The 71,771-nt window shown below is 46.2% G+C and overlaps 4 protein-coding genes across 5 annotated transcripts; all 4 read right to left on the bottom strand.

Moving 5' to 3' along the window:
* Positions 1–1,364: 1,364 nt before the first annotated feature.
* On the bottom strand, positions 1,365–2,630 carry LOC125534326 (WUSCHEL-related homeobox 4-like). The gene is made up of 3 exons (XM_048697579.2): positions 2,312–2,630; positions 1,929–2,204; positions 1,365–1,806 (listed from the first exon to the last, which is right to left on the bottom strand). The coding sequence occupies exons 1-3, from the start codon at positions 2,561–2,563 to the stop codon at positions 1,630–1,632; spliced, it is 705 nt and encodes a 234-aa protein (XP_048553536.1). The 5' UTR covers positions 2,564–2,630; the 3' UTR covers positions 1,365–1,629.
* Positions 2,631–32,692: 30,062 nt separating this feature from the next.
* LOC125540086 (uncharacterized) lies at positions 32,693–33,708 on the bottom strand. The gene is made up of 2 exons (XM_048703664.2): positions 33,552–33,708; positions 32,693–33,418 (listed from the first exon to the last, which is right to left on the bottom strand). The coding sequence occupies exons 1-2, from the start codon at positions 33,625–33,627 to the stop codon at positions 32,904–32,906; spliced, it is 591 nt and encodes a 196-aa protein (XP_048559621.2). The 5' UTR covers positions 33,628–33,708; the 3' UTR covers positions 32,693–32,903.
* Positions 33,709–38,977: 5,269 nt separating this feature from the next.
* LOC125540087 (uncharacterized) lies at positions 38,978–39,890 on the bottom strand. Its single transcript, XM_048703665.2, has 2 exons — positions 39,656–39,890; positions 38,978–39,570 (listed from the first exon to the last, which is right to left on the bottom strand). The coding sequence occupies exons 1-2, from the start codon at positions 39,810–39,812 to the stop codon at positions 39,227–39,229; spliced, it is 501 nt and encodes a 166-aa protein (XP_048559622.1). The 5' UTR covers positions 39,813–39,890; the 3' UTR covers positions 38,978–39,226.
* Positions 39,891–48,733: 8,843 nt separating this feature from the next.
* Positions 48,734–54,229, bottom strand: LOC125540089 (uncharacterized). 2 transcript variants are annotated; one of them, XR_015617571.1, is made up of 13 exons: positions 53,939–54,229; positions 52,943–53,861; positions 51,674–52,439; positions 51,434–51,586; positions 51,100–51,354; positions 50,887–50,999; positions 50,677–50,745; positions 50,262–50,604; positions 49,961–50,156; positions 49,737–49,835; positions 49,391–49,647; positions 49,247–49,322; positions 48,734–49,126 (listed from the first exon to the last, which is right to left on the bottom strand). XR_015617571.1 is itself a non-coding variant. In XM_087545137.1 (8 exons), exons 3-7 carry the CDS (start codon positions 51,878–51,880, stop codon positions 50,679–50,681), a joined length of 795 nt encoding a protein of 264 aa, XP_087401263.1. In that variant the 5' UTR covers positions 51,881–52,439; positions 52,943–53,861; positions 53,939–54,226; the 3' UTR covers positions 50,554–50,604; positions 50,677–50,678. The 2 variants fall into 2 exon arrangements, 1 of the variants encoding a protein (XP_087401263.1); XM_087545137.1 differs by lacking the exons at positions 48,734–49,126; positions 49,247–49,322; positions 49,391–49,647; positions 49,737–49,835; positions 49,961–50,156 and having other exon boundaries at positions 50,554–50,604; positions 53,939–54,226.
* Positions 54,230–71,771: the final 17,542 nt, after the last annotated feature.

Raw genomic sequence — 71,771 nt, 5'->3', positions numbered from 1 at the left:
CGCGCGCGCGCACCGCATTCGCATGCCATGCACCGTATACTCGCTCTCGTCTCGCGCCTCCACGGCCGGCCCCTCCGGCGTCCACTCCGGCCGATTGGACGGCCCGGGCCATGCATGGCATGCTGCATGCTTCATGCTGCGACCCCTGCGGCGTCGACTGGGACTTTTTGGTGCCTCGGTCACCGCCTCCGATCGTCTTTTTTCGTCAGCGTGCAACGCCTTGGCCTCACGCGCCAGGCTGCATGCAGTGCAGTGCAGGGCGTCTTTTAACGGTCGGCCTCGGTGTCAATCGATCTCCCCATCGTTTTCCCCGCACCGTACGTACCTCGCGCGAACCAACATCTGCAATGTTGCAATGCACTGTACCCTACATAATGTCCCTTGGACCTGGAGCTGGAGGAGTCCACGTACACAGTAGCCGGGTTGCAGGTGAATGTAACCACAGTAACGTACGAGAAGACACATTGTATTATGTCTTTCAGGCACAGTGCCATACAAAGCGAGCTCTGGCGTACGTACGGTCTGATCATGCATAAATGCAACTCTACTCAATATCATTGGCATACCAAGCATGTCTCTCTCGCGCTATCATGACCGTGATGTCACTCGACAAGTGCTCTCCTAGATGTTTAAAGCAAAGCAATGTATAAAGCCTGGCGCCGAAGCCTTGCTCAGACGCTCAGCTCTTGGTATAATGGCCGCAGAAAGCCTGAATGAACTGCCGTAGCCTACACGCATATGTATACAGAATGATTTGGAATGCTGAAAACGCTCTTATATTAGTAGTTATCTAAACACTCTTATATTAGTTTACAGAGGGAGTACCATGCATGCCCCAAACTCACAGTTTTACGATATACTTCCTCCATTCTAAAATAGATGACTCAACTTTATACTAACTATAGTACAAAGTTAGTACAAAGTTGGGTCATCTATTTTGGAACGGAGGGATATATATTATTTGCAATAATATATGGTGAAAAATAGTTGTAAGAGACACAACCTCGTTTTTATAAGAAGTAAATAAATGTAGTGGTAGTAGTGCATAATTTCATTCATGGTTAGTTACAGCAAGAACTTAATTTATTTTCCAAACCACCACTTAGTTGATATTTAGAAGCTCTGGTTGGTGTAGATTTGAACTCTTATCGCCACTAATGTGAAAGTTTACTAAGTATCGACGATGACTCATGTGACCCGGTCTAACCAGACATACTAATGTGAACCCTAACAAATCTTCACAAAAGTTAGATACTAATAAGAGCAGATCGTACCCACATCACTGTTCTTGTAACACGCGACCTGATTACACACACTTGCTTCCACGTGTTGGTAAAGCTCATGAATCATAATGAAAATCTAATTGATTGAAGTTTACATATTGCCTTGGTCTTCTATGGTGATTACATGGCTTTATTAGATGTAGTAATCATGCCAAGAACCCAATGATCAAGCTCTTAACACACTCCACTAGTAGGAAACGGATCACACCACAACTATGCATGCTTTAATTAGGCAACCCAAACGTACAAACACACGCAAAAATCAGAAGCTTTCCCAATGAGAACCGGCTCCATGCATGCATGCAAGACGGAGTGTATGCACAACCAGGTACGACGAAGTCAACAACTACGCAGCTTTCCCCTGCGGACGCAACGGGAAGAGCTCCAGGGTGACATTCTCCGTGCAGCCCTCGGCGGCCACCTCCGCCGCAGCATCGCCATGCCCATCGCCCCACGTCCTGCACTGCCGCTTGCAGCTCGTCACGGCATCGTCGCAAGCTTCCTTCTTATCACCGGCTCCATCCTACACAGACACAAACACATTGTAGCTGTAAATATCAACAGATAGCTCCGTGCCAACGTGTAGGTGGTAGCAGTAACTAGTAACCATTAATTGCACCGTGTGGTTCTTGGTTAATTAGGTACCTTGGTCGCCGTTGCAGGCAGGGAGGAAGAGTCGAGGGTGCTGAGGGTGAGGAGGGCGGCGCGCTTCTGCTTCTGCCGCTCCCGGGCCTTGTGGTTCTGGAACCAGTAGAAGACGTTCTTGCCCTCGATCCGGCCATGCCGGCCGAGCTCCTCCGTGATGCGCTCGATCTGGGCCGAGTTCGGGGTGCGCATACCGCCACGGTACAGCGCCTCCAGCACCTTGATCTGCTCCGCCGACGGGTTCCACCGCGTCGTCCCTCCCACCGGCACTTGCACCTGCATGTTTATTTTCAACGTCACTTCTCACTTCTCAGTGGCATTTCACACCGACATGCATACTTAATCACCACTTCACTAGACAGAGCTAGAGTTAAAGTGCATACGGTATGGTTTCTGACGGTGCAGCTGAGCAGCTTGGTGGCGCTCCTGACGCGGCCGAGGACGTCCGGCGGCGCGACGAGCTTCTTCGGCTGGTCCGGGAGGGAGATCTTGGGCGCCAGCGGCCGGAGGCATTGGAAGGCGCCGAAAGGGAACAGCTCCGAGGGAGGAGAGGTGGACGGTGCAGTAGCTGGAGACGAAGACGCCGAGGCCGCTTTCTCCAGGTAGGAGGCCACATGAGAATGGTGAACCTTCATGCTGGCGCACTAGTTTAGTGCAAAGTTCGTACGGGGAATGGGACGAAGATTTGGCTCAGGGCTAGGGCTAGGTGGAGATCGAGATCGAAGAGCGTCGTCCTCCCGTGGTTATATATGGGGAGACAGGCGGTAAAGGTGGCGAGGGTTTGAGTGCTGGCTTGTGCGAGATCGAGGTAACAGTGGAAAGGGTGCGCGCGCGACAGGGAATGTGGAGATTGGTGATGAAAGGCGTCAGCGTTCGTAATCATGCGAGACACGGAATACAGGCGCTCTAGTAAAGGTGGAAAATTCTCGCATGGAGCTCTCTTTTCGCCTTTTCCTGTCCAAATTCACGACGTACGATCAATTGACAAGCTAATACTAAAGCAACTCTGAGGCAAACATGTCCAAATGTATATTTGCATTGGACGCCCTTGCTCCCCTCTTGGAGGGGGCCGCACATTGTATGCTTAGAGCGGACATACTTCCTCCTTTCCGGTTTATAGGACTTATCTCAAAATTTTAGTTTTTTCCATTTTATAAGGCTCCATTTGATTGTTCCTCATCATATGTTCAGACTTCAAGGTGCATTAAATCATTGCATGCAAGTATTAAGAGAAAATTGACCAATGCATGCACTTTATGCATGCATGAATTGCAATTAATGCATTCATAAACATATTTTTTTGAGGAAAACAAGAGCATTAATTGGATGCTTTTACAAACTATAAAAAATATTTCACCACTCATCATCTACCTTGGTTGGTGAGATTTTTGAATTGAGCCTTATAAACCAGAAAGGAGAAAGTAGATCAGGTGACATGCACGTTTACATGTCACCGTGTGCCTTGCGGCTGAAATTCAAATTTAAACATTGTGAAAAAATTTGAAAAAAATATGCATCTTCACAGCACATATTAAAATAACCCGTAAAAAATTCAGATCAAAATTCGAAACATACATCGAGAAACAAAAAAGAAAAATCTGTCATGAATAGTTCGCGAATGGTTATGTGTAGACTATTCACATATGAGTTTTTCTTTTTGGTTTCTCGATATATGTTTCGAATTTTGATCTGAATTTTTTAGGGGTTATCTTAATATGTGCTGTGAAGATGCATGATTTTTTTCCAGATTTTTTCGCAATGTTTAAATTTGAATTTCGGCCGCAAGGCACACAGTGACATGCAAACGTGCATGTCACGTCACCTAATCTCTGTCCGCTTAGAGCATCTCCAACAGCCGCGCTACGCGCCGCGCGCAATAAACTACTTTGACGCGCGTCATTCGCCTGGTTTTGCGCGGCCGGCAGCGCTGGCTCCAACAGCCGCGCTAAAATGCAGCGCGCGCGTGCCGCTCCAGCAACGCGCAAAAAATGCAGCGCGCGTGCCGATCCAGCAGCGCGCAAAAAATGCAGCGCGCGCGACTCGCCGGGGCATTGCATATGTTGCATTTTGGACACAAAATGAATTTGAAACCTCCAACAGTCGCGCGTTGGGGAGCTTCGAGGGGGAGAGGGGGGCACGGGGCGGCGCCGGCGCGATGCCACCCGCCGCCATGGTCATCCACGGCGACATGAAGAGGCCGCGCGCGAGGCCGATGCTCGGAGGAGCTCTGGCGGTGGCGAGGCCAACGCTCCCCGCACTAGGGTTTTCGGCGGCGGCGGAGGGGGAGGGGTCGCGGCTGTAGGATGGGGTGAGTGGGGTGCCGGCGCGTGCGTCCATCGGGTCAAGTTCGCCGGCGCCGGCGCGCGCGGGGCGAAGGTGGCACGGAGGAGAGAGTGTGGCGCGAGCGCTCGTGTGTGCCGCGCGCGGAAGCCGGCGCTCCAAATACACAACGCGAGTTGGCGTTTCGGACCGCGTGCCCAACTACATATGCCGCGCGCGCGGTTATTACGCGCCCGCTAAAATGACAAAATTTGCGGCGCGGAGCTTGTTTAGCGCGGCTGTTGAAGATGCTCTTAAAAGAATAGAGAAAGGAGACCAAAGGGGCAAGCACCCCTTGGCATATTTTCATAAAAGGAACGGGAAACACGGTAGAAATATTCGCTCTCCACAAGGATAGAACCCGGCTGGCCTCAAAAACAAGAGAGTGCCCCTATCACTGAGCTAGCGCTCAGTTCTCCTTAGAAGACTAGAGGTTATCTAAGAGTATCTCTAGCTAAATTCCAAAAAGGGTTTAATTCTTAAATATTTTCTTTGATTCCTTTTTAGGGAGTTACATGTTGCACCTAGTCGTATTCTTAAAACCTTCGACTCCTCAAAACAATTTAGGAGAAGCATTGACCGCCTCTCAAAGATGAGAAGCTAAAGCAAGCCTCAGCAAAAGATTCCCTCTCTCTCACTAGGCTGCCTCCCTATGTTGCTCGGTTGCTTGCACGCCGACGCTGAAGGAAATATGCCCTAGAGGCAATAATAAAGTTATTATTTATTTCCTTATATCATGATAAATGTTTATTATTCATGCTAGAATTGTATTAACCGGAAACATAATACATGTGTGAATACATAGACAAACAGAATGTCACTAGTATGCCTCTACTTAACTAGCTCGTTAATCAAATATGGTTATGTTTCCTAACCATGAACAAAGAGTTGTTATTTGATTAACGAGGTCACATCATTAGTTGAATGATCTGATTGACATGACCCATTCCATTAGCTTAGCACCCGATCGTTTAGTATGTTGCTATTGCTTTCTTCATGACTTATACATGTTCCTATGACTATGAGATTATGCAACTCCCGTTTGCCGGAGGAACACTTTGGGTGCTATCAAACGTCACAACGTAACTGGGTGATTGTAAAGGAGCATTACAGGTGTCTCCAAAGGTAGATGTTGGGTTGGCGTATTTCGAGATTAGGATTTGTCACTCCGATTGTCGGAGAGGTATCTCTGGGCCCTCTCGGTATTACACATCACTTAAGCCTTGCAAGCATTACAACTAATATATTAGTTGTGAGATGATGTATTACGGAACGAGTAAAGAGACTTGCCGGTAACGAGATTGAACTAGGTATTGGATACCGACGATCGAATCTCGGGCAAGTAACATACCGATGACAAAGGGAACAACGTATGTTGTTATGCAGTCTGACCGATAAAGATCTTCGTAGAATATGTAGGAGCCAATATGGGCATCCAGGTCCCGCTATTGGTTATTGATCGGAGACGTGTCTTGGTCATGTCTACATTGTTCTCGAACCCGTAGGGTCCGCACGCTTAAGGTTACGATGATAGTTATATTATGAGTTTATGCATTTTGATGTACCGAAGGTTTTTCGGAGTCCCGGATGTGATCACGGACATGACGAGGAGTCTCGAAATGGTCGAGATATAAAGATTGATATATTGGAAGCCTATGTTTGGATATCGGAAGTGTTCCGGGTGAAATCGGGATTTTACCGGAGTACCGGGAGGTTACCGGAACCCCCCGGGAGCCATATGGGCCTTATTGGGCTTTAGTGGAAAGGTGAAAGGGGCTGCCCATGGTGGGCTGCGCGCCTCCCCCCCTCCCCTAGTCCAACTAGGACTAGGAGAGGTGGCCGGCCACCTCTCTCTCTCTCTCTCTTTCCTCCTTGGGAATCCTATTTGGAATAGGATTGGGGGGGGAGTCCTACTCCCGGTAGGAGTAGGACTCCTCCTGCGCCTCCATAGGGCTGGCCGCACCCCTCCCCCTTGGCTCCTTTATATACGGAGGCAGGGGGCACCTCTAGACACAAGTTGATCATTGAGATCGTTCCTTAGCCGTGTGCGGTGCCCCTCGCCACCATATTCCAGCTCGATCATATCGTTGTAGTGCTTAGGCGAAGCCCTGCGTCGGTAGAACATCAAGATCGTTACCACGCCGTCGTGCTGACGGAACTCCTCCCCAAAGCTTTGCTAGATCGGAGCCCTGGGATCGTCATCGAGCTGTACGTGTGCTAAGAACTCGGAGGTGCCGGAGTAACGGTGCTTGGATCGGTCGGATCGGGAAGAAGACGTACGACTACTTCCTCTACGTTGTGTCAACGCTTCCGTTGCAATCTACAAGGGTACGTAGATCATACTCTCCCCTCGTTGCTATGCATCACCATGATCTTGCGTGTGCGTAGGAATTTTTTTGAAATTACTACGTAACCCAACAGTGGTATCAGAGCCTAGGTTTTATGGTTTGATGTTATTTGCACGAGTAGAACACAAGTGAGTTGTGGACGATACAAGTCATACTGCCTACCAGCATGTCATACTTTGGTTCGGCGGCATTGTTGGACGAGACGACCCGGACCAACCTTACGTGAGACCGGTTCCCTCGACGTGCTTTGCACACAGATGGCTTGCGGGCGACTGTCTCTCCAACTTTAGTTGAACCAAGTATGGCTACGCCCGGTCCTTGCGAAGGTTAAAATGGAGTCTATTTGACAAACTATCGTTGTGGTTTTGATGCGTAGGTGAGATTGGTTCTTGCTTAAGCCCGTAGCAGCCACGTAAAACTTGCAACAACAAAGTAGAGGACGTCTAACTTGTTTTTGCAGGGCATGTTGTGATGTGATATGGTCAAAGCATGATGCTGAATTTTATTGTATGAGATGATCATGTTTTGTAACCGAGTTATCGGCAACTGGCAGGAGCCATATGGTTGTCGCTTTATTGTATGCAATGCAATCGCGATGTAATGCTTTACTTTATTACTAAACGGTAGTGATAGTCGTGGAAGCACAAGATTGGCGAGACGACAACGATGCTATGATGGAGATCAAGGTGTCGCGCCGGTGACGATGGTGATCACGACAGTGCTTCGGAGATGGAGATCACAAGCACAAGATGATGATGGCCATATCATATCACTTATATTGATTGCATGTGATGTTTATCTATTATGCATCTTATCTTGCTTTGATTGACGGTAGCATTATAAGATGATCTCTCACTAAATTATCAAGAAGTGTTCTTCCTGAGTATGCACCGTTGCGAAAGTTCTTCGTGCTGAGACACCACGTGATGATCGGGTGTGATAGGCTCTACGTTCAAATACAGCGGGTGCAAAACAGTTGCACACGCGGAATACTCAGGTTATACTTGACGAGCCAAGCATATACAGATATGGCCTCGGAACACGGAGACCGAAAGGTTGAGCGTGAATCATATAGTAGATATGATCAACATAATGATGTTCATCGATGAAACTACTCCATCTCACGTGATGATCGGACATGGTTTAGTTGATTTGGATCACGTGATCACTTAGAGGATTAGAGGGATGTCTATCTAAGTGGGAGTTCTTAAGTAATATGATTAATTGAACTTAAATTTATCATGAACTTAGTACCTGATAGTATCTTGCTTGTTTATGTTGATTGTAGCTAGATGGCTCGTGCTGTTGTTCCGTTGAATTTTAATGCGTTCCTTGAGAAAGCAAAGTTGAAAGATGATGGTAGCAATTACACGGACTGGGTCCGTAACTTGAGGATTATCCTCATTGCTGCACAGAAGAATTACGTCCTGGAAGCACCGCTAGGTGCCAGGCCTGCTGCTGGAGCAACACCAGATGTTATGAACGTCTGGCAGAGCAAAGCTGATGACTACTCGATAGTTCAGTGTGCCATGCTTTACGGCTTAGAATCGGGACTTCAACGACGTTTTGAACGTCATGGAGCATATGAGATGTTTCAGGAGTTGAAGTTAATATTTCAAGCAAATGCCCGGATTGAGAGATATGAAGTCTCCAATAAGTTCTATAGCTGCAAGATGGAAGAGAACAGTTCTGTCAGTGAGCATATACTCAAAATGTCTGGGTATAATAATCACTTGATTCAATTGGAAGTTAATCTTCCAGATGATTGCGCCATTGACAGAATTCTCCAATCACTACCACCAAGCTACAAGAGCTTCGTGATGAACTATAATATGCAAGGGATGAACAAGACTATTCCCGAGCTCTTCGCAATGCTGAAAGCTGCGGAGGTAGAGATCAAAAAGGAGCATCAAGTGTTGATGGTTAACAAAACCACTAGTTTCAAGAAAAAGGGCAAAGGGAAGAAGAAGGGGAACTTCAAGAAGAACGGCAAGCAAGTTGCTGCTCAAGAGAAGAAACCCAAGTCTGGACCGAAGACTAAAACTGAGTGCTTCTACCGCAAGCAGACTGGTCACTGGAAGCGGAACTGCCCAAAGTATTTGGTGGATAAGAAGGATGGCAAGGTGAACAAAGGTATATGTGATATACATGTTATTGATGTGTACCTTACTAATGCTCGCAGTAGCACCTGGGTATTTGATACTGGTTCTGTTGCTAATATTTGCAACTCGAAACAGGGGCTACGGATTAAGCGAAGATTGGCTAAGGACGAGGTGACGATGCGCATGGGAAACGGTTCCAAAGTCGATGTGATCGCGGTCGGCACGCTACCTCTACATCTACCTTCGGGATTAGTATTAGACCTAAATAATTGTTATTTGGTGCCAGCGTTAAGCATGAACATTATATCTGGATCTTGTTTGATGCGAGACGGTTATTCATTTAAATCAGAGAATAATGGTTGTTCTATTTATATGAGTAATATCTTTTATGGTCACGCACCCTTGAAGAGTGGTCTATTCTTATTGAATCTCGAGAGTAGTGATACACATATTCATAATGTTGAAGCCAAAAGATGCAGAGTTGATAATGATGGTGCAACTTATTTGTGGCACTGCCGTTTAGGTCATATCGGTGTAAAGCGCATGAAGAAACTCCATACTGATGGACTTTTGGAACCACTTGATTATGAATCGCTTGGTACTTGCGAACCATGCCTCATGGGCAAGATGACTAAAACACCGTTCTCCGGTACTATGGAGAGAGCAACAGATTTGTTAGAAATCATACATACAGATGTATGTGGTCCAATGAATATTGAGGCTCGTGGCGGATATCGTTATTTTCTCACCTTCACAGATGATTTAAGCAGATATGGTTATATCTACTTAATGAAACATAAGTCTGAAACATTTGAAAAGTTCAAAGAATTTTAGAGTGAAGTGGAAAATCATCGTAACAAGAAAATAAAGTTTCTACGATCTGATCGTGGAGGAGAATATTTGAGTTACGAGTTTGGTGTACATTTGAAAAATTGTGGAATAGTTTTGCAACTCACGCCACCCAGAACACCACAGCGTAATGGTGTGTCCGAACGTCGTAATCGTACTTTACTAGATATGGTGCGATCTATGATGTCTCTTACTGATTTACCGCTATCATTTTGGGGATACGCTCTAGAGACGGCCGCATTCACGTTAAATAGGGCACCATCAAAATCCGTTGAGACGACGCCTTATGAACTATGGTTTGGCAAGAAACCAAAGTTGTCGTTTCTGAAAGTTTGGGGCTGCGATGCTTATGTGAAAAAGCTTCAACCTGATAAGCTCGAACCCAAATCGGAGAAATGTGTCTTCATAGGATATCCAAAGGAAACTATTGGATACACCTTCTATCACAGATCCGAAGGCAAGACTTTTGTTGCTAAATTCAGAAACTTTCTTGAGAAGGAGTTTCTCTCGAAAGAAGTGAGTGGGAGGAAAGTAGAACTTGACGAGGTAACTGTACCTGCTCCCTTGTTGGAAAGTAGTACATCACAGAAAACTGTTTCTGCGACACCTACACCAATTAGTGAGGAAGTTAATGATAATGATCATGAAACTTCAGAACAAGATACTACTAAACCTCGTAGATCAACCAGAGTAAGATCCGCACCAGAGTGGTACGGTAATCCAGTTCTGGAAGTCATGCTACTAGATCATGATGAACCTACGAACTATGAAGAAGCGATGGTGAGCCCAGATTCCGCAAAGTGGCTTGAAGCCATGAAATCTGAGATGGGATCCATGTATGAGAGCAAAGTATGGACTTTGGTTGACTTGCCCGATGATCGGCAAGCAATTGAGAATAAATGGATCTTCAAGAAGAAGACTGACGCTGATGGTAATGTTACTGTCTATAAAGCTCGACTTGTCGCAAAAGGTTTTCAACAAGTTCAAGGGGTTGACTACGATGATACTTTCTCACCTGTAGCGATGGTTAAGTCTGTCCGAATCATGTTAGCGATTGCCGCATTTTATGATTATGAAATTTGGCAGATGGATGTCAAAACTGCATTCCTGAATGGATTTCTGGAAGAAGAGTTGTATATGATGCAACCAGAAGGTTTTGTTGATCCAAAGGGAGCTAACAAAGTGTGCACGCTCCAGCGATCCATTTATGGACTGGTGCAAGCCTCTCGGAGTTGGAATAAACGCTTTGATAGTGTGATCAAAGCATTTGGGTTTATACAGACTTTCGGAGAAGCCTGTATTTACAAGAAAGTGAGTGGGAGCTCTGTAGCATTTCTGATATTATATGTAGATGACATATTATTGATTGGAAATGATATAGAATTTCTGGATAGCATAAAGGGATACTTGAATAAGAGTTTTTCAATGAAAGACCTCGGTGAAGCTGCTTACATATTAGGCATAAAGATCTATAGAGATAGATCAAGACGCTTAATTGGACTTTCACAAAGCACATACCTTGACAAAGTTTTGAAGAAGTTCAAAATGGATCAAACAAAGAAAGGGTTCTTGCCTGTGTTACAAGGTGTGAAGTTGAGTAAGACTCAATGCCCGACCACTGCAGAAAATAGAGAGAAAATGAAAGATGTTCCCTATGCTTCGGCCATAGGCTCTATCATGTATGCAATGCTGTGTACCAGACCTGATGTGTGCCTTGCTATAAGTTTAGCAGGGAGGTACCAAAGTAATCCAGGAGTGGATCACTGGACAACGGTCAAGAACATCATGAAATACCTGAAAAGGACTAAGGATATTTTTCTCGTATATGGAGGTGACAAAGAGCTCACCGTAAAAGGTTACGTTGATGCAACCTTTGACACTGATCCGGACGATTCTAAATCGCAAACCGGATACGTGTTTACATTAAACGGTGGAGCTGTCAGTTGGTGCAGTTCTAAACAAAGCGTCGTAGCGGGATCTACATGTGAAGCGGAGTACATAGCTGCTTCGGAAGCAGCAAACAAAGGAGTCTGGATGAAGGAGTTCATATCCGATCTAGGTGTCATACCTAGTGCATCGGGTCCAATGAAAATCTTTTGTGATAATACTGGTGCAATTGCCTTGGCAAAGGAATCCAGATTTCACAAAAGAACCAAACACATCAAGAGACGCTTCAATTCCATCCGGGATCTAGTCCAGGTGGGAGACATAGAGATTTGCAAGATACATACGGATCTGAATGTTGCAGACCCGTTGACTAAGCCTCTTCCACGAGCAAAACATGATCAGCACCAAAGCTCCATGGGTGTTAGAATCATTGCAGTGTAATCTAGATTATTGACTCTAGTGCAAGTGGGAGACTGAAGGAAATATGTCCTAGAGGCAATAATAAAGTTATTATTTATTTCCTTATATCATGATAAATGTTTATTATTCATGCTAGAATTGTATTAACCGGAAACATAATACATGTGTGAATACATAGACAAACAGAGTGTCACTAGTATGCCTCTACTTGACTAGCTCGTTAATCAAAGATGGTTATGTTTCCTAACCATGAACAAAGAGTTGTTATTTGATTAACGAGGTCACATCATTAGTTGAATGATCTGATTGACATGACCCATTCCATTAGCTTAGCACCCGATCGTTTAGTATGTTGCTATTGCTTTCTTCATGACTTATACATGTTCCTATGACTATGAGATTATGCAACTCCCGTTTGCCGGAGGAACACTTTGGGTGCTACCAAACGTCACAACGTAACTGGGTGATTATAAAGGAGCATTACAGGTGTCTCCAAAGGTAGATGTTGGGTTGGCGTATTTCGAGATTAGGATTTGTCACTCCGATTGTCGGAGAGGTATCTCTGGGCCCTCTCGGTATTACACATCACTTAAGCCTTGCAAGCATTACAACTAATATGTTAGTTGTGAGATGATGTATTACGGAACGAGTAAAGAGACTTGCCGGTAACGAGATTGAACTAGGTATTGGATATCGACGATCGAATCTCGGGCAAGTAACATACCGATGACAAAGGGAACAACGTATGTTGTTATGCGGTCTGACCGATAATGATCTTCGTAGAATATGTAGGAGCCAATATGGGCATCCAGGTCCCGTTATTGGTTATTGATCGGAGACGTGTCTTGGTCATGTCTACATTGTTCTCGAACCCGTAGGGTCCGCACGCTTAAGGTTACGATGACAGTTATATTATGAGTTTATGCATTTTGATGTACCGAAGGTTGTTCGGAGTCCCGGATGTGATCACGGACATGACGAGGAGTCTCAAAATGGTCGAGACATAAAGATTGATATATTGGAAGCCTATGTTTGGATATCGGAAGTGTTCCGGGTGAAATCAGGATTTTACCGGAGTACGGGGAGGTTACCGGAACCCCCCGGGAGCCATATGGGCCTTATTGGGCTTTAGTGGAAAGGTGAAAGGGGCTGCCCATGGTGGGCTGCGCGCCTCCCCCCTCCCCTAGTCCAACTAGGACTAGGAGAGGTGGCCGGCCACCTCTCTCTCTCTCTCTCTTTCCTCCTTGGGAATCCTATTTGGAATAGGATTGGGGGGGGAGTCCTACTCCCGGTAGGAGTAGGACTCCTCCTGCGCCTCCATAGGGCTGGCCGCACCCCTCCCCCTTGGCTCCTTTATATACGGAGGCAGGGGGCACCTCTAGACCCAAGTTGATCATTGAGATCGTTCCTTAGCCGTGTGCGGTGCCCCTCGCCACCATATTCCACCTCGATCATATCGTTGTAGTGCTTAGGCGAAGCCCTGCGTCGGTAGAACATCAAGATCGTCACCACGCCGTCGTGCTGACGGAACTCCTCCCCGAAGCTTTGCTGGATCGGAGCCTGGGGATCGTCATCGAGCTGTACGTGTGCTAAGAACTCGGAGGTGCCGGAGTAACGGTGCTTGGATCGGTTGGATCGGGAAGAAGACGTACGACTACTTCCTCTACGTTGTGTCAACGCTTCTATTGCGATCTACAAGGGTACGTAGATCATACTCTCCCCTTGTTGCTATGCATCACCATGATCTTGCGTGTGCGTAGGATTTTTTTTGAAATTACTACGTTCCCCAACAGACGCCCCCCCACCCCCCCACCCCCGCGCAACATTTTGTACCTCCGGCAACCACCCGGCAGCCCTGCCGACGTCCCACCGCCAAATTCTAGGAAGAATTCGACAAACCTTTTTTCTTCACTTTTTTCCCTTCGTCTCTGAAGACGGCAGCTCCTCCTCATCGTCTCCTAGGTTGGCGGTGCTCCTCCCCATCATCCTCTGGCACAAACAAAGCTGCAGCAAGCTGAGGAACATATAGAGGAAAAAAATGGCAGAAGGATTAGGGTATGAACCCATTAAAACGAAGAAGTGTCCAAGCCATGACCCGTCGGTGAGCGATCTATCAAATTACTTTTGCAGAGCATCTTCATAGGTCCTATATAGCTCATGGACATCATCTAGTGGCAAAAATTCATCGTTGGCCACATGGAAGGAAGATAGAAAAAGGATGTGGAAGGAAGAAGAAGATAGGAATAGACTTACATGTGGGCTATAGTTCATTTGAGAAGTTAAATTTGAGAGTTCGGTTAGGTTCATGTTTCTTTAACCCCACGAATTTGTTGAGTTAATTTTTGAGGTGCTAAAAATTAGGAGTTCGGTTAGAGATGCTCTAACAATTAGTTGCTTGAAATATATTTACTTCCCGCTCACTTTTGGTCTAGCACTTAGATTTGCATCCGCATGTTGTTGTTTTCTTTATTTGGTATGTCTCTTGCTTTTGATGAGAGAGAGGGAGAGAATGATATAGGGAGAGAGAGAGAGGTAGAGGGAGAGAGAGGGACGGCGTGATGCGGCCGACCGTTTCCAAGATAGGCAAGGACGATGAGGCTTCACGGGTTTGGGTGGCGGGCTTATCATTTCTACTCCCTCTTGCATTGGGAAACACCACCCAACCTTGAGACAGAGACACCATCGTCGGCTGCGGCGTTACTGGCAAGGTCTCAACAAGACCTCACCGGAGGCGCAAACAATGTGGCTCGCCGCTGAAGGGGACAAAGTGGATTAGCTTGTTTGGAGTTATAGGGGGTGATTTATAGATTCAACTAGAGGCTAAAGATGACCATGAAACCTTGGGTTTCAACTGTACGGCTCATGAAATGAATGAAACCAAACCTTTGTGGTGTTGGGGAACGTTGCAGAAAACAAAAAAAAATTCCTACGGTTTCACCAAGATCCATCTATGAGTTCATCTAGCAACGAGTGATCGGATTGCATCTACATACCTTTGTAGATCACGTGCGGAAGCGTTCAAAGAACGGGGATGAGGAAGTCGTACTCGACGTGATCCAAATCACCGGAGATCCTAGCGCCGAACGGACGGCACCTCCGTGTTCAACACACCTACGGTTAGCATGACGTCTCCTCCTTCTTGATCCAGCAAGGGGAAGGAGAGGTTGATGAAGATCCAGCAGCACGACGGTGTGGTGGTGGATGCAGGGCGTCACCGCAGCAGGGCTTCGCCGTTATACTGCGAGAGGGAGAGGTGTAGCAGGGGAGAGGGAGGCGCCAAGACTCAAGGGTGCGGCTGCCCCCTCCCTCCCCCCCTTTATATAGGCCCCCTAGGGGGGTGCGCCGGCCCTAGGAGATGGGATCTCCTAGGGGGGCAAGGGGTGGAGCGTCCCCTCACCCTAGGGTTCCCAACCCTAGGCGCATGGGATGGGCCAAGGGGGGCGCACCAGCCCACTATGGGCTGTTTCCCCTCCCCACTTTGGCCCATGGGGCCCTTCGGGATGGGTGGCCCCACCCGGTGGACCCCCGGGACCCTTTCGGTGGTCCCAGTACAATACCGGTGACCCCCGAAACTCTCCCGATGGCCAAAACTGCACTTCCTATATATAATTCTTCACCTCCAGACCATTCGGGAACTCCTCGTGACGTCCAGGATCGCATCCGGGACTCCGAACAACTTTCGGGTTACTGCATATTCATATCTCTACAACCCTAGCGTCACCGAACCTTAAGTGTGTAGACCCTACGGGTTCGGGAGACATGTAGACATGACCGAGACGGCTCTCCGGTCAATAACCAACAGCGGGATCTGGATACCCATGTTGGCTCCCACATGCTCCTCGATGATCTCATCGGATGAACCACGATGTCGAGGATTCAAGCAACCCCGTATACAATTCCCTTTGTCAATCGGTACGTTACTTGCCCGAGATTCGATCGTCGGTATCCCAATACCTCGTTCAATCTCGTTACCAGCAAGTCACTTTACTCGTACCGTAATGCATGATCCTGTGACCATACACTTGGTCACTTTGAGCTCATTATGATGATGCATTACCGAGTGGGCCCAGAGATACCTCTCCGTCATACGGAGTGACAAATCCCAGTCTTGATCCGTGTCAACCCAACAGACACTTTCGGAGATACCCGTAGTACACCTTTATAGTCACCCAGTTACGTTGTGACGTTTGGTATACCCAGAGCACTCCTACGGTATCCGGGAGTTACACGATCTCATGGTCTAAGGAAAAGATACTTGACATTGGAAAAAGTCTAGCAAACGAACTATACGATATTGTGCTATGTTTAGGATTGGGTCTTGTCCATCACATCATTCTCCTAATGATGTGATCCCGTTATCAATGACATCCCCATGTCCATAGCCAGGAAACCATGACTATCTGTTGATCAACGAGCTAGTCAACTAGAGGCTCACTAGGGACACATTGTGGTCTATGTATTCACACATGTATTACGATTTCCGGATAATATAATTAAAGCATGAACAATAGACAATTATCATGAACAAGGAAATATAATAATCATTTTATTATTGCCTCTAGGGCATATTTCCAACAGTCTCCCACTTGCACTAGAGTCAATCATCTAGTTACATTGTGATGAATCGAACAGCCATGGAATTCTGGTGTTGATCATGTTTTGCTCTAGGGAGAGGTTTAGTCAACGGATCTGCTACATTCAGGTCCGTATGTACTTTACAAATCTCTATGTCTCCATTTTGAACACTTTCACGAATGGAGTTGAAGCGACGGTTGATATGCCTGGTTTTCCTGTGAAACCTGGGCTCCTTGGCAAAGGCAATAGCTCCAGTGTTGTCACAGAAGAGAGTCATCAGGCCCGACGCATTGGGTATGACTCCTAGGTCGGTAATGAACTCCTTCACCCAGACTGCTTCGTGTGCTGCCTCCGAGGCTTCCATGTACTCCGCTTCACATGTAGATCCCACCACAACGCTTTGCTTGAAACTGCACCAGCTTACTGCCCCACCATTTAAAATATACACGTATCCGGTTTGTGACTTAGAGTCATCCAGATCTGTGTCGAAGCTAGCGTCGACGTAACCCTTTACGACGAGCTCTTCGTCACCTCCATAAACGAGAAACATTTCCTTAGTCATTTTCAGGTACTTCAGGATATTCTTGACCGCTGTCCAGTGTTCCTTGCCGGGATTACTTTGGTACCTACCTACCAAACTTACGACAAGGTTTACATCAGGTCTGGTACACAGCATGGCATACATAATAGAACCTATGGCTGAGGCATAGGGGATGACACTCATCTCTTCTATATCTTCTGCCGTGGTTGGACATTGAGCTGAGTTCAATTTCACACCTTGCAACACAGGCAAGAACCCCTTCTTAGACTGATCCATATTGAACTTCTTCAATATCTTATCAAGGTATGTGCTTTGTGAAAGACCTATGAGGCGTCTTGATCTATCTCTATATATCTTGATGCCTAATATATAAGCAGCTTCTCCAAGGTCCTTCATTGAAAAACTCTTATTCAAGTAGGCCTTAATGCTGTCCAAAAGCTCTATATCATTTCCCATCAAAAGTATGTCATCTACATATAATATGAGAAATGCTACAGAGCTCCCACTCACTTTCTTGTAAACGCAGACTTCTCCATAAGTCTGCATAAACCCAAACGCTTTGATCATCTCATCAAAGCAAATGTTCCAGCTCCGAGATGCTTGCATCAGCCCATAAATCGAACGTTGGAGCTTGCACACCTTGTCAGCATTCTTAGGATCGACAAAACCTTCCGGCTGCATCATATACAGTTCTTCCTTAAGATAACCGTTAAGGAATGCCGTTTTGACGTCCATTTGCCATATCTCATAATCATAGTATGCGGCAATTGCTAACATGATTCGGACGGACTTCAGCTTTGCTACGGGAGAGAATGTCTCATCGTAGTCAACCTCTTGAACTTGTCGATAACCCTTAGCGACAAGCCTAGCTTTATGGATGGTCACATTACCATCCGCGTTTGTCTTCTTCTTAAAGATCCATTTATTTTCTATGGCTCGCCGATCATCGGGCAAGTCAGTCAAAGTCCATACTTTGTTTTCATACATGGATCCTATCTCGGATTTCATGGCTTCCAGCCATTTGTCGGAATTCGGGCCCGCCATCGATTCTTCATAGTTCGAAGGTTCACCGTTGTCTAACAACATGATTTCCAAGACAGGGTTGCCGTACCACTCTGGTGCGGAACGTGTCCTTGTGGACCTTCGAAGTTCAGTAGGATCTTGATCAGAAGTATCTTGATCATCATCATTAACTTCCTCTCTAATTGGTGCAGGCACCACAGGAATATTTTCCTGAGTTGCGCCACTTTCCGGTTCAAGAGGTAATACTTCATCAAGTTCTACTTTCCTCCCACTTACTTCTTTCGAGAGAAACTCCTTCTCTAGAAAGGATCCATTCTTGGCAACAAATATCTTGCCTTCGGATCTGAGGTAGAAGGTATACCCAATAGTTTCTTTAGGGTATCCTATGAAGACGCATTTTTCCGACTTGGGTTCGAGCTTTTCAGGTTGAAGTTTCTTGACATAAGCATCGCATCCCCAAACTTTTAGAAACGACAGCTTAGGCTTCTTCCCAAACCATAATTCATACGGTGTCGTCTCAACGGATTTCGACGGAGCCCTATTTAAAGTGAATGCATCAGTCTCTAAAGCATAGCCCCAAAATGACAGCGGTAAATCGATAAGAGACATCATAGATCGCACCATATCCAATAGAGTGCGATTACGATGTTCGGACACACCATTACGCTGAGGTGTTCCAGGCGGCGTGAGTTGTGAAACTATTCCACATTTTTCTTAAGTGTGTACCAAATTCGTGACTCAAGTATTCTCCTCCACGATCTGATCGCAAAAACTTGATTTTTCTGTCACGTTGATTCTCAACCTCACTCTGAAATTCCTTGAACTTTTCAAAGGTTTCAGACTTGTGTTTCATTAAGTAGATATACCCATATCTACTCAAGTCATCAGTGAGGGTGAGAACATAACGATAGCCACCACGAGCCTCAACACTCATTGGACCGCACACATTAGTATGTATGATTTCCAATAGGTTGGTTGCTCGCTCCATTGTTCCTGAGAACGGAGTCTTGATCATCTTACCCATGAGGCATGGTTCGCACGTGTCAAATGATTCATAATCAAGAGACTCTAAAAGTCCATCTGCATGGAGCTTCTTCATGCGTTTGACACCTATGTGACCAAGGCGGCAGTGCCACAAGTATGTGGGACTATCATTATCAACCTTACATCTTTTGGTATTCACACTATGAATATGTGTAGCATTACGCTCGAGATTCATTATGAATAAACCATTCACCATAGGAGCATGACCATAAAACATATCTCTCATATAAATAGAACAACCATTATTCTCGGATTTAAATGAGTAGCCATCTCGTATTAAACGAGATCCTGATACAATGTTCATGCTCAAACTTGGCACTAAATAACAATTATTGAGGTTCAAAACTAATCCCATAGGTAAATGTAGAGGTAGCGTGCCGACGGCGATCACATCGACCTTGGAACCATTCCCGACGCGCATCGTCACCTCGTCCTTCGCCAGTCTTCGTTTATTCCGTAGCTCCTGCTTCGAGTTATAAATGTGAGCAACTGCACCGGTATCAAATACCCAGGAGCTACTACGAGTACTGGTAAGGTACACATCAATTACATGTATATCACATATACCTTTCATTTTGCCGGCCTTCTTGTCCGCTAAGTATTTGGGGCAGTTCCGCTTCCAGTGACCACTTCCCTTGCAATAAAAACACTCAGTCTCGGGCTTGGGTCCATTCTTTGGCTTCTTCCCGGCAGCTTGCTTACCGGGCGCGGCAACTCCCTTCCCGTCCTTCTTGAAGTTCTTCTTACCCTTGCCTTTCTTGAACTTAGTGGTTTTATTCACCATCAACACTTGATGGTCCTTTTTGACTTCTACCTCTGCTGATTTCAGCATTGCAAATACTTCAGGAATGGTCTTTTCCATCCCCTGCATATTGAAGTTCATCACAAAGCTCTTGTAGCTCGGTGGAAGTGACTAAAGGATTCTGTCAATGACCGCGTCATTCGAGAGATTAACTCTCAGCTGAGTTAAGCGGTTATGTAATCCAGACATAGTGAGTATGTGCTCACTGACAGAACTATTTTCCTCCATCTTACAGCTGAAGAACTTGTCGGAGACTTCATATCTCTTGACCCGGGCATGAGCTTGGAAAACCATTTTCAGCTCTTCAAACATCTCATATGCTCCGTGTCGCTCAAAACGCTTTTGGAGCCCCGGTTCTAAGCTGTAAGGCATGCCGCACTGAACGAGGGAGTAATCATCAGCACGTGTCTGCCAAGCGTTCATAACATCTTGTTCTGTGGGACGGGTGCGTCACCTAGCGGTGCTTGTAGGACATATTCTTTCTTGGCAGCTATGAGGATGATCCTCAGGTTCTGGACCCAGTCCGTATAGTTGCTGCCATCGTCTTTCAGCTTGGTTTTCTCTAGCAACGCGTTGAAGTTGAGGACAACGTTGACCATTTGATCTACAAGACATATTGTAAAATTTTTAGACTAAGTTCATGATAATTAAGTTCATCTAATCAAATTATATAATGAACTCCCACTTAGATAGACATCCCTCCAGTCATCTAAGTATAACATGATCCGAGTTAACTAGGCCGTGTCCGATCATCACGTGAGACGGACTAGTCAACATCGGTGAACATCTTCATGTTGATCGTATCTTTTATACGACTCATGCTCGACCTTTCGGTCTTCTGTTTTCTGAGGCCATGTCTGTACATGCTAGGTTCGTCAAGTCAACCTAAGTGTTTGCATGTGTAAATCTGTCTTACACCCGTTGTATGTGAACGTTGGAATCTATCACACCCGATCATCACGTGGTGCTTCGAAACAACGAATTGTCGCAACGGTGCACAGTTAAGGGGAACACTTTCTTGAAATTATTATGAGGGATCATCTTATTTACTACCGCCGTTCTAAGTAAACAAGATGCAAAAACATGATAAACATCACATGCAATCAAATAATAATAGTGACATGATATGGCCAATATCACATAGCTCCTTTGATCTCCATCTTGGGGCTCCATGATCATCTTGTCACCGGCATGACACCATGATCTCCATCATCATGATCTCCATCATCGTGTCTTCATGAAGTTGCTCGCCAACTATTACTTCTACTACTATGGCTAACACATTTAGCAATAAAGTAAAGTAATTTACATGGCGTTTCTCAATGACACGCAGGTCATACAAAAAATAAAGACAACTCCTATGGCTCCTGCCAGTTGTCATACTCATCGACATGCAAGTCGTGATTCCTATTACAAGAACATGATCTCATACATCACATATATATCATTCATCATTCATCACAACTTTGGCCATATCACATCACAAAGCACTTGCTGCAAAAACAAGTTAGACGTTCTCTAATTGTTGTTGCAAGTTTTACGTGGCTGCAAAAGGGTTCTAGCAAGAACGTTTTCTTACCTACGTAATAGCCACAACGTGATTTGTCAACTTCTATTTACCCTTCATAAGGACCCTTTTCATCGAATCCGCTCCAACTAAAGTGGGAGAGACAGACACCCGCTAGCCACCTTATGCAACTAGTGCATGTCAGTCGGTGGAACCAGTCTCACGTAAGCGTACGTGTAAGGTCGGTCCGGGCCGCTTCATCCCACAATACCGCTGAAGCAAAATAAGACTATTAGCGGCAAGAAAGTTGACAACATCTACGCCCACAACAAATTGTGTTCTACTCGTGCAAAGAGAACTATGCATAGACCTAGCTCATGATGCCACTGTTGGGGAACGTTGCAGAAAACAAAAAAAATTTCCTACGTTTTCACCAAGATCCACCTATGAGTTCATCTAGCAACGAGTGATCGGATTGCATCTACATACCTTTGTAGATCACGCGCGGAAGCGTTCAAAGAACGGGGATGAGGAAGTCGTACTCGACGTGATCCAAATCACCGGAGATCCTAGCGCCGAACGGATGGCACCTCCGTGTTCAACACACGTACGGTCAGCGTGACGTCTCCTCCTTCTTGATCCAGCAAGGGGGAGGAGAGGTTGATGAAGATCCAGCAGCACGACGGTGTGGTGGTGGATGCAGGGCGTCACCGCAGCAGGGCTTCGCCGTTATACTGCGAGAGGGAGAGGTGTAGCAGGGGAGAGGGAGGCGCCAAGACTCAAGGGTGCGGCTGCCCCCTCCCTCCCCCCTTTATATAGGCCCCCTAGGGGGGTGCGCCGGCCCTAGGAGATGGGATCTCCTAGGGGGGGCGGCGGCCAAGGGGTGGAGCGCCCCCCAAGCCAGGTGGGGCGCCCCCCACCCTAGGGTTCCCAACCCTAGGCGCATGGGGTGGGCCAAGGGGGGCGCACCATCCCACTATGGGCTGGTTCCCCTCCCCACTTTGGCCCATGGGGCACTCCGGGATGGGTGGCCCCACCCGGTGGACCCCCGGGACCCTTCCGGTGGTCCCGGTACAATACCGGTGACCCCCGAAACTCTCCTGATGGCCGAAACTGCACTTCCTATATATAATTCTTCACCTCCGGACCATTCCGGAACTCCTCGTGACATCCAGGATCTCATCCGGGACTCCGAACAACTTTTGGGTTACTGCATATTCATATCTCTACAACCCTAGCGTCACCGAACCTTAAGTGTGTAGACCCTACGGGTTCGGGAGACATGTAGACATGACCGAGACGGCTCTCCGGTCAATAACCAACAGCGGGATCTGGATACCCATGTTGGCTCCCACATGCTCCTCGATGATCTCATCGGGTGAACCACGATGTCGAGGATTCAAGCAACCCCGTATACAATTCCCTTTGTCAATCGGTACGTTACTTGCCCGAGATTCGATCGTCGGTATCCCAATACCTCGTTCAATCTCGTTACCGGCAAGTCACTTTACTCGTACCGTAATGCATGATCCCGTGACCATACACTTGGTCACTTTGAGCTCATTATGATGATGCATTACCGAGTGGGCCCAGAGATACCTCTCCGTCATACGGAGTGACAAATCCCAGTCTTGATCCGTGTCAACCCAACAGACACTTTCGGAGATACCCGTAGTACACCTTTATAGTCACCCAGTTACGTTGTGATGTTTGGTATACCCAGAGCACTCCTACGGTATCCGGGAGTTACACAATCTCATGGTCTAAGGAAAAGGTACTTGACATTGGAAAAACTCTAGCAAACGAACTATAAGATCTTGTGCTATGTTTAGGACTGGGTCTTGTCCATCACATCATTCTCCTAATGATGTGATCCCGTTATCAATGACATCCGCATGTCCATAGCCAGGAAACCATGACTATCTGTTGATCAACGAGCTAGTCAACTAGAGGCTCACTAGGGACACATTGTGGTCTATGTATTCACACATGTATTACGATTTCCGGATAATACAATTAAAGCATGAACAATAGACAATTATTATGAATAAGGAAATATAATAATCATTTTATTATTGCCTCTAGGGCATATTTCCAACATGTGGAACCTCACGCATAGGTGGTCCCTTTTTACACAAGTTGTAGCATATGCCTAACAGATCATGTGGTAAGTTGATCAAGAAGAAGACAACATTCTTCACAAGTAAAGGAAAGTTGCATATTTGATTCCTCAACTATTCGACGAATCTAACTTTGGTTCTTAAACTCTAAAACTAGATAAACTTGACTCACAACTTCTGAAAGCCCGAACAAATTTGTTCCCTCGGCACACGACCGGAAGAGATTTGATGGATGATGCGGTTATGGTTTCTCACAATTTAATGCTAAATATATTTTTTAATAAAAGTGAGGGCAAACCTAATTGAACAAATAGGAATTTCATTCCTGAAATCTCATGTGACTTTTTTTCCCTATGGCACTCTTTGGCTTATTGGATTCACTTTGAAATTTTCTATAAGAATCCTTCCTTTTGTTCACATTGGAGGATTCTAAACACTTTCCAAAGCCTCATGTTTTCACTTCTTTTGAGAAGTTTAACTCCTCTCTCTCCTCAAGAAACATTTTCCCGCGAAATTCTCGTCATGCATCCGAACAACTATGTTGTACAATTCATGTGTTTTCAAATTCCTATAGGAATGTACGGGAGATGGCATCCTATTATTCCTTTATTTTTAACATGCCTAACTGGTAACTGCTAACGAACAACTACAAAGCTAATTATACAAGCATGGTCACGTAGAATTAAAGCCATATGCATAGGTATTGATATCTTTGCCCTGATGTGGATATTTCATTAGTTCTGTCCGCGCATGCATAGCCGTGCTTGAGTTGATCTAGTACAAAAGCTTCTAGGTCCAAGTTACACCAACCAGTTTGAACAAAGTACAGTCTATCACACTTGGGTTGATCTTCAAGACACAAATAACCTAGATTACTTACTGTCTACTCCATCTATCTCTGCATGATGTCGCCTTCTCTCCTCTCAGCCCATCTACATGATTGCACACCTTTTTACATAAATCCTGACCATAAGTAGAACCAAAACACGTCGTCACAATCTCTAAGATCGGATTGCTATCTACTACCCTTGTGTTTTTCTCAAGCTATGGCCTCACAGGCCTAGTGACTAGACCATAAAAAAAACCCTGCATATCTGCCATGAATAATGGAGCGTCGACACGATATGTATGATTGGAAAAGGAGCATGCAGAGGAAAGCGAGAACCACCAGGATGATGGATGCTATGCTGAGGTTGACCTCGGAGTTGGCGCCTCCGTCCATCTACCGTCGAACTCGGAACATGACACTGCACATGAACAGACAACAGTCCCACACAACAAAAACAGCAGTACTGAAAATATTCCTCCTCCCTGCATGCCACTAGTCTATGTATGCTACATGAAAACACATCGCTTTCCTGAAACACACCTGCCAAAAGAGGCTCCGGCTAGGCATGGCCTGGAATTGCAACTGTACCTGCAGGTAAGTAAAGCCCATCCCTAGCTAATGATACGCGGTTACTACGCCTAGGCACACACCGCGCATGATTCTCGTGGAAAAGCTGCTGGGTGCAGCCAGGAGGTGCATGCATGCCTCCCATGTACGTAAATGACATGCATGGCTGTCTTACGAGCTAATCACTACTGATCGACATCGATGGATGGATGGAACGAACTTATCCCATGGACTGGTCAACCTGATCAGCGTCACTCAGCTAGCTAGCCATGCCGTGTTGCCATACACACACAAAACACAGGTAATTAATTCACACACCATGCCATGTCGGGGCCGTCAAATCGGTCGGACTTTTACTCCCTGGTAGACAGCGATGATATAACAGTGAGTAGCGTACTGCAGACTAGCAATGCTGGAATTCGTGGGGATTAACGGATGCATGCAGAATGCATGCCGGTGTTAGTGGAAAGACGTTTCTCGCAATCCCGATAAAGCTGTGAAGTGCCAAAAGCCCGCGGAAAAGAGGAAAAGCTACTGGCAGCTACATGTAACCTCAGTAGTCCTCAGAGCGCCGGGCCGGCCGGTCGGACGGGCGAACGACGCCGTGGTGGTGTATACTGGGGAGTGGGGACGACGGTTGCGAGAGCAAAGCGGGTAGACGATCGAAAAGATGCATCCGTGCATGCATGGCAAAGCCGCGGCTGGCCATGCCGCGCGAGACGGGCCAGGCTCCGCGTGGTCGGCAGGGGCCATGCTAGGATGTGTGAGTGTGACGTACGTATGCCCTGGATAGCCGGCTAGCTCGCCTGCCGGCCGGGTGGCCCGGCCATGGCCCCATGCATGGCATAGGTCGCGGCGGTTGGACGGGGACGGCCGGGGGTGCATGGGCCGGTGCAATCATGGCGCCTATGCCCCGGCGTCGGGACTTGCCTCCGGGCGTTGAGTAGATCGCAACACGCGGTTGTCGGGGGCGATTTGATTTACCTACCTACATACCTGCATGCAGCACGCAAGCCTCGCGGCAATCATCGCCGTGTGCCCCTGTCACCTCGGACGCTAACTATATTACTCTCGCTCACAGGATCGATCGACAAGTTCGAGGTGTTTTTTTGCTATATAAAGTAAGACGACGAGAGCTTAGCATATGTGATCCCTTGCTCAATTGGCAAATCCATCCGGGCCCTTTGTGTCTAGCTAACTGGCACTCTCTTCACCGGTGAGACTAGCTAATTAAGAAGTGGCAGCGCGTGCATGCACTGTTGGCTAGAGGTAGATTGTGCTGCCTGCATGCGCCGGCACGCGGCCAGGCATGCATGCATGCATGCAGCCTAGCTAGTGACTCGACGTACGTGCTTCGGCATGCATCGTCACAGTCGGCAGGTAGGCGCACGCGACGACCAGGCTATTTGACCCCAGTGGCGGAGCCAGGATTCAAGTATAGGGAGAAGGGCGAGTACGGGAACGTATCTAGTGCACCAAGATAATTGGTGCTACCGGTGCATCGGACCCCGTTGCACATTCAAAAATATTCAAAAAAAATCGAAAATAATTTAGTGTATCGACACAACATCAATATATGTTGTCACAAAAATTCAAATCAAAATTCAAAACAATGCTCAAGATACAAAAATGATAAATTTGACCTCAATGTGCTAATGGGCCAAAACTGAAGCCCAACTTGTGTTACGTATTATTCAGTGTCAAATTTGTTATTTTTGTAGCTCAAGCAATGTTTCAAATATTGAATTAAAATTTTGTGACAACATACATTGATGTTGTGTCAATGCATTAGATTTTTTTCGAAGTTTTTCGAATATTTTTTAATGTGCAACGGGCGACCGGTGCACCGGTAGCACAAATTGCCCCGGTGCACCAGATACATTCCCGGGCGAGTACATATATTGATCTAATCTCGTTGGCAATTACTCGTCGCTGCTACTAAATTTGTCGATCGTTGGGGGGGGGGGGGGGGGCGCAGGCCCCTGCTCGTCCCCCCTGGCTCCGCCCCTGTTTGACCCGACTGCAACTAGCTGGCCCTGCATATTCGCCCGAGCTATATCTAGCCTGTTGTGAGACGAGCTTCGTCTTGTCTCTGGCGAAAGCGTTATTGCGCCGGCGCATTACTGTAGCACGAGTTTTTTCATGTGTGTTTTTTATCGATTTTTTCCGCTGTTTCCACCATGTTTTTCTGTTTTCTCTTGTTTTCTTTGGTTTTTCATTTTGTTTACAGTAACTTTCTTTCTTCGATTTTCTTTGTTTCTTTCTCGGTTTTCATCTATTTTCTTGGATATTTTCTTTTATGTTTTATTTTCTATTTTCTTGTTGTTCTATGCTTGTCTATATTTTCCACACACATTTATACATTTTCCGTATACATCGGAAATATTTTTTATACATGTTTAAATATTGTTAAATATATGATTAACATTTTCTCAATTATATATTTTAATGTCTAATTTGCATATTCATTTCCGTTTTTTATATCCATATAAAAAATTATATACATGTTTAAAACATTTTTACGAATGACACAAAACATTTTTTTAAACTATATGAACATTTTTTTACATTGTATAAACATGTTTTGAAAATTGTATAACATATATTTGAAACACTCGAACATTTTTTAAGTGTAACATACATTTTTTAATGGTACAAAACATTTTTATTAATTACACGGACATTGTTTGTATATTGTATTTTTTGGGGGTAAATGCCACCTAATTGTTTTTGAAACACATGAATATTTCGTAAAAGTTACAAACATATTTTAATAATTATAGTAACAAAAAGTTAACACCGTGTTAACATTTTCTACATTCATGATGATGTTTTTGAAAAATTAAGTACATCAAGTATTTCAAATATATGTATTTGCAATTTTTTTTAAATGTAAAAAAAGAAGAAATGAACAAAAACAGTACGCGTCCCTGCGTAAGTATGGGCCAACCTATTTTGGGCGTCCTTGAGGCGAGACACAATGGCGCACCTGCATGTTGGTGTCGGCTTGAATGAATCAAATCTCCCCAAGCAAGGTTCGAGCCCTCTGACGCCGTATGTTCTCCTCCCAGCAAAATGAAAGCATACTAAAAAGTCTCAATACTTCAGCCAGGATGCAAGGCGGTTAAATTCCCCTTGTTCGTGACGGACCCGACAGAGAGAGAATGCAAGAACCTGCTCCAGCTAAATAAAGGAGCAGAGGTTGTGCCCTATTAGGAAACTAGGCCTTGTGATTTGTTCATTAGAAGAGCACGCGGTGCCCACACAGATTTTCAATGGGCCGGCTCATAATCTCCCCCGGCTCAGTTTTTCGGAAGCGCTTGCACTCCTCCATGGCTATATCTCCCTTGCTGCGAGATATATGTCGAACTTGCTTTTGGTGCCAACTCGGCCATGGCCCAATATGGCAGATAGGAACAATATTGTTTCCAAACGAATGTATAGTTTTCCTGCGGGCACTTTCATGATGGGCACCTATACACCAGAGTTGACGACGACACCGAGCACGTCCATGAGCAGCTGCTCACTGCAAAACTGATTGCTAAAGCATAGTCATAGTACTGTGACAGCGGATTCGCAATTTACGCGAGATCACGTGGACAAGATGGACAAACCCCCAAGAACTTGTTCATGCGTGCGTGAACCCGTTCGCATGGATGGACTCAAACATTCCACTCGCTAGTCGCAAGGCCTCCAGGACTGGCGCCACGCACGAGGTCCCATTGGTGCACGGGGCCAGACGGATGAGCGTGGGAGAGTGGCCGGTCATGCAGTGGCGGAGCCAGGAATATTTGATTAGGGGGGCCAAATGAGGCTAACACAGGTTGGGGAGGACCAAACACGGAAAAAAAATGAGCTTTTTACAGCAAATGATCACTAAACATGTATTATACATAAGCAAATTAGTATTAAATCACTGATGTTAGAGGGGCCCAGGGCCCCTGCTGGTCCCCTGTCTCAGCCACTGCGGTCATGGGCCTCCTCGTGTCCGATGATCACTCACCCGTCCAACCAGCTACATGGGGAAGATCCACTGTTACACCACATCGGTGGGATCCAACATTCTCCCTCAACTCGAAAAGTACATATGTGTTGGAAATACTCCCTCCGTCCTTGAAAGAGTGTACTTCCAACTTTGTTGGAGGGTCAAACTATTTCAAACTTTGACCGAGTTTGTGAAAAAATATATCAATGTTTGTGAAAACGAATAGGTATATGATGAAAAATATATTTTATTATGAATCTAATGCTACTAATTTGATGTCATAAATGTTGGTGTATTATTGTATAAATATGATCAAACATAAGAAAGTTTGACTCTCCAACAAAATTGGAAATACACTTTTTCAAGGACGGAGGGAGTATGCCCTAGAGGTAATAATAATTGTATTACTCACTTTGATCCATTTTAATTATTGTTGATTTAGCACAACTTTATACTAAATCAACGACAATTAATATGGATCATAGGGAGTATTATATTTTTATATTCGTAATTAAGTTTATATTTGTTTACTATAATTTAATTGATTCTTGAATATGAGATTCAGAGGAAAACTCAATTGCATGTGTAAGAACGTAAACATCAATATGATCCCTAGTCATTCCTCTACGACTAGATCGTGTATTGATGACAATCTTGTTTTCCTGATCATGAGCATTGTTACAGTAACAAAGATGCTATGAATAATGAGAATACATTGTTATTGAAAAATTGTTGTCGGATAAACTCAACTTATGAATTACTTAGAGATTACATCGTTATTATGTTATCGGTATTCATATAAAGTGTTAAGGTTTACCTACTTTCTTAGACCATGAGAATATCGTATACTAACATGTTAGATCGTTACTTTGGGGTTACCAAATTTCACTCCCTAATTGGATGTGAATAAAAGTAACTTATGGGTATACCGAAAATGTATGTCTCTGTATAGATAGTTTAGGGCCGGGATTTGCTCCCCAAACGATAGAGAGATACTCTGGAGCCCAGTAAGTATACAATATCATTATCGTTTGGCCAGACGGATGTGATTAAAATCACAGGATATCAAAATACGTAATGAGTAAAGAGAACAAAACCGATAACGAGGATAACCGTTATAGTGATCAAAGTGTTGATCACAGTGATATCGATAATATCTCACACCGAGTTTTGTAACGTATCACAAAGAAAATAGAATGATATTCATAAACAAAAGGTTCGCTCAAGAACTTTGTGAATATACGGGAGCTATCAAGGGTATCCTAATTCCGCTGTTAACTATTGACCAGAAAGTGTTTCGGGTCATGTCTGCTTATTTTCGAATCTCTAGGGTCACACGCTTAACTGGTAGTAATTAAAATGAGAACTATAGTATGAGAGAATAAGCATCAAAAGAGTTTCGGATGGATCCAAATGTCTCAGACGTGTTTTGAAATTCAGGAAAGATATAACATGACAAAAAAAGTTCCGAGTCTATATATAGTATACTTCAGAAGGTTCCACATGGTTCCGGAAACTTATGAAATATATTTTGGGAGAAACGCCCCTCTTGGGTTGGCCCATGGGGGTAGCCCCTAGTGGGCCAAAAGAAGGCACCCAACATATATGGTAGAGATGGGTCGAATTGGGAGGAGGAGGAGTCCTCCCTCCCTAGTTCAGCCGAACTAGGATGAAATCACGCACACGCGTCAAATGGGCCGGCCAACTTTGTTTAGTGGAAGGCAATATTTGATTTGGTTTTGGTATGAGTACTAAGGCAAGAAAAGATTTGATTTACTTGAGACTTCTTAAGATTTGATACCAATGGGTTAATGCATGACATTGTTTTTATTAAGTGTCGATTTAATTATGATTTTCTTAAGATTTGTTTTGAATGAGTTAATGCATGATGTTATTTTGATAAAGTGACGATTAATTTGGATGAGTTAATGCATGACGTTGTTTTATAAGAGCCAATTTGATTGAGATTTTTTTTAAAAAATTTGATTTGAATGAGTTGATGTATGACATTGTTTTGGGAAAGTGCCGATTTGATTGTGTTAATGCACGTGTCAAATGAGCCGGCCAAATTGGCTGCGATTGGGTGAAAGGTTATCTATAACACGCTCACAGACGTAATATAGGGTTGGTGGGAAGTGAGGGGACTAGAGATTATTTGTTTGTATGGCCTAACTGGCTTGGCCAACTGCACTTTTCGTCCAGCGTAATCTTATCCAGTTAAAACCTAATCCCTCATCTTGTCGTCATACTCGCCCCTCCAACTACATGCCTCATAGTCCTATATATCCCACACACATGCTCACTGGCGCACCTTCTCTTCATTGTGCAACTGCACAACTTTGTTGGTAAGGTTGTGTTTTTTATAAAGAAAGCGCCCCCCCCCCCCACCGCCCCATTTTTATTGATGAGGCAGACAGAACCGACAAGCCAGATCCGGGCAACAACCCTTACAAACTTAAAAACACCACTCCTGCCCAAACAACAGCACACAACAGCCTCAGAGTTCAGCCACTCTATACTAGTATTCTTACCTTTTATTATTACATCACCCCTACCGAATAGCAAATCAACAGACTACTGCTCGAAAGATTCAGTAAGGGGGAGAGTCACTCCCAGGCTATGCGAAGTAGCTCCCCACGATGCATGTCCAATGCGAGGATGAATTGCTTTAGGAGTGTCGTTTGAGTGGCGTCGCAGAGAACCACCCATTGATGAAGAAAACCGTGAAGCTTCACAAACACGCAGCCCATGCCCCTCCAAGTACGTCCCTGGAAACAGAAATCATTCCTCGGTCTCCAAATGTTCCACAAGGAGGCAGCAACGATCATGTTAATCACACGTTTAGATTTGTGTAACCGCCACAAGGCATAAATGTCAGCAAAACTTTTGATTTGAGCATTCTGAAAGAAAAATCAGCAACTAGCCTCCCTACATGATCTGCAACCACACACTCAAAGAAAAGATGATGGACTGATTCATTCTCATTATAGAAAAGGCAAGATATATCTTCAAGATTCCTGAGTTTAGCCGGGTTATCCCTAGTCAGGACTTTGTTATATACACAAAGCCATAAGAAGACATGGATTTGTTTGGGGACATAGTACTTTCCAAAGGCTATCCCCAATCGCTGACCTCACTCCTCCAAAATTGATAGCATGATAAAAAAATTTAACTGAATAAACCCCTTTAGATTCTAGGGCCCAAACAGGGATGCCAGAGGAGTTAGACAAGGGGAACCGTTTAATATGCTCAATTAAACTACACCAGGTAAGGTTGTGTTTTTCTGTATGCTCTAGATGTTTTTTAGTTCAAGCAACCTTTTACTTTCGTATTCATGTTCGCAACATATAATTAACTTAGTATTCGTTTTCGGCAATATCTGCTTCCCAAATTTTCATATATAGTTGTAGACGTTTCCACTAAGAAAAGATGACAAAACTCTGTTTCATTCATTTCCGTTTTCCTTTACTACTTGAGTTGAATATGTTACATTTCAGCAGCATATTATCAAATGAAAGATTTCTCCGCCACCAAGGATGAGGATAGTGACGGTGACATACAAGCTTGTGCTTTGGTGATACTCCATTGCCATTTTGAGTTTTAGTCCGAGTGGCCTGTTTTTGCGCAATGGAAGAGTAGTGACTGTACCGCAAAAATGCATGGGTAGGTGAATTCCTTTTGTGGCCGGCCAACAATATCTCTATAACAAGTCGTTATTTCTTTGTCAGTTATTTTCCTCTATTTTCTTTGCAGCATTGAAATACGGCATGCAGAAGGAATTAAGTGCACAGTGTAGAACTTTGGCAATATTCCTCTGTGATTTTATCCCACAACAACATATTCCCATAACAGTAAACATGGAAATTGATACATACAGTACACGGAGAACACATATAGAGTGGGGTATTAATACATACAAGAACACAGAGGGGTATACGTACGCAGTTTATTTATCAGAGACCATATTTACCAGCAACTTACTATACGTGCGCAGAGCAACGTCACGTAGAGTTGCACACACGCGTAGGTACGTTACGTATGGCTGCACCTCGTGTGCTCAGTTGCGGACCTCCGCGCGGTACATGGGCTCCGGGACCTCGTCCGCGCGCGCACAGCAGCGGCACCCATGGTACCCGTTACCGCAGCAGCCCCATTGACATCCACTGCCGCCGCCGCCTCCGCCGTGTCCGGGGTAGCCACCGCCGCCGCCACCGCCGTGTCCGGGGTAGCCGCCGCCGCCGCCACCACCACCGCCTGGGTAGCCGCCACCGCCTCCTCCACCGTGGCCCGGGTAGCCACCGCCACCTCCTCCACCGTGGCCCGGGTAGCCACCGCCACCTCCTCCACCGTGGCCCGGGTACCCGCCGCCGCCTCCTCCACCGTGGCCTGGGTAGCCGCCGCCGCCTCCTCCACCGTGGCCTGGGTAGCCTCCGCCACCTCCTCCACCGTGTCCTGGATAGCCGCCGCCTCCTCCTCCACCGTGGCCTGGGTAGCCTCCCCCGCCGCCTCCAGGGTAGCCGCCGCCGCCGCCGTAGCCCTCTACACCGGCTTTCTTCTCCTCCTTCTTGGCCTCTACATGAACAGAAAAATATTGTGCATTGAAATTAGGAGCAGCACGCAGCAAAGCAAGATTCCTAGCCTAATGACGACTAGTTAATTCATGCTAGTTCGAAAGTACTACGAGATCAATAGCGCGTTAGCTCACGAGTTTGTTCAGTTGAGGCGACGAGGATAGCAGCAGCAAGCACGAGAGCAAACACAAGAAGACCCTTGGACGCCATGCTTGACACCCTCTGCTTCTTCAGTGCTTCTAGTGGCTAGTGTGATTGTGGATATAGACCAGCATGCAGAACAAGCGAATTTATAGGAGGGAGAGGCCAATGGAGGGCTTGGATAAGATGGCTAGCTAGGGAGGGGCAGTGAGCGTGTGAGGTGTGCAAGTTGACGCTGGGGTCTCCATGGGTGTCGTCGGCAACGCGGACCCCGTGAGCGGTGGTGGTTGGGGGGTGGACGGTACACATTACTGCATCCCAGCAACCTAAGCTCTGCATCATCTGCAGGAATACCAATGGCGCCAGCCTCTGACTTATGCGCGGTGCAGGTGGGCACTGTTCGTGCGACGACAAAGTCGTGCCCGGCGTCTTCCATTGCATGCACGCAACGCGTCAATCTCGTTAAGCAGCTGTGGGTCAAGTTAGACACGGACGCATGTACATCCAAATCAGCCGAGAGCATATTCTGGATCGGATATCTTCTTCTGCATTTGGAAACCGGTACATTACCGGACGTGGAGCATCGCTGAACGTTCGTACATGGTGGATTGGTGGGTAGTCTTTGAAGCAGCTACACATATGTATCACCTCCCCTTCGTTCACTTATGTACGCACAGTGAACTTACGAAATTGTTATCCAAGGCCACGTACCACACATCCCGTCTACCACCTGCCCGGACGTTCGTACCACGCACGCACAGTGAGCATCGCTGAACGTTCGTACGTGGTGGGTAGTATTTGGAGCAACCACACACATATATATCACCTCCTCTTCGTTCACTTATGTACGCACAGTGAACTTATGAAATTGTTATCCAAGGCCATGTACCACACACTCCCGCCTACCGGAAATTTGAAAATTCGTAGGGGCACCCACGAGCCAAGCCTTGCCTGGCCGCTCGATTGTCCCGCGATTCGTGAAGTGGTTGAATCCTTGTATGAGGATATAATAAATTTTAAGTTTTAATCGTTCAAACTTACGGCTTGTTATATGAAACTTGTAATTTTCTCTCCCACTCTTACCAAGTTTCATAGATAAATTTTAAAGATATGTTCTTTGTTGTTTGTACGCACAAAAATCATGAATTATCGGTCGCTGGTGCTAAGTTCTAAGAGTTGAAACTTAATATTTATTTTCAAAATTCAATAAAATGTATTTAAAATTGATCTTATTTGAAAGTCCTCGTCACGAGAAACACGAATATAAAAACACAACTTAATTCGGATTGTTCGTTCAAAAGATATAATGATTTGAAAATCGATAGCCAAAATAAAAGCACATACGGGGGACTTTGGTGCCCCTGCACTTGCGTGCCCCAAATCCACCCCTCTCTCCACCCGGTCTATGCTCCTATATGGCTCCTATATATGGTGCATGTTTTCCTTCTAAATGGTTGAGGATCATATACTGAAGTAAAAAAATAATAATCAACAAATGTTATTAGACAACTCATATAATGAAGCATCGTGCAAAAATAATATCAAATGAGGTCAAGATTGAAAAAAAGGCTGGTTGTAAGAAATAACACCTTGTCTATTTCCTTACTTTCTGAATTTTTTATTAGAGTTAGAAAAAATTACCCTAAGTTTTAACTTTGTTCCAAGTTTTACCCCTATTTTGTAAAGCCCAAGCCACAACCACCTGTTCCCGGGCGTTACGTTTGTCGGGATCTAGACTGGCCTCAGAAACTCACACTAGTCTTTTATGTGCACTTTGTCTTCACCCGTGTGCACTCGGGATCAACTTCTCAGTCGGTCACTCATCCTCAAATTCGTTCAAACCAAGCACACTTAGCATTTGAGTTCTTGCGAATGAGATCTTGGGAAAGAAGTAATTCTTTGTAGATATGAGTAACCTATCATTTCTATTAAGCCAAGCTCCCACATCCATCACCACTCAAAAGAACCGACGTCCTCGTCGGCCCACACGAACGTTCCCTCTAGGCACACGTCTGTGCATCTAGTCCGGCACATGTGCCATGCCGTGTGCATTGATGGACCACACGCGCCACATGTCCGTGCAGCTGGCCCGCATAATTCCGTGTAACAACAAGAGTCAGCTTTGATACGAATTGTAACGCCCAACCACAACCACCGGTTCCCGACTGTTACGCCTGGCGGGATCTAGACTAGTCTTACAGACCAACACTAGTCTTTTCTACGCACTTTGTCCCCACTCGTGTGCATTAGGGATCAAGTTTCCAGTCGGTCACCCATCCTAAAATTCCTTCAAGCCGAACACACTTAACTTTGGAGTTCTTTGCGAATGAGCACTTGAGAAAGAAAGAATTATATGAGTAGTCTATCATTCCTATTAAGCCAAACTCTCACACATTTAAGAAGAAGAATTTCATTGCACCCCATTAAAAAAAGCTTTTTCCTGATTTTATTCTTTTTATTTTTTTAGCTATTCAGCCAAAATAAGCCACATATCAGTGCACACATGGCACACCATGTAGATGCCTTTTTCCGCATACTTTAGCAAGGTATACACATATCTAGTTTTTTTTGGCGAAAAAGATACAGTTCTGTTATAAAAATTCATCAGAAGTACAAAGCATCTCAAACATAATAAAATTTACATTGAAGTCTCTACACCACTGAACGACCATTACCGCTGCCAGAACGAGCCCGTAAAACGCCGCTATTGTAGCTCCACTACTGGAGCCGATTTGCCTTCTCAATGACAGGCTTATCTCTAGGATTTAGTAGTAACTAGTAAGCAGTCTGCTTCATTAAGGGTGCTACATATTAGAGAGTGTGGTAACAGCTCATGAAGCCATCCACTCTTTGGCTAAATCCCATGACAAAGTAGTGCTTGAACTAATTATGAGAAAGCTTTTGATAGAGCAAATCCATGATTAGAGATAAGCCTATCCATGATTAGAGCAAGCTTATTGGTACAAACCTTAGTGAAAACTTTAGAAACACATTAACTGATGGCACTGAATGTCTTCATGGTGTTAGCAGTTGCCTCCGTCCAGAGTAAGCATGGCAAAGCTAAGCCCATAAATCAATAATAAATTTTATTTTCCATTTGTATATGTTTCCTCACCCCAACTTATATATGTATTGAAATCAATAGGAAACGAAGAACCTGGTGTGGTTCTATGTGTATGAGACAAATGTATATTGTAAAAGAAAATGTTGCCGGGTTCTTTCTTAGAGAAATCATACAACCACATGCCGAATTTCACTAATAAAAAATGGGCAAGATGCAATTTTAATACAACTTTGTAATTTGAATAGGAGGGAGTAGTACATTTGCCGGGATTGCGTTATGTGCACAGTAAAAATATTCTTTTGTGGATTCTGCTCTTGAAAAAGACAGTTTTAACAGGTCGCCCCTTGTTGTCCTTAAGAAGGAAGCTTACAAAGCATCTCAAACATAATAAAATTCACATTGAGATCTCTACACCACTGAACGGCCATTACCGCTGCCAGAATGAGCCCCTGAAACGCCGCTATTGTAGCCTTCGCAAGGCCGCAAGGCGGCCATCGAGCTTCCAGGAGATGTCGGGCTTGACCATTAACTTTGCCAAGAGCGGTGATGGTCTTGGGATACTCGGAGTAGGAGGCCCTTGGCATTGGGAACAGGCTAAATTGCCGGTTGGGGTCTTTCCCCACAACCTACCTTGGGCTACCGGTCAGTGATAGTAGGATCCAGGAAAAGGACCTACGACCGACGGTATCCAAGGTCCAACATCGTGTGGAGCCCTGGCAGGGCCGATGGCTCTCCAAGGCTGCGAGGGTTGTGCTTATCAACTCCTCTATGATTAGCCTTTTAATGTTCCTGATGGGATTCTATAGTCTTCAATCCCTGCATCAGGAAATCGCCAAATACCAGTCCCAATTCTTCTGGGCTGGTAAGGGTAATAGACAGAAGTACCATATGGTGAAGTGGTCGGAAATATGCAAGCCTAAAGACCAGGGAGGGCTTGGCGTCATCTCTTCTAAACGAATGAACATCGCCCTCCTCTCTAAGTGGCTTTGGCGTATTGAGACCGGAGATGGCGGCCTCTAGCTTCACATCATCCGCTCTAAATACCTTCGGGGCCAGCCGCTTGCCTTTGCACCTCGGGTGGGCGGTTCCCAATTCTGGCAGACGGTTATTCAACCGTTGCCGGTCCTGCGGCTTGGGTCTTCAATCACGATTGGTTTGGGTTTGAACACGCTATTCTGGCTCGACTGTTGGTCAGGCACTAGACCCTTTGCGGAACGGTTCCAGTCACTCTTCCTGATTTGCGCCACTCCCCAACTCATGGTGGGAGCCGCTCTGGCCGACCTTTCTCGCGTGACCTTTAGGCGTACGTTCGGCCCCCACGAGCGAGGGCAATGGGAGGAGCTGCTAGAATTCATTGACCTTTAGGCGTACGTTCGGCCCCCACAAGCGGGGGTAATGCTCCGTCCCTTGAGCCGGATGCCATGTCTTGGCATTTAGAGCCCAATGGGCACTTCTCCACCAGGCCCTGGTGGCTACTCCTGGGCCTCAGGAGTTAAATCTCCTTTGGAAGATCAGAGTACCACTGAAGATTCGAATCTTCCTTTGGCAATAGGTGCGGGGCCGCCTCCCATCCGGGACGGAAGTGCGCAAGCGCAATGGCCCTGGGGATGGTAACTGCCCCTGTGTGGTGTCCCTGGGACACTAACCATATTTTCTTCCGTTGACCGGCTGCCATTTTCTTATGGAGCTGCCTTCGAGAGACAGTGGGAGGTAACTGGGCCCATGACAACCCCCCGGATCTCTTTCGGGAAATTATTGATTCCCCGTGTAGAACTCGCCCCATCCTTTGGGTGGCGATTAGTTCGCTAGCTTGGACGCTTTGAAATGTGCGCAATAAACTTGTGATTGAATATGCGATTCCACTTCGGGCGACTGACGCCATTTACAAAATATGCGGATTCTTGCAGCTCTGGCGACCGCTTAGCAAGCGGCGTCATCGGGACGGCATCAACACCATCATCGCCGGACTTCGCTCCACCGCCATCTCCCTCGCGCCACCGTTACATCCTCCACCCCCGGAGCCTGATTAGCTAGTTGCTTTCTTTTGGGGTTTGTTGTGTTGTGCCCCCAGCCAGACCTATTTTATTTTATTGTTGTTGTTGCCCGTGAACATTAAGCTTGTGGATTGGTGGTATGCTTTATAATATAAAGCGAAGGAAAACCCTATTTCGTGAGAAGGAAGCTTTGAGTATTTTCTAAGATGCTGGCGAATTTAAAGATCTCCAAGATTAGCAGAAAAGCTAATATATTCCTAGAAAACAATATCACGTCACAGACGGCTGCGCTCTCAAAACTATATGCGGTTATTGTTTAAAACTTTTCGCGGATATACCTGGTATATATACGAGCTATACGGTTTCGAACAAGAGTCATGAGATTTTGTTATACATGCATGACAGTTGCATGTATTATGCAAGAAAGAGAAGTCTTACAGGGTGAATACACGATCAGGACAGAGTCCTGGCATTATTGGATCAACATAACTGTGCAATCTATACGTATGCGTACATACATACATACATGCACCTACCTTCTTATTGACCACATATACGAGTAGTTACTACGTGTAGGCAAGTAGCAACGTCCGTATGTAGCATCTGATACTTAGTTGCGGACCTCCGCCCGATACATGGGCTCCGGGATCTCGTTGGGGCTTGCGCAGCAGCGGCAGCCACTATGCCCGTGCCCGCAGCACTGGTACCGGCAGCCGCTGCCGCCGCCGCCGCCGCCACCCCCATGGCCAGGGTAGCCGCCGCCACCTCCGCCACCACCGTGGCCAGGGTAGCCGCCGCCACCTCCGCCGCCACCGTGGCCAGGATACCCGCCGCCGCCGCCCCCGTGGCCAGGGTACCCCCCGCCGCCGCCGCCGCCGCCATGGTAGCCACCGCCTCCGCTGCCGCCGCCGTGGTAACCCTGAACACCGGCCTTAGTCTCTTCCTTCTTGGCCTCTGCATGAACAAAAACGGTATGCATGTGATTAGTAGCAGTAGCAACAGGTTTCTTTGCCTAATGATGTGCTGCTAACTAGCTCACGAGTTTGTTCAGCTGTGGCCACGAGGAAAGCCGCAGCAAGCAGGACAGCAAACACAACGAGACCCTTGGACGCCATGCTTGACACCCTCATCGACCGATTGAGCAGAGTACTTTCTAGTAGCTTGTGTGAAGTGTGATGGATGAGATAGATACCCATGAAGACGAAGCCAATTTATAGGCGGGAGACGCCAATGGAGGTATGGATAGGATAGGAGGAGCTGTGACCAAGTTGAGGCTGCGCTCTCGGCTCCCCTCTCCTCCATGAATCCATGCATGGTTGTCGGCAACATGTACACTACGTGGACGTGAAGGGCCCCGTTGGTGGGACAAGAGCGCGCGTTACCGGTTGGGAGATGGACGGTATGCATTAATGTCTCGCGGACACCTCGTGCAGGGGTGAGAAACGCGACGAAGTTCGACCCGGTGTCATGCATGCACGCATCGATCAGCTAGCCCCGGTAGATATTATCATACTATTGTGACACGGGCGCATGAATGTAGCTGCACATCCAAATCGATCGGATAGAATGCACATGTCTTCTGAATTTGGAGAGCTGTACAGTGGAGATCGTTGAAACGTGCATGGTCGTTCTCGAAGGTAACGTGGTGGCTCTTCGAACCGGCCATGTACCATGTATTTTCTTAACGATGATTTGAAGATTGCTCACCATGCCTGCCATTGCTATCATTTTTTCTTCATATTTTCATCTTCAGAAACAAATTTCTTGTGAGTTTAGCTCCGGACTTGATTGATAATGGGGTTAATGTTTGTCAATATGCGGATGCCATGGTGTTATGTACTCCCTCCGTTCCGAATTACTTGTCGCAGGTATGGATGTATCTAGATGTATTTTAGTTCTAGATACATCCATTTCTGCGACGAGTAATTTGGAACAGAGGGAGTAGTATTCATGACCCTAAGAAAGCTTAAAAACTTAAGTTGTTGCTTTATGTTTTTGATTTTTTTTCTATTTGGGCTGATAATAGTGTTACTGAATTTTATGCGGATATGTTCCTTGCCTATGAAATATTTAGGGGTTCCTGTTATTTTTTTTCCTGAGCTTAAGACTATTGACTGATTTCCTGCTAGCTAAGATGTTGAAAAGGTTGGACATTTGGAAAGGTGGCTCCTCTTCTGGAGGTAGACTTATTCTCATCAATTCTAGCTTGGCTGGTATCCCCTTCTATTTCATGTATATGTTCATGCTGAATAAAACTTCGTTAAAGAAACTGGACATGAATACTACTCCCTCCAGAATAAAACTTCGTTAAAGAAACTGGACAAACCTAGGACGAAATTCTTTTGGGAAGGTGTGAGTTTAAGAAAAATATATCATATGGTTAAATGGAAGGTGATTTATAGATCTAAGAGTAAGGGGGGACTTTGTGTTATTATATTGAGAAAGCAAAACATCAATCAATTAGTTAACTGGCGGTGGAAATTAGAGAATAATACTAACTTGTGCCAGTCTATAGTTAGAGCCAAATATTTCTAGAATAAAACGATGGCTTCAGTGAAGACTAGATTTTTCAGATTCTTCTTATTGGAAATCCATTATGAAGGTTAAAGATGTGTACATGTATGTCTGGTAGAAAAGTGACATTAAACAGTGGCAAACCTCATACATTTTTGGCATGATGCCTGGCTAGAGGGGTCCCTCTAGTGGATCAGTTCCTCGGCTTCATGACATTTTGCTTAGCCATGTACTTTTGCTGAGGCCGATGGCAAGAATTTTTTACTGAACTTTCGTAGCATAGTGAGCCTGGAGCAACGGAATTAGCGGCGTGGAATCCTCCATAGGGCAAGTGAAATTCTCTAACAAATGTCTTTGATTGTGTTAATTGGTCCTTGCGAAATCTGGCAATTTTTCCACCAAACTGGTTACCAATAGCTTGAGAGGGATGTTGTTGGAGCTAGTAATAAGTAGATTTGGAAAACTCATGATCCTCTTAACATTAAAATCTTCATGTCGCAATCATATCGTAAAGCCATCTTAACGCGGGATAAAATATGATAAAAACGAAATGGTCAGGAAATCTTGTTTGTTCTATTTATGATTCGATTGAATCAACTAATCATTTTTCTTTCACTCGTGGTGCTGCTCGCTCTGTTTGGGGTACACATGGGAAGCTCTTTGGGGCGAAATGTTGTCCCAACTCTCTCTGGCAAGCAATGGCCTGGCTTTTATGCTTTTGTTCCTGGAATAGAGAAATATTATATGTTGTGTATCTCGACTGTTTGCTTGGGGATTTGGGTTACCTAGAACAAAGTGACGTTCGATGACCATGTTATGCAAATTACTATCGAGGTTGTTTTCACTATCTGTTTTAGTTTACACTAGCACTAGTACAGAAACAACCTTTGGAGGTGGTATTTTTTTTGAGTACTTTTGGAGGTGGTATTGTTCATGGCCCGCCGGTGGTTCGTACCGCCTCAAACCTTGTGTCTTTAATACTCCGTCCACCGGAGGCAGTTTCCAGAAGCGATTGCGAAATACTAACTGCTTCTAATGTTTTCAGCCACGTAGGAAGTTTCCCCTTAAGAACCGTCTCCATTTAATCTTCAGGGTTCTCTATTTCATTTCATTTTGGACCCATCCCAAAATAGAAATTCACATAAACTACGATTCAACACTTAGCAAACTATTCCATAACATATCACATGCGCTAACATACAATACCACTTACAACAAGAAACAAGTTCTGTAAGACACAACAAAGTAAAGTCCTAAACATCAGACAAATCCCAACACTTAAACATAATCCTAGGGTTCAAGCAAAAACAATGGCAACTCTAGCACCTCCTCCAGCATCTCGAGCACCACAGGCTCATCCAGCGGCAGAATCATCACTTTCTTCGTTAGAAGAGGAGGAGGCATGATCTCAGTCGGCATTAGGACATACAATCCTGGAACATGGGGCCTGAGCTATGAAACCTTGGTTGCCCTCATAATTGTTGGCCATTGGGTGATGGTGCATTGCATCAAGTTGGTGCCATGAAGACAGGAAGCAGAGAATGCACTTTTGAAATTGACAAGAACAACATCCTTGACATAATGATCAGCAACCCTGAAGTTCCAATGACCTAAAAGGTGATGAAGAGCATAGGCAACAATGCAGGCATGTGAAAAAATTTGGTGCTCCTGACCTTGAATATGGTAACATTGTCGACAACACCATATTCCACATACAACTTTAGCTTTGTGGCATAAGCTATATTCACGACCTCAAGAGGACGACCATACAACTGAAAAAGGAAAATAAACAAAAAAAATAAATTAGATAAACTAGATGATACCCCTCAAGTTGTTGTGGTAATCAAATGCAATATATTTCAGTGATGTTTGGTTGTATGAAACATGGATACGAAATGGTTAATTTTAATTCAACTAATAATGGAAAACTATTTCCCATGCATGCTGTGACAAGCATTTGCTCAGGCCGCATGTGTGCATCTTAAGATGACAGAAGTAGTACCCCTAAAAAAGATAATGGACGTAGCGGGGATAAATTATTAAAGTATATATGATGCCCACATCAGCACACTAAAAACAATTATGGGAAATTACCAAATCTAAAAGCAGATGTTTTGCATCATTTACTATTCATCTAAGAACAACATATATTTGTAGGTACCAACCTAAGCTAGAGAAAACTAAGACCATGTGAGACCATCAAATGAAACTCAATGATAAAATTGTCCCAGAGCAAACACAAGCACAATTAGGAGACCAAAAGACAAATTTACCTCACCGTCCACATTCTGACTGCACTTGCTTCGAGATGGTATATCACCAGTAATACCTCTAGGCCTTTTCACCAATTGACATGTGGAAAACAAATGATAGTTGAACTAATTATAAAAACAAAATCATAGGTGCATTGTGCTCCAACATTGAAACATACTATATGTATGGATCATAAGGGAAACATTCATAACTATGCAAATATAGTGACACGGCATTTGGTGGAAGGAACATGGACTTTCACTTTGAGAAATGTTTAATCTAACACTTTTATTTGAAAGAGAAAAACTCAATCGGAAGGAAAAATTCATCTAGTTTTTCTATGGGTCTTTCTTTTGAATCAAGCGAATGAGTAGTGTCACCATAGGAAAAAATTTCTTACTAATATGATTTCCCCCTAATTTTCCACTAAATAAAAGGCCCCATATAGTACAAACTAGCACAGAAGATGAACAAAATTAGCTTAGCATTTTCACTCTCGCCGAGGGTCTTGCCAGGATCCATGCTTCTGGAATGTGAACCACAGAGATTTCATGGGCACGACACGTTTACTTCAATTAAAAAACAAAATAATAAGGAAACAAGGTGAAATCGAGTCTCGCTTACAAATAGAAAGTAGTGCACAATTATAGAATCAATAAAATATCAAAGAATCCTACATCGAGAACGCTCTCACGAAACTGTCAACAAGGAAGACCGAGAGAACGAAAGAGAGAAGAATATGTGAGGAGCATAAAAGGAGAGGAGAAGGGGGACGTGGATTTATTGCGTGCGAGCTCAAATGAGCTCGTTATCTGGTGCGTTCAATAGCCCATGTGGATGTGTGCCCCATGGTTATACGAGAAGTGGGAAAATGATAGAAAAATACTACTGTGCAGGAATACGTACGCAGCAGACGGGGCTGGTGGGCTTGTCTGTAACGAGCGGGGCGACGTCCGTCAACCGATAACCATTTGGGCCGTGGGCTAGAATCGGTGGTTCGATCCGATCCGTGGCCCAGAATCTTGCCGAGGAGGGTTGGTCTGCTTGATTCACGAATTGAATGCGTATTCCAGTGCCTTCTCCCCCCAAGCGGTGGTCTCATTGAGGTCCTGGCGGCTGGAGAAGATGGGTCGTGGAGCGTCGCCGGCGACAAGCCATCGAGTTCCTGCTATCGGAGTAATGGGCCACAGATAGGCCAACCTGAGCCCCAGAACCTTTCAAGACATCGGGGTAGGCTGCGCCCCTCAAGGCCCCAGGACGAAGAGCCGCCTTCAAGAAGTCAATGGCAAGACGGCCGACTGACCACTCGCGGCCGAGTCCCAGGGACGACCGCAGGGTAAGCCGACTCCTGACTGGCGACTTCCGGAGAAGCTGGCTTTGGGGAGTCGGCCTGCGACTCCAACAAACCCTGTGACCTCATCAAGGGGGACGGGGCAGGAGAGTGGCTACAGTGAAGCCCACTCCCGCCCCTTACCAAGGGCGGGCATGGCCACAACACGCCGTATTCCGGAAGATCTCCGTGCGGCGTGGCACTGTTGCCATGCCGGCCCTGACATCAGCACCGCAGGACCGAATCCTGCACCCACGACGACTTGTTTGTACGGCTCTGAGGCAGCGGGTCCCATCAGTCGGTGAGACCCCAGGAGACGGTAAGAGGACCACCAGTCGGACCCGTCGGGAGTCGGCCCGGGGGAGTCGGCCGAGCCCTCCCCCGGGGCCCACGCACCATTAATCAAGATGTGATGGAGAGTGGCAATAGTGATCGCCCGCCAGGCGGCGGGGCTGTTGCCACGACCCCATGATCAAGCCCACGTAATCAGAAGCACGGCTACAGTAATCAGCAGCCGGCAAGACCCGCCCGCGGCGGACGCGGCCTGTCGGCTCCGTACCAGGCCAGTCGGCGGGGCCCGCCAGTCGGCGGGAAGACGGAGGCCAGAGGCGCTGACGGCTGGGCCCGCGTCCCGCCGGATTACCATTGTACCCCTGGGGGGTAGGCCTATATAAACCCCCAGGGCACCCATGCAAAGGGTTGGAACCCATTAGCTCTAGGCCAGATCATATAGAAGGGAGAGAGCTAGCCTTGCCCTCTCCTACCTCCAAGAAACAGCTCAAGGAGCAATCGTGTAAACACTTTGCCATAGTGATCATGCGGAGACCCCACAGAGCAGCAGTAGGGGTATTATCTCCCCGGAGAGCCCTGAAGCTGGGTAAGATTCGCCAGCATGCATGCCTTCGCCTCATCCCGTTTCCAGGCACCGGCGACGTTCTACTCGCCCCCACCATGATAAGCCATCCTTTGTCATATGTCGCACCAAACCCCCGACATTTGGCGCCCACCGTGGGGCCTGGTGCACCGCCGTCCGGAGACCTGTTCTGGACGGGAACCCTTTTTCTCCCTGGCGAGCGCAGCCAGCCAGGCATGCCAGACAGAGTTTGCGCCGACGCGCTAAGCGGCGTTGAGATCGCCTGCGCAGCCAGCTGCCTGGCCGAACTTGTCGGCGAGGTTCGCCTCTCCGACGAACCTGCATCCAATGCAGGCACGGGCGGCCCCGAGAGCCTCCTCGCGGGCCTCCTCGATCAGCTCCACGTTTCCGGCGAGCCTGCCGTCGACTTAGAGTCTGTAGGCTCCACCGACCCGATTCTGGTCGACTCCGACACCGCGTCGCTCGACGCGTTCCCCACCAATGTGGTGGTCTACGACGAACCTCTCCCTCGCGCGAAGAGCAACGGAAGCACCGTCACCGAGGTGCTCGTCATCAGTCATGACGAGCTCCCCGGCGGAGGAGCGCACGACTCACTCGGCGTGGCGCTACAAGACCTAACTGCGCCCATTCCGGAAGACGCTGACGCAGAGACGTTGGAGGCGCGCCGCCTTCAGCTCGTTGAAGGCGCGAAGAAGCTGGCCAGCATGAGGCGCTTGTCAGAAGCCTACCAGCGGGAGATGGATCGCGCCGTCGGCGGCTCGCCGGCCCCGGCGGGGCCCAGCCGCCTTGGCGCGGCCCAGCAGCGCGGCGTAGCCATCGCCAACCTGTTTGGGGCAAGCCGCCCTGTGTACGCTACACCAGCGGAGAACATCCGAGCCGCCCAGGCAGCGGCGGATGAGCTGGACAATTTCGAGGGCGAAGAACGCCGCCTCATGATGGAGCGAGTCCAGCGGCTCCTCGACGCGGCCGCCGCGCAAAACGAGGCCGGCTACCGCATGGAGGCGCCGCAGCGGCCAAACGACGACCTTCACCGAGATCAAGGCGCGACGTCTCGGACGCCGACTAGCGGCGCCCGAGGAAGAAGAGACAAGGAGCCGGCTGTCAGGCACAGTCGGACTCGCATTACCATAGAGCGCGACTGAGACGGCCGCCCGAGAGCAGTGGAACGACGGGACGACTGTCCGCCTCCCCCTCCCTGCAAGGAGAGGCGAGTCTCCCCGCCGCCTGTTGACCATCCGACTCTCGACGACCGCCTTGGCCGCCGAGAGGGAGTTGGAGAGAATGACGCCTGCCACCGGATCGACCGACTTCACCGATCCTTAGCGCTGGAAGAAGAAGACGAGCTGGGTCCGCCTTGTTTCGGGCCCCGCATTTGGGACGAGCCCTTTCCCAGAGGGTTCACGCTCCCGAGAGACACGCCCAAGTATACCGGTTCCGAGAAGCCGGAAGACTGGCTAGTCGACTACTCCACGGCTGTCAGCATAGCAAATGGCAACAAGCGTGTCGCCATAAAGTTCGTTCCGCTCATGCTCCAGGGCACGGCCCGGACATGGCTGAACAGCCTGAAACCCCGCAGCATCAATAGCTGGGTCGACTTCACCGAAGCATTCGTCCGCAACTTCACTAGCACGTACAAGCGTCCTCCCAAGCCTCGTTAGCACTCCTTGTGTGTGCAAGGCCCCGACGAGTCGACTCGTGATTACCTCACGCGTTGGGCCGAGCTTCAGAACTCCTGTGAGGGCGTGCACGAGGTGCAGGCCATCGAGTACTTCACAGCCGGGTGCAGAGAAGGCACCCTCCTCAAGCACAAGCTCCTCTGCGACGAGCCAGAAACCCTCGACGAGCTGTTGATCATAGCGAACAAGTACGCCACGGTCGACTCCTCCATGAAGGCGGAGATTCAAATCAGCACAACTGGCAAAGTGGCCCCTCAAGCTCCAAGAACTCCGGCGGTAGACGCCAACCGGCGACAACAGCAGGGGACCACAAGCGCAAGGCCCCTCAGCCGGCTTCCAGCAGCCGGCAAGTCGCGACCGTTGAAGCCCAGCAGCCAGATGAGCAGCCTCCGCCCAAGCGACAGAAAGGCGGCAAGCCAAACTGGTTGCCGGCCTTCTCCTATGAGCGGACCCTGGATGGACCTTGCAAGTTCCATAGTGGCGCGAAGCCGTCGAATCACACCACCCGGAAGTGCCACTGGCTCACCAGGATCGCTAAGGGAGACAGCCTCCTGCCTCCCCCGCCTGCTGGGCAGCCGCCTCCGCCTCCGCCTCCGCCCCAGTAACTTGTTCATAAATTATTTTGTAGTATGAACTGGCTTACCTGAAGAAGTAGTTTGCGTATGAGGTGATTTCGATGAAGGGCAACAAAGGTGAACTCCCAAGCTTCATGATCGAGGAAGTCCTGTTCTGAGCAAGTCAGACTTGGCTCTTTGTCCACTAGTGTAAATTAAGTGCTAAGGGTTTGCGAAATGCGTAGCTGCAGACTTAACTAGGTTTGGAAATCAAGCATAGTAGTGGTGGCTGTTTTAGCTCCTATCCCTCCTGCTGGTGTGGGGGTGCAACATACCATGATATGCCGGCGTCGACCTAAACCCTGATAAGGGCCAGGGTGTGTATTTTGCGTCCTGGAGTACAGGATTTTGGGATGGAACCTATGTGGCTAGTTGTGCAGGCCATCTCATTTTGTGTCTGTGTCGTTGGGTCGAATCATTATGTGTGTACAAGACTTATTTCCTAGATGGAATGTGACGACGTTTTAAAATTCCCGTTCTTCTGTTTGGTTTGATATGCTATCAGCAAATGCCTATATCCTATCTGCAACAATAGAGTTGGTGAACTTACTACTAATATGTACAATATCTAGTGGACTGGAGTTAAGCATTTTGGGGCTGTTGTGTGATTGGAGTTAGTACATTGCCTCCTTGATATCTAGAAAGGCAACATATGGCAGGAAAAACAGAATGGTTGCCGTCAGAAAAAAAATGCGAGGCGTGTTGATGGATTTCTTCATGCCTGAATTTGTTATTTTGAAATATGCAGTTCGAAAATGGGAAGATTTCACATATGCAAACTGCTGTGAAATGGATAATAACAACCACTGAAAAGTATGCACATTTAACAAGCAAGGATATATGTTGATGTCGCTGGTTAACTGGAGATAAGCATATGTAGGCATTTCAGGATTTATATAACATCCGTGGGGCACCCAACTGAACGTGTTTTTGGTGTAAATAGATGATGTGCATCATTCTGTATATTACATGGTCAAGCAGGGTAGGGTGATAGATTAAAACCTGACACATGTATGTTACAACCCAAAATAAAACTACGATGTCCCATTGATCAAACTACGACACATGGAGCTTGGTTTGATTAGACTGTCATAAGGGAAATGCAGGTCTCGCACCCGCCCTAGTCATCAAAGTTGGAATCAGATCCCGCTAAAGCCTTCCACAGTGCCTTGTGGGCGAGCTCGGAGAGGTTGCCCTGCAGCTTCAAGCACTCATGCAAGGCGTCGTTCTTGGTTTTGGAAATGTTGGGCTGTGGACAAATGTGCATTGATGTGTCAACGTAGGTTCACGTGTTCGGCCCACAAAGAATAGATTAATGATGTGTACATGGAATCATACAGATGAGTGGATGATTAGATGTGGAGCTCACCTTAGTAAGTGGTAACTTCAACTTCTCCCCGTCGAATTGTCGAACTATGTGTATGGCGCAAACACCAGATTCAGCGCTGAAACAAAAGGATGCATTGGTAAACTGCTACGTTGAAGTTGATATGCATGGCTCTTTATGACTTACGGTGAAAATGTGACATCTGTCATAGGTTCATGCTTCATTCGCCAGTTCTCCTTGACTGATGGCCACCCAGCATAGAATTCATGGAGGCATGCAAATAATGCACTGTGGAGCTTCCAGGCTGCTGCTTCGTCTTGGTCTATATGCGGAGGAGCTAGTGCATTTGTTTGGTAGAGCGGATCAAGGAGATTAATTACTCTTAGCTACATGTCCCATATTATGACCATCCAACCTTCGGGCCGTGGTACAGCTGTGATGAACTGTCAACAAAACGAGATATGGACAATCTACTTTCAGCATATCCAGAAGATTGAGATACCCCAAAAAAGAGTTGAAGCTTAAACTTTACCATTTGGGTGGATGTTAGATCATACTTCAGAGAATCCGCGGAAAGCTGCTTCTGTATCGACACTGTGTGCAAGAAGTCAGAATCCGACAACACCATAGTCTGGTTGCACATGGAACCACATGGTAAAACAAACAGAATGAACATGGGAGTGAAAAATGTTAAACATAGTTCAACATTTCGAGGAACATCGGAATGTGACATTGGCGATGAATACAAAATCTTACTGAGAGTTCAGGCTCAAGTGGGTGCCTCCATCTTAAGAATGGGTTCTCGGTTTCGGCATCACAATCGATCTGAGCAAACCGCCGAAAAAGAATTGACATCAATTCATGACCAATTATGTTGTTGCCAGCGAGCTGATCGGGTATGACAAAGCCGGTGATCCTGATAAATCTTGGTTCCTCGTGAACAATAAAGTTCCTACGAAAGAAGTGTGAGGATGCTATTAGTATGAAGAAGACTGAAAAATATGGAACAAACAATATGTATGCTAAATGAGGACACAAGAATTTTGCACACAATTACCCTGCTAGCTCGGTTCCATCAGCGTTCAACAAGTGTTGTTGAATGAGGTGAGCTACACCAGGTTGTGGAGGGCACGTGACAACTCCTCTACACCAGGGGTTTGTCTCGAATCCAGGACGAGACACATACTTGCATCCGGGAAGATCATTGCTCCTCTGGCCGAAAATGGTAGTTGTAGCATCGTTCGGGAGGTCGATATATAGTTCACTAATTCCATTTAGGTTCTGCTTTGCAAACAAATTGAGAGTTCGCAGGACGTGCCTGAGCGCAGACTCCATCCTTGGTTCAGATGGGCATTGATGGGTACGCACAGTTTTCGCTCGCTTGCTTGTGGAAGTAATCCCTGCACTTATGAAAATGGATATCAAATTTTAGTAAAACGCACCAGAAAATCAGTAGAAATTGCAGAACAAACCTTCACATGGCGATAACTCCAGGCGGCGGCCTGCAAAAGGAGTTGTTGCTGGAGTAGTAACGCCACCATCTGCATGATTGCAATTAAGAAATAAATAAAAAACCTGACGATACACAATGCATGGTGTGCCCTATTATAAAAAAACAGGGCACAAAATAACAGGAAAGAGATGTTGTCATGTGGTGGAATATGCGAGTCCTTGCACCGTACAGCTTGTCGGCGAACCTCATCATCTCAAGCTGGATTTGCCTGCGCGTAGTTGTAATGTGTGATAGACAACGAGCATTTAACTCCTTCAGTAGGACTGTCATCTCATCACTAGCCTGTTGGGAGAGGGCGATCCTTGTGTGAGTACATGAGAAATAACTATTTATGACGGTTGATAATAATGTGTACTAAAATTGTCCAAAAAGGATAACTTACCAGGTGAGGGTACTGCCTGTTTAGGTAATTCAAGAAATCAGAAGGTCCAAGCATGCGTATTGTGGTCGGCATCATCTCGTGAATCAAATGGGGTGCATGAGATGGGCTGGGTAGGTCTTTGCGACTGGACTTGGCAGAGCTACCAGCACAGGACGTAGCTGGCCGCTGTGGCGACTTTGCGGTGTGCCTAGAGTCTGACTTCTCCACCTCACCATGCTTGGACCGAGCATAGCACACAAGGGAGTAGTATCGTATCTATGAAAGCAAACAGGCGGAATTAAATACGTTGGGAAAAATTTAGAAGAAAGTGCCATTCCGTGTGCGTGGCTCATACCGGAGCACTCGCGTAAGATGAGGTAGACTTCCCAACATCAGTAGCATGGATTATCATTTTACGGAATGAGTCTTGATCAAACACACTGGCCCTAGGAAGCACCGAGTGTGGCTTATTCATCATGAAGAGATTGTGGTTGTCCAGCAAGAAAATCTGTGAGTGGGACACATTGTTAGGTCTGACACAACATAAATTTTTTTAGCTACATTGCTCAAAATCAGGATGCATATGAATCATCACCTGCAGGAAGAGGTGGCATCCTACTAGGTTGGTTGCCATGTTGCCGGACCTAATATCAGTCTTGATCCTCCTAACACCAGCAAGCATGCATTGAACCACGTACTCGCACCAACTGAATTGGCCTATGTTTTCAGTGTCCACCAACGCTCCCCAAAAATCAATACTACCATAATCATGCTTGGTGCTGGGCGCAAGGACATGACCCATGACAAAAATAACGAAGGCAATTTGGAAGCAATCCTTCTCGAGCTTGCTTGATGATTCAGAATATCCCTCTTAAGGAAATCTTCAGCTGCACCCAGACTGTGAACTCCTTTTTTGTCCATCCCCAAAGTAGTCTTTATAATGTCGGATGAGGCAAGCTGTGCGGCGGACACGGAGGATGACAAACATCAAACCGATAGCGAAGAGTCTGCACACAGTGCTGAACGACCATTGCTGCAATCACCCACATCACGGCTATCTGTCAAGCACGTCGTGGAGGTCATGCAGAGTTTCGATGAGTACAAGTGATATCTTGTTAAGAGCATTGGGTTTGGCGGAATGCTTGATCTCCAACTGCATCAGAAATTAAATCTCAAATTCAGTGCATGGACAATGAGCAAAGTTAGCACCCACCGACGGGCCATTGTACTGGCTGAGAACAAAATACTGAAGTTTTGGCCAGAAGATGTTCACAAAATTTTTGGTATCCCATGTGGGTACCGGAATATCAGGGGTCGTGATGGCCACATCAAACCAGAAGACATCATCCGACATTATGGTGCTGCAGGAGATGATTTGAAAGGAACAACATAAGCATGCATGCTGCGATGGCAAGCAAGAACGATTGAATGCATGCATAATCCATAGATGAATGGAAAAAAGAAACGGATTTGATATAACTCCCCTACGTCGGGATATTGATAGATTCAGCATAGTGAAACTAAAAACCAAACATGCCCAGAAGAGCAACTCTGCAATCTACTTGGCTATGATGACAAAAAAACTACAGATATGCTAAAAATGGGGAACCAAAATCCAGCTTGTTCACTTAATGATTGAGAACAAATCCCTGGGCACTGATTGAGATAGCATTTGATATCTAAAAAGATGCACTACTATCGTTTGAGATCTACAAAAAAGTAAGTCGTCTAGCAAAACAAATCTTCAAACCCAACCATAATTGCATGCGATAGCCTAGGTACTCATATTCCGAAATAAAAAAAATGGTTGGACAGGGAGTGTGGGTTGGGGGGCGGGGTGGGGTGGGGTGGGGTGGGGGTGTACCTGAATGAGCCGCCACTCCGGGAGCCGCAAGCAGAATCGCCGGCGATGTGGGTAGATCTGCGCGCCGGAGTTTTCCACCGGGAGGTAGAACGGCAGGTGAGGGAGAGAAAGGGCGAGTCGCTGGATGAGAGCTTGAGGATATGGATGAGCAGGGGTGTGGAGACTGGGCGGATGGGTAGTGAAGGGGCGGCAGTAAATTCAGGTTGGGCTTTGGCAGTAAATTAGGAGGTTGGGCGTTCGTGGGTCCATTGATTCGGATGCGCTGACGTGACAACACGATACAGTAATAAATTAAGAAAATGGAAGACCTATGCGGCATCATGTGTTAACAAATAAGAAATATTCCCGCAGTAATAACTTGCAACCAAAATTAGAACAAAAAATAGAACAGGACGGCAAACATATATTAAAAATACTACACATTGGCACATACGGCACACTGAGCAATTGGCGTGCTAATTATGGTAACAGGCGGGATAGATTTGAACAGAAAATTAGAGAGTGCGATTACAAGACAAAAGATCTAGACCGACGACTGAACTGTTGATACATCACTAGTGCTGATGAAAGCCTAACCGCGCGGCTGGCCGAAGATTAAATACAACAGGGCGACGACAAGGATAAAGTTGGTTCCAGCCAGCAGCATCGAGGTGCGCTGGGTGTCGGACGAGCAGCAAGGAGCTTGGGCACGGGGGTGGTGGTTCGCCTGCTGCATTTGCAGCCTTACAGCTGCATGGTCCGGCTGGATCTCCCGCTGGCTGCCGTCGATGAACTCCTGCTCCCGCCTGGATCTACGCTGAACTGGAGCGGATTGGTGCATGGCCATGGAGTGATGCAGCACCTGTGGCTCAGCTAAACCGACACGGGTGAGCTCCGGCAGGTAGGTGTCCATCGTTCTCATGAACGGACATAGCCTAGCCTGCGCATAGTGTATAGATTCATGAGGACCCTGTAAATAGGACAGTAAATTGATTTGTGCATAGAGAAGGTACTTACATCTTTCCTGACGCATTTGTAGAACCGTTCCCCCGCACGGGAAATGAAGGTCACCACCTTGCAACGGCATTCTGGACAAGGGATCAACGGGAGCACACCGCCGGCCTGGGAGGAGGAGGAAGAGCTTGCCATCTTCTTCGTTGTGATTGCTGCAAGCGAGCTTGAAGAAGATAAGGCAACAGGTGGGAGGCTGTGGATTCTTCTCGGGGAAGGAGGCAGATGTATAAGTGGGTCCGGATGGATTCCGTCCGTTTCCCACCTACCGTCTGAGCCGTGGCACAAGAAAGGGCGTCCCCATCTGAGCCGCTAACTCGCGCGTGACGGCCGTTGCCTTCTAACCGCATCATGGTGGGCCCTTCTTTGGAAAAAAAGCATGGAATACCTGTCCAAATACGCGCTGATATACATGCAGTGGTGGGAATCACGAGAAACGTTGACGGCTATGATATAGGGTGCATCTGAGCTCGGGCTCATAATAGCACTTTCGAGGAGAAGGGAGGGAAATGAAGTGTGAGTTTTGGGAGGAGTGCGGAAACTAAAGGCTAGTTTGGTTGCCACCTTGCGCTCCATGCCTGGAAATTTTTGCTGCCTGGCCTGCGCCTGGAATGTTCATGTTTTTTGCCTGTCCAGGCGAGCCTCGCAAGGGGGTGTTTGTTTCCTACCCTGGCCTGCTACTCTATCTTTTAGTGATTAGAATATTTTTCTCAAAAGAGGATCGTACCTCCCTTGGATTTAATCAGTGCCAGGCTAGCCTGTGGCACATTCAGTGTTGGGGAACGTAATAATTTCAAAAAAATTCCTATGCACACGCAAGATCATGGTGATGCATAGCAACAAGAGGGGAGAGTGTTGTCCACGTACCCTCGTAGACCGTTAAGCGGAAGCGTTATGACAATGCGGTTGATGTAGTCGTACGTCTTCACGATCGACCGATGTAAGTGCATCTAGTGCCACCCCTAGTTGATTTTGGAGTATTGACGACAAACCTAGTTGAGGGACTAATGTGTTTGTGAGAATTGCAGGATAACACAGGTAGAAGTCCCTCATTGATTCGGTTTTACTACCAGAGATGACCCCTAAAAATGTATGAAGACATTGAAGCCAAAGGTGGTATATGAAGATATTCACATTGAAGACTATGACAAAAGAAGACATGTTATGAAGCCTATGGAGCTCGAAGACTTAGATCTTTCGTAGTTCTTTTTCTTTTGTGTTGAGTCATAGGAACCACCGTACTGTTAAGTGGGGTCCAGAAGAACCAGTCAGAATGACTGAAGTGATGCCTAAACCAAAAACCTATGTCTTCGAGTGAAGACAATGAGAGCGAATCTTGTCCAGAGTCGGACAAGTCAGCTTTGCTTGTAGCCCAAGTAAAGTTGCCATGAGAGTTTGAAATCTGACCGTTGAGACACGTGTCAGTTCCTTAGTGACCCAGGGTCATTTCGGACAAATCAGGTCGGGTTGCCAAGTGGCTATAAATAGCCCACCCCCTACAACCATAAACGGTTGGCTGCTCAGATTTCAGTGCACGGCTTTTGTCGTTTGAGAGCAACCCACCTCGAAGCCTTTGAGAGAAAATTTCTAGCGAGGAGAAAAGCCCTAACCACCCAGAGCCAGAGAACATTGGGCATCACTTAAGTCTTCTTGTCTGTGTGATCTGAAGACTTATTACACTTGAGGACTGTGAATCCACCAGACGGTTAGGCGTCGCGTTCAGAGCATCCAAGAGACATTGTGGATTGCCAGTGAACGAAGTCTGTGAAGGTTTGGGAGTCTACCTTGAAGACTTACCAGAGTGATTGGGCGAGGACTATGTGACCTTAGCTCAAGGAGAATACGATGAGGACTTGGTGTCCTGAGCTGTGTGTTCAGGACTGAGTGTCCGGGACTGTGTGTCCTAAGGTTAAATACCTAGCCGCTCCAACCAGACATACAGTTGTCACAGCAACTGGAACTGGTCCAACACATCATTGTGTTCAACGAGTCACTGGTTTCATCTTCACTTCCTTTTTCTTACTGTTACTCATTGTGAAGCCATTGCTTGCTTGCTCTATCTTTTGTCTTCACAACGTGAATGTATGATCTGTTTGGCTTCATAACTTCTTCCCACCTGATCCTTATTACACTGCAGCTGTTTGTCATTGCACTTTCACTTTATTGAATACTTGACCATGGCTGGCCTAGTGTAATCTAACTTTCGCTGCATAGTAATAGGCATAATCTTCTCTGTTTGTCTTCATAACTCCCACGTTTTGAAGACTTTCATAAAAATCGCCTATTCACCCCCCCTCTAGTCGATATAACGCACTTTCAATTGGTATCAGAGCAAGGTGCTCCCTTGTTCTGTGTGATTCAGTTTAACCACCTGGAGTTTTAGCTATGTCGACTGCAGGGATAATCAAAGTCTCCGCTGCGTGCCCCGTCTTTGATGGAACTGAATATCCCTACTGGAAGAATAAGATGCGCATGCATCTTAAAGCCATTGACGTCGACCTATGGTATGTCGTCGAGAACGGCGTTCCCAAGGCTGGAGAAGGTGTCACTGCTGCTGATGTCAAGAACTTCACTCGACTGGACTCTACTATCAAAAATATCATCTGTGGTCATCTGACAAAAGGATAGTATGGCCGTGTGAGTGCCTTGAAGACATCCAAGCTGGTCTGGGACTGGCTCTCCAAGGTCAATGAAGGCATCTCAACCCAGAGAGATCAAAGAATCAGTGTTCTTCGCAACCTCTTCAACCGCTTCAAGCGAAATGACAATGAGAATGTCCAGCACACATTTGACCGGCTCACTGACATCACAAATGAGCTTCAAGCCCTCGGAGCCACTGAGATCACCAAACATGAAATCGTCAAGACGCTGCTGAGATCACTTGATAGCTCGTTTGACATCCTAGCCCTGATGATATAAGAACGTCCTGATTTCAAGACACTCGATCCTTCTGACATACTTGAGAGGCTCAACACACATGAGTTTCAGCTTTCTGAGAAAAGAGATATCTACGGTCCAAACTATGGGCGAACTCGTGCCTTGAAGGCAAAAACTGTTTCCTCATCTGAAGAGGAATCTGATAGCAGTTCTGATGATCCTGAAGATATTGGAAGGGAACTTGCAATGCTAGTGAAGAAGTTCCAAAAATTCACCAAGAAGAAAGGCTTCAGAAAATCTTCACGATCAAGCTCAAGGAATGATGAAGCTTCTGCTCATGACTACAAGAAGAAAACATGTCACAAGTGCAAGAAAACTGGACACTTCATCTCTGAGTGTCCACAGTGGGACAATGAGAACAGAAGGAAGAAGAAGAGCAAGGAATATGATGCTGACGACAAGAAGAAGAAGAAATACTCAAAGTCTTCTTCCAAGTCTTCCTCAAAGTCTTCATCACACAAGAAGAGCTCATCTGGCAAGGCACGTGCGTTTGTTGGCAAGGAAATGGATTCAGAGGAGGAGTCCGCTTCTGAGGAGGTAGAGGTAGAGTCTGAGGAGGAGTCTGATTCTGGCATTGCGAGTCTGGCTACAGCATACGTCGCCAAGTCCATCTTCAACACTGAAGACAATGACTTCATCACCGACACCGATGCAAATGACAAGAATGACTCCACTCCTACCTACTGCTTCATGGCACGCGGTGCCAAGGTAAACACACGCACTACTCGCTATCAAACATCTAGTGACGATGACTCTGACTGTGATTCAAAACCCAGCTACAAAACACTTGCTAAAATTGCAACTGAACAACAGAAAGCTATGGAACATATTCAAAAACTGTTAGACAGAAGCGATGATCTGTTGGGTGCTGAAATGACTCGATCTGAATCCTTAATTGAAGACATAAAAAATCTTCACGTTAAGTATCAGGAACTTGAAGATCGTCTTGATACTCTGTTAACAACTCATGAAAAGCTTTTCTATGATTATCTTCAAAGGAAGCAAGAACTTGAGAAGTTGAGAGCGGCTCATGAAGATCTTCAAAAGGAAAATGAGTCACTTCGCGCCGAACAGATCAGTTCCGCTCAGGAAGGATTTGAACCACCATGTCTTAAATGCATCGAGCGTGATAATGCTACTTCTGTTGCTGAATGTTCCACTGCTACTGCTGTTGCAATATCTTCAACTGTTGATGTGGTAACTAACCCCTCTGCTGAGGATACCACTGCTATTGCTGATGAGAATGCTAGGTTGAAGACATTGCTTGAAACAGGGATGTACAAAAGTCTTAAAGGACATCAGACATTATGTGATGTCCTCAAGAAGCAGATTGTGAACCGAAACCCTAGGAAAGAGGGTGTTGGGTTCGTAAGGAAAATAAATGCAGATGCCTCTTACTGGAAACCTGAGCAGTACCCCAGAACCACATGGGTTGCTGCAAAGGAACCTTCAGCAGATCCATCCAATTTATCTGGCTTCACATGTGCTAACCCCATTATTATTGATGAATCCTTTGATGCAAACTATAAACTGTTTAAGAATCAGAATGGTGAAGTGTTTGCCAGGTACATTGGTACTAACTGCAGGAATGGACCGCCTATGAAGAAGATCTGGGTTTCGAAAAAGTGTCTGGAAGATCTTCCTGTGAATGTCTTCATGACACCTCACTTGAAGAAGCAAACCTCAGACCAAAGGTTTCATACGGTCCAAAGGCTTCATACAAACAGAGGACTCACCTGAGTCACACTAACGCAAATGTTTTACAGGGAAACCATACTCAGGCATATGAATATGAAAGCGGTTCATCGAACCATCATGTTCATATGACCAAAAATTATTCTGCTTATTCCTATGAGTATTATTGTCCACCTGCAAGACTATTTGCTAAGGCTTCAAAGCCAAAATTCTCAGATGCTGCACTTAGACTTATTGCTTCTAAGCCACCCTTGAAGATGTGGGTGGTTAAGAAAGCTTAACTCTCTTTTGCAGGGAAAGGTCTCCAGCAGAAAAACAAAATCTTCTAACGCTATTGCTGGGGACCTTAAAAATCTTGTAGGGCGCAAGATAAAATGCCCGAATGGCATCATTATGTACTTTGTTCATGAATTGCATGCTACTCTCCCTATTAGTCCTAATCTGGATCTAAGTTTTCATAACCCACTGGTTCGTCAAATGTTTTTGCTTCACAATTCTCTTCGTGAAGCATATCCCCCTAACTGCACTGTAGGGTACGACACCAGCGTCTTCAAAATCTTCAGAATGGATTATTGACAGTGGATGTACAAATCACATGACTGGCAAAAGAAGCCTTCTTATGGACTCAACCTTACGTCCATCCGACAAGAGCCACATCACATTTGCTGACACTGGTAAAAGTAAGGTATTGGGTCTAGGTAGAGTTGCAATCTCAAAGGATCAACACATGGATAAAGTCATGCTTGTTGAATCCCTTGGCTTCAACTTAATGTCTGTCTCAATGCTTTGTGATTTGAACATGATCATAATGTTTGGAAAATATCGTTGCCTAGTACTAATGAAATCTGACAAGTCTTTAGTGTTTGAAGGGTATCGGAAAGATGATCTGTATGTGGTAGATTTCTCGGCAGGGCCACAACTTGCAGTATGTCTTCTTGCAAAAGCTTCAGAATGCTGGCTTTGGCATCGGAGGCTTGGGCATGCTGGCATGAGGAACCTCCACACCCTTGCGAAGAAGAAGCATATCATAGGCATCGAGGGCGTCAAGTTCAAGAAAGATCACTTATGCGGTGCCTGTGAAGCAGGGAAGATGACAAGGGCAAAACATCCTTCGAAGACAATCATGACTACTGCTCAACCCTTCGAACTGCTCCACATGGATCTTTTCGGTCCCACTCACTACTCAACTTTTACTACTACTGCTTGCCTCTATGGCTTCGTCATTGTTGATGATTACTCTAGATATACTTGGGTGCACATAATCCTTTACAAGACTGAAGTGCAGGATGTCTTCAGACGCTTCGCCAATCGAGCTATGAACAATTTTGGCGCCAAGATAAAGCACATCAGAAGTGACAATGGCACTGAATTCAAGAGCACTGGCCTTGATACATATCTTGATACCTTGGGCATCACACATGAATTCTCAGCTCCGTACACACCACAGCAGAATGGCGTCGTCGAACGCAAGAACAGAACACTCATTGAGATGGCCAGAATGATGCTAGATGAATATAAGACTCCAGGAAAATTCTGGACTGAAGTCATTGATACTGCATGTCATACAATCAATCGTGTTTATCTTCACAAGCTTCTGAACAAGACATCTTATGAACTCCTAACTGGCAAGAAGCCAAATGTCAGTTACTTCAGAGTATTTGGCTCAAGGTGCTGGATCAAGGACCCACACCACACCTCAAAGTTTGCACCAAAAGCACATGAGGGCTTTATGCTTGGATATGGAAAGGATTCGCACTCCTACAGAGTCTTCAACCTCTTTCATTACAAAGTTGTTGAAACAATGGATGTGCGGTTCGATGAGACAAATGGTTCACAAAGAGAGCAACTGCCAAATGTGCTAGATGAAGTTCCAGCTAGTGAATCAATCAAGCTTATGGGAACTGGAGAGATTATACCTTCTGAAGCTCATCCTGAAGAAGAACTTATCATCTCAGCACCTGATCAACATGAAGACAATGCTCAGCCTGAAGACATTCCTCCCAACAACAACACAGATCATCAAGAGCAAAGTCTTCGCCCTGTACATCCTCGTGTTGCCAATGAAGTGCAGATTGACAGAATAATTGACAGCATCAATGCACCTGGTCCACTCACTCGTTCAAGGACAACTCAGCTAGCAAATTTCTGTGGGCACTTCGCATTCGTCTCAATATCAGAACCCAAGAAAGTTGAAGAAGCCTTCATGGAACCTGAATGGATTCAAGCTATGCAAGAAGAGCTTCAACAGTTTGAGCTGAATAATGTATGGGAACTAGTTAAGCGTCTTGATCCACGGAAGCACAACATAATAGGCACCAAATGGATATACCGCAACAAACAAGATGAGCATGGTCAAGTTGTCAGAAACAAAGCTCGTCTCGTTGCTCAAGGATATACTCAAGTGGAGGGCATTGACTTCGATGAAACATTTGCTCCTGTGGCTAGGCTTGAAGCCATACGCATACTGCTGGCCTATGCAAATCATCATAACATACTTCTATATCAAATGGATGTGAAAAGTGCCTTTCTCAATGGCAAGATTGAAGAAGAAGTGTATGTTGCACAACCGCCTGGCTTTGAAAATCCAAAACATCCTGACATGGTATACAAGCTCAACAAGGCACTGTATGGCCTCAAACAAGCCCCTAGGGTCTGGTATGATACACTCAAATACTTCCTGAAGAGCAAAGGCTTCATACCTGGTTCCCTGGATCCCACTCTTTTCACGAAGACATATGATGGTGAACTATTTGTGTGCCAAATATATGTGGATGACATTATCTTCGGCTGCACCAATCAGAAGTACAGTGAAGAGTTTGGATATATGATGCAAGAGCAATATCAGATGTCCATGATGGGGGAGCTGAAGTTCTTCCTTGGTCTTCAAATACGACAACAACGCAATGGCATCTTCATATCTCAAGAGAAGTATCTCAAAGATTGCTTGAAGAAGTTCGGTATGCAAGACTGCAAAGGCTTCACAACACCAATGCCAGCCAAACATCATCTAGGTCCTGACGACAATGGTAAAGAGTTCGATCAAAAGGTATACCGCTCCATGATTGGTTCTTTGCTTTATTTATGTGCATCTAGGCCAGATATTATGCTTAGTGTTTGCATGTGTGCTCGATTTCAAGCGGCACCAAAGGAGTCGCATCACTTAGCTGTGAAGCGAATTCTTCGATATTTGGCTCACACCCCAACTCTGGGATTATGGTATCCAAAGGGCTCAGAGTTTGATTTGGTTGGATTTTCGGATGCTGATTATGCTGGTGACAAAGTTGATCGCAAGTCTACATCAGGCACATGTCACTTTCTGGGACGATCACTTGTATGTTGGTCTTCAAAGAAGCAGAACTGTGTATCTCTCTCCACTGCTGAATCTGAATACATTGCTGCTGGATCTTGCTGCGCTCAGCTTCTTTGGATGAAGAAAACACTCAAGGACTATGGCATTCATCTGAAGCAAGTACCACTTTACTGCGACAACAAAAGCGCCATCAAAATTGCCAACAACCCAGTTCAGCACTCGAAGACAAAGCACATTGAAATTCGTCATCACTTTCTCAGAGATCATGTTGTGAAGGAAGACATTGATATCATACACGTCAACACTGAAGAACAATTGGCAGATATCTTCACCAAGCCCTTGGATGAGAAGAGATTTTGCAAGTTACGGTGTGAGCTAAATATCCTGGAATCCTCAAATGTTCTGTGATCAGGCACACATCCTAACACTTATGCATATGATGACTTAGATGTGCAATGCACAAAGTAAAGTATATCTTCAATCAATGAAGACATACATTCTAAGTGTGAATACATTAATGTGGAATTTGACTTCGGAGCGCCACGATAATTGTGCGCCGTGTCTGGGTCTAATACTTCCTATACGGTGGGTAACGCCACCACCAAACGTTCTATTTTGAAGTGTTTCACTCATGGCGTTACCTTGCAATATCTTCACATTTGGTTTGGCTTCGAACTTAACATGTCTTCCTGATTATCTTCACTACGTTGATTATATAGATATATACATACTAGTGTTCTGTCCTCTACAGCATTCACTTATAGCTATGTCTTCTTGGTTGAATCTTTTGAACTAAGTGAATGTGATCGGACCCTAATCTCTCTATGCTTTCTATCTCAAATTCTATCTCTCCAAGTCATATGCATTCTATTGAAACTGTCGAATGTCTTCACTGCGTCCTTGTCAGCAGAAGATATAGAGATAACCATAAAGTCTGTTTTCAATGCTCATTCCTCCACATAAAATCCGGAGAAGCAGGAACGACCGCCCGACAATCAAGGCGTACGTGGGACGTGGAACAAACCCCAAACTTCCGCAAACAGGCCACACGTTTCTCAGATGCGAATCGCCAGGGGCACCTGTGTAATAGCACAGTGCCGCCCCTGTGCCTATAAATTCACACTTACCGCGGTCATTATCTCTTTCTTCCACCCTCGCACGAACCCTAGCGCCACCGCTAGCTCTCGACGACGCCGGCGACGAAGCGCTTCGCTGCTGCAACCTCTCCGACGCCGTCCTCACGCCGACCGCGGACATCGTTCTCTCCGCCGTCGCCAAGTTAGGGCACGGAGGACTGAACTGCTCGGCATCATCTCCCACTTCCGTCTAGCAGTTCCAAGTGTGGTAAATAAAACTTCTTTTTACAGCCTCTTTTGATCTCATGGTTCTGTCACTTTCTACCACAAAAAGTTTATCTTCACACAAGTTAGATCTCTCAATCTGCATCTCATAACATGCCTAGTATATTCACTTGTGCTTCATGAAGTAGTTAGATTCCTCACTTGTACTGATTTGTGGGTTCGTACAAATCTGGAACCAACTTCTTATCTATGAGTGAATGTCTTCGCACGATGAGGTCAATGTCTTCTAAACTGATTAATCTTCAAAACCTTCTGAGAATGCATATGACCTCTTCCCCTTCCCTCGCACCTTAATATTGTCACAGGTACATGTCCGTGGGAGAATCCTTCGGTTCTCATAGTCTGCATTCATTTGCAGAATTCCTACAGCATCACATAAACTCTCCTGAAGCCAGTTCCTGTTGGTCCAGCAAAAGAAAGCCTTTGAAGCCTTTGAAAGTTTTGAAGCCTTTCAAGTTAAAGTTTATGGCTTCAGAAGCAGCAGCAAGGAAGGGGGGCAGACAGAGACGTGAAGGAACTTCCAAAGATCTGCCTGAAGACCTGGCAGAAATGTATAAAACAGATCCTGAAGAGAATTATGGGCAGCGCAAGACTCGAATCTAATGGATTCGACGCTATTGGGCTGAACAATGGTTCAAATACCGCTTCGTCACCCAAGAGTATGCTGAGAAAAGTGCCATCAAGAAACCGTGGGGGACATCATTTAAAAGAATCTCATACCCAGGACCAGAGATGAAGCCATTGCTAAGGCTTCTACCCATGCATGGTCCGAGGACCACAGCCTGATGATGCACATCCGTCGTCACTACTCTGGTGTCGTGACGACAATCTGTTCAAGCGCAACTTCCAGTTTGCCCAACAATCAGCGAAGCAGAACAAGAAGAAATTTGGGTTAGACTTCAACCCTGGTCCCTCCGCACCAAGGGCAGATGGCACACGCGACGCCGAACCCAATATCATCGGTCCGTTTGCCAACCTTGAAGGCCTCATCACCCACATCCTAGTCCAAGGGACTGCCGTGATTGACCCTCCAGCTGACTCTGAGTTTGATGAAGCTCCTGCTGTACCGAAGCCAAAGCAATCAAAGAATCCAAAAGCTTCAAAGCCGGCCCATTCCTCAAAAATCTCAAGGGCGAAGCCATTGGCAACTGCACCTCCTGAAGACAGTGTGCAGTCTGAAGACGTATCCCGCGTCTCCAAGCCCCAGAAGGCCAAAGTGCCTCAGCCACACACCGGCAAAGAGCTCACAGCTACTGCCATCCTGCACAGCAAAGCCATAGATCTGTCAAGTGATGAAGATCTTGGAGATGACGCTCTAGAGCAGCTCATCAAAAGCAAAGAAGAAGCTGAAATCTTCAACAATTTGCCTCTCTTTGATGTCGCCATCATCCACAATTTCATCGACGAATGGTTTGCCTCACCAGACATCAGCTTCGAAGATCTACAGCTGCCCGTTGGCCTCAGCATCGCATTCCAAGGCGCTATTGCTTCAGAACTTGCTATTGCCCAGCGCATAGTTGAACTGAAGCAGAAAATTGATCATGAAAAGGCTTAGTTCAAGAAGCATATGGCCAAGCTCAGCATGCAAGAAGTGAAGAGCTTCAAGACCATGTTGCATGAACTTAAGGAAAACTTTCTGAAGAAGCGTGCAGAAGCTCAAGGTTCACGTGAGCGAATGAAGTCTCTGGCAGAAAAATGTGTGCAGGCCTACAATGAGGCCGAGAAGCGCAAGGCACTTGGGCGTCCTGGCATCGACCCCAAGATGGCCGCAAAGAAAAATAAGAAGACTGTTCCAGCTGAACCAGAGGCACCAAGGCAAGAAGCAGTTCCAATTGTCTTCCCCACTGCAACGACTGGCTCGAAGCCAAAGAGCCGGTCAACAGCTTTAGAGCTCAAGAAGACAAGAACTGCTGAGGATGAAGCCAGGAAGAGGAAGAGCTCTGAAGCCTCTCCTACTGCCCCCATCAAGAAGAAGAGAAAGATCAAGAAATCTCCGGCTGCTCCCACAGAGCCCTTGTTAGTTGAACCTATTGCTATGGTGCACCCGAACGCAGAACGTCAACTGACGGTTCATGAGCCTGCTTCCACAGAGGCTCCTGAAGCTGAAAACATACCAGCAGCCGACCCCATTGCTGCTGAAGACATTGGTCATCAGGACAATGTACAAGATGATGCAGCCCTTCCTCAGTATGAACAAAGCGAGCTCATCAGCATTGGTCGTCCTCTGACGCCAATTGCACAAGATGCGTCATGGGCGGATCGCCCTCAAGAGGAAGAAGACTTTGAGGCCCAGCCCACTCCAACCCCACAAGCGTCGTCTGTGTTCCGCAGGCTTCGCAAAGGTCCAAGACCTCAAGTCTATGCTAAAGACATTCCGGCTGCATCAGCCGAAGAAAATGAAGAAGTACCGCAAGATCCCACTCCCCCGCTACACCAAGAAGCAGTTCTCCAGGAGAACGTGCTTGTGACTGACCCTCCAGCTAGTCAAGCGGAGGCTGAAAATGTTGAGGCTGCCACAACCAACACTGAAGCCAATGTGGAGCCCTCCCCACCAAAAGCTTCAGCAGACAGCGAAGCTACTGAACCAGACACTTCTGTTCCTGAGTCTGCTGCAGGTCCTCAATTTGATTACCATGTTGAGCACAGGCCTCATGTACAGAAGCCAGTCCCAAGGCTACCAAGGTTCCTAGGTCCTGCATCAGCACCTGGCTCCTTTGACATCAATAGCTTCAAGGCAGACAATACGTTTTTCAACAGCTCCAAGAACCCCTATTCAAGGGAACGGATTTCATCAGATAGGTTCTGGAGCTATCCTCAGCGCAGCTACTATTCATGCATCCTATACAACCAAGGTCGCATCTTCCCGCACAAGCACCTTGATGTTGAAGCCATTGCTGGTCTGCCCTGCTTAGAGGAAGCGCTGGATTGCTTCAAGCAAGTGGGTCTGCTGTAGTTTATAACTGATGAAGAGCACTGGAATGAAGAGTTTCTGTTGCAATTCTATGCCACCCTACACATCAAGGGATACAACAGAGATCCGAAGACTTGGGCCCTGGAGTGGGTGACCGGCAACGTCCATCACGAAGCCAATGCATTCGATATCATTGAGCTCACCGGCCTGCCCACTCCTGGCGAACTCTTCGAGGAAGGTTGTCCACTTCACACTAAAGCTCTTGAGAGCATATTCCAGAGGCTTGAACCAAATATGAGTTAGATGCTCTCCATGATGAAGCCACTGCCTCTCGATGCTCCTTATCCAACAGAGTTCTTCGTTGAAGACTTTGAGTACCTGCCCAGAACAATCTATCACATTATCCGGCGGACTCTCTGGCCTATTAAAGGGCACTCTCCAAATGCCAAGATTGAGGGTGCAATGAAGACTCTGATATTCTGTATCCTTCATGGCAAATGCTTCAACGCACAGGATTTCTTCATACGCCAACTCGCTGCATCAGGCTCAGATCTCTTTGGTTTAAAGTTCTATGCTCCTTGGGTAATGAGACTGATCAAGCTTCACTCTGCGATCTCATATCAGCCCTCAGCCCGCAACCATCGGATCTTCTTGCCAGATGTGGATACCTCTGTTGAAGCTATATATCCTGAGCCTGCCAAGCAACCGTTGAGTCTTCAGAATGCAGAACACCAGAGCTTCACTCAAAACAATGAAGGTGTTGAAGCCATCTCCAGGGTGTATCCTTTGGCTGGCACTACACGTGCGCCACACCCTGCTTCAACTGAAGCCACTGATAGTGCAACTGCTTCAAGACCCAAGAAGCGCGCTCGTGTTCTCAATGACCGAGAGCTTCTTGTGGCCCTTCATCAAAAACAAGATAGGCATCACGACTGGCTAAAGCGTCAGATGAAAAGCCTCTTAGTGGATGTTAATCGTCTTCGAAATCTTGCCACCAAGAATGCTTTCGTCACTCATGAAACCTGTCGTCGTACATGGAAAGGGCTCTCAATGATGTGTACTGAAGCTGAACTTGAAGAGGATGGCTTCACTGAGCACTTCGAGTTTGACACCACACCTCCTAGAAGGGTTGTGATGTGCAACACACCATCACTTGAAGACTCTGAGTTTTCTTCATCTGCTGCCACAGTCACTGCCAGAATCATTGATGAAGAAGACGATGCTACATCACCGCCACCTGCTTCAGCACCTTTCAGCTCTTCTGCACCGCCAAGCACCTCCAACGACCCTGCTGCTCCTGAGAACGAGTAGACACTCTATGTCTTCAAACCTTTTTGGTCCTTGCTGACAAAAGGGGGAGAAGCATATGGGTTGATAGTCTTCAAGCGGGTCCATATGGGCGGGTGCTTTATGTTTTGCTATATTTTGCTTCGTGCTTACAACTCTCGTTTTTGCTTCATTTGGTTCTTTGAGTTGTAACACTAAAACTCGATGGTCGTCTGCTACTTATTTTCCACCCTGTTTTGCGAAGATAAATTCTGCATGTGCGACGATAAATTCCGCACTTATCTCATTCCGCAGACGTCCATTTTCCATTATGCATGTCATTATCTTCATATACTTTCACATGCATAGTGGATTGTCATCATAAGCTGAAGTGGATCTCCACAAGTACAACCTGCCGTGTGCATTTGCATTCCAAAAGCAAATTAACTTATATGCACATCTTCAGGGGGAGCCCTTGCAACTTATGAAGACAATTCCTTATCCTTTACAATTTCACAGACTATATTCCCCGTTGAAAACTTCAACTAGTTTATCATCAATCACCAAAAAGGGGGAGATTGTAAGTGCATCTAGTGCCACCCCTAGTTGGTTTTGGAGTATTGACGACAAACCTAGTTGAGGGACTAATGTGTTTGTGAGAATTGCAGGATAACACAGGTAGAAGTCCCTCATTGATTCGGTTTTACTACCAGAGATGGCCCCTAAAAATGTATGAAGACATTGAAGCCAAAGGTGGTATATGAAGATATTCACATTGAAGACTATGACAAAAGAAGACACGTTATGAAGCCTATGGAGCTCGAAGACTTAGATCTTTCGTAGTTCTTTTTCTTTTGTGTTGAGTCATAGGAACCACCGTACTGTTAAGTGGGGTCCAGGAGAACCAGTCAGAATGACTGAAGTGATGCCTAAACCAAAAACCTATGTCTTCGAGTGAAGACAATGAGAGCGAATCTTGTCTAGAGCCGGACAAGTCAGCTTTGCTTGTAGCCCAAGTAAAGTTGCCATGAGAGTTTGAAATCTGACCGTTGAGACACGTGTCAGTTCCTTAGTGACCCAGGGTCATTTCGGACAAATCAGGTCGGGTTGCCAAGTGGCTATAAATAGCCCACCCCCTACAACCATAAACGGTTGGCTGCTCAGATTTCAGTGCACGGCTTTTGTCGTTTGAGAGCAACCCACCTCGAAGCCTTTGAGAGAAAATTCCTAGCGAGGAGAGAAGCCCTAACCACCCAGAGCCAGAGAACATTGGGCATCACTTAAGTCTTCTTGTCTGTGTGATCTGAAGACTTATTACACTTGAGGACTGTGAATCCTCCAGACGGTTAGGCATCGCGTTCAGAGCATCCAAGAGACATTGTGGATTGCAAGTGAACGAAGTCTGTGAAGGTTTGGGAGTCTACCTTGAAGACTTACCAGAGTGATTGGGCGAGGACTATGTGACCTTAGCTCAAGGAGAATACGGTGAGGACTTGGTGTCCTGAGCTGCGTGTTCAGGACTGGGTGTCCGGGACTGTGTGTCCTAAGGTTAAATACCTAGCCGCTCCAACCAGACGTACAGTTGTCACAGCAACTGGAACTGGTCCAACACATCATTGTGTTCAACGAGTCACTGGTTTCATCTTCACTTCCTTTTTCTTACTGTTACTCATTGTGAAGCCATTGCTTGCTTGCTCTATCTTTTGTCTTCACAACGTGAATGTATGATCTGTTTGGCTTCATAACTTCTTCCCACCTGATCCTTATTACACTGCAGCTGTTTGTCATTGCGCTTTCACTTTATTGAATACTTGACCATGGCTGGCCTAGTGTAATCTAACTTCCGCTGCATAGTAATAGGCATAATCTTCTCTGTTTGTCTTCATAACTCCCACGTTTTGAAGACTTTCATAAAAATCGCCTATTCACCCCCCCTCTAGTCAATATAACGCACTTTCAACCGATCCTCAGTACCGAACGTACGTCACCTCCGCGTTCAGCACACGTTCTGCTCGGTGACGTCCCGCGAACTCACGATCTAGTAGAGCTCGGGGAAGAGTTTCGTCAGCACGACGGTATGGTGACGATGTTGATGAAGCTACCGTTGCAGGACTTCACCTAAGCACCGCTACAGTATGACCGAGGTGGATTATGGTGGAGGGGGGCACCGCACACGGCTGGGAGAGATCAATGATCAACTTGTGAGTCTAGAGCCCCCCCCCGCCCCCATATATAAAGGAGCAAGGGGGAGGCCGGCCGGCCCTAGAGGGCGCGCCAGGAGGAGGAATCCTCCTCCTAGTAGGAGTAGGATTTCCCTCTTTCCTACTCCTACTAGGAGGGGGAGAAGGAAAGGGGGCGCCGCCCCCCTCTCCTAGTCCAATTCGGACCAAAGGGGGAGGGGGCGTGCGGCCTGCCCTGACCGGCCCCTCTTTCTCTCCACTAGGGCCCAACAAGGCCCATTAACCCCTGAGGGGTTCCGGTAACCCCTCCGGCACTCCGGTAAAATCTCGATTTCACCCGGAACTCTTCCAATGTCCAAATGTAGGCTTCAAATATATCAATCTTTATGTCTCGACCATTTCGAGACTCCTCATCATGTCCGTGATCATATCCGGGACTCCAAACTACCTTTGGTACATCAAAACATATAAACTCATAATACCGATCGTCACAGAACTTTAAGCGTGCGGACCCTATGGGTTTGAGAACTATGTAGACATGACCGAGACACGTCTCCGGTCAATAACCAATAGCGGAACCTGGATGCTCATATTGGTTCCTACATATTCTACGAAGATCTTTATCGGTCAAACCGCATAACAACATACGTTGTTCCCTTTGTCATCAGTATGTTACTTTCCCGAGATTCGATCGTCGGTATCCCAATACCTAGCTCAATCTCGTTACCGGCAAGTCTCTTTACTCATTCCGTAATGCATCATCCTGCAACTAACTCATTAGTCACATTGCTTGCAAGGCTTATAGTGATGTGCATAACCGAGAGGGCCCAGATATACCTCTCCGACAATCGGAGTGACAAATCCTATTCTTGATCTATGCCAACTCCACGAACACCATCGGAGACACCTATAGAGCACCTTTATAATCACCCAGTTACGTTGTGACGTTTGGTAGCACATAAAGTGTTCATCCGGTATTCGGGAGTTGCATAATCTTATAGTCATATGAACATGCATAAGTCATGAAGAAAGCAATAGCAGTAGACTTAAACGATCAAGTGCTAAGCAAACGAGATGGGTCAAGTCAATCACATCATTCTCCTAATGATGTGATCCCGTTGATCAAATAACAACTCATGTCTATGGTTAGGAAACTTAACCATCTTTGATCGATGAGCCAGTCAAGTAGAGGCATACTAGTGATACTATGTTTGTCTATGTATTCACACATGTATTATGTTTCCTGTTAATACAATTCTAGCATGAATAATAAACATTTATCATGAAATAAGGAAATAAATAATAACTTTATTATTGCCTCTAGGGCATATTTCCTCCATCCAGGCGGGAGACATCGGATGCCTGGGCCAGGCTGATAACCTTGCCTGGACAAAAAAACTTATTTTATTCATCTTCACCAGGCTAATCTCACGGGTGAGGTAGCTAGACCAGGCAGGTATTTTTTTGTCTCTGGCACAAACCAAACAGCTACCAGGCAGCATCCAGGTCAGGCCTATAGTGGCGTGGACATCAAGCAAACTGACCTTAAAACACCGCTTGCTTAGAAAACCGAAATACGTGCCGCACAAACTCCTTCGCAACCCAATGCGGTTGGTTTCTTCCCTGCCCTCCGCCCACACGGGACCCCTCTTTTTCCCAATGGGGTGCCGACGCACCCACACCCGACCCAACCCCTTCGCTTAGCCCCTCACCGCCCCGTTTGAAAATGGGGGGTAATTGGGAATGCTTTTTGAGATGCCCCGAGAGCATTTCCAACTACTGCCCTATTTTAGGGCAGTAGTCGCTTTATGGCCATTTGAAGGGAAAACCCCCCTCCAAGAGCTGCCCATATTTTTATACACATTTAACATTTTTTAAATGCTTGAGTAACATTTTTCAAATACTTGTTATATATTTTTGAAATGTTTTATTAATTTTTTTTAAATACATGATCAAAAAATTCATTTTTAATACATGGTCACCAGTTTTTCTATACACATTTAGCATTGTTAAAATGCTTGATCAACATTATTCAAATACTTGTTCAACACATTTTCAAATGTTTGATTAACATTTTTATATGCATGATAAAAAAACATCATTTTTAATACATGGTCAACATTTTTTATATACACATTTAACTTTTTTTCAAATGCTTGATCACATTTTTATATACATG

The sequence above is a fragment of the Triticum urartu genome, chromosome 2A, assembly GCF_056163025.1.
Source record: "Triticum urartu cultivar PI428250 chromosome 2A, HENAU_Tu73, whole genome shotgun sequence".
In the NCBI taxonomy this organism is placed as follows: Eukaryota; Viridiplantae; Streptophyta; class Magnoliopsida; order Poales; family Poaceae; genus Triticum; species Triticum urartu.
The sequence above is the reverse complement of the archived record's forward strand: the minus strand, read 5'-3'. Positions and strand labels throughout refer to the sequence as shown.

Bases quoted from the DNA above. Each gene is read 5' to 3' on its own strand.
- LOC125540087 (XM_048703665.2), bottom strand. From the start codon at position 39,812: ATGGGTATCTATCTCATCCATCACACTTCACACAAGCTACTAGAAAGT. The intron at 39,571-39,655 runs GTGAGCTAGTTA...TTGTTCATGCAG, and splicing joins GGCCACAGCTGAACAAACTC to AGGCCAAGAAGGAAGAGACT.
- LOC125540089 (XM_087545137.1), bottom strand. From the start codon at position 51,880: ATGGGTCATGTCCTTGCGCCCAGCACCAAGCATGATTATGGTAGTATT. The intron at 51,587-51,673 runs GTGATGATTCAT...TCCCACTCACAG, and splicing joins GATGCCACCTCTTCCTGCAG to ATTTTCTTGCTGGACAACCA. The intron at 51,355-51,433 runs GTATGAGCCACG...TTGCTTTCATAG, and splicing joins CATCTTACGCGAGTGCTCCG to ATACGATACTACTCCCTTGT.
- LOC125540086 (XM_048703664.2), bottom strand. From the start codon at position 33,627: ATGGCGTCCAAGGGTCTTCTTGTGTTTGCTCTCGTGCTTGCTGCTGCT. The intron at 33,419-33,551 runs GTGAGCTAACGC...CTGTTCATGTAG, and splicing joins CGCCTCAACTGAACAAACTC to AGGCCAAGAAGGAGGAGAAG.
- LOC125534326 (XM_048697579.2), bottom strand. From the start codon at position 2,563: ATGAAGGTTCACCATTCTCATGTGGCCTCCTACCTGGAGAAAGCGGCC. The intron at 2,205-2,311 runs GTATGCACTTTA...ATAAACATGCAG, and splicing joins GCACCGTCAGAAACCATACC to GTGCAAGTGCCGGTGGGAGG. The intron at 1,807-1,928 runs GTACCTAATTAA...GTGTCTGTGTAG, and splicing joins TGCCTGCAACGGCGACCAAG to GATGGAGCCGGTGATAAGAA.